General features: G+C 44.0%; 2 protein-coding genes across 3 annotated transcripts; one reads left to right on the plus strand and one right to left on the minus strand.

The window, feature by feature from the left end:
- The first annotated feature begins 11,072 nt into the window (after positions 1-11,072).
- On the plus strand, positions 11,073-13,400 carry LOC138651207 (zonadhesin-like). The gene is made up of 4 exons (XM_069741242.1): positions 11,073-11,593; positions 11,842-11,999; positions 12,569-12,847; positions 13,037-13,400. Exons 1-4 carry the CDS (start codon positions 11,074-11,076, stop codon positions 13,289-13,291), a joined length of 1,212 nt encoding a protein of 403 aa, XP_069597343.1. The 5' UTR covers position 11,073; the 3' UTR covers positions 13,292-13,400.
- A 19,939-nt stretch (positions 13,401-33,339) lies between these two features.
- On the minus strand, positions 33,340-53,473 carry LOC138651953 (FXYD domain-containing ion transport regulator 5-like). Of its 2 annotated transcripts, none has more exons than XM_069742604.1 (10): positions 53,304-53,473; positions 52,722-52,770; positions 52,307-52,333; positions 48,774-48,848; positions 48,332-48,408; positions 47,794-47,869; positions 35,929-35,967; positions 35,494-35,568; positions 33,553-33,595; positions 33,340-33,477 (listed from the first exon to the last, which is right to left on the minus strand). In XM_069742604.1, exons 1-10 carry the CDS (start codon positions 53,337-53,339, stop codon positions 33,453-33,455), a joined length of 522 nt encoding a protein of 173 aa, XP_069598705.1. In that variant the 5' UTR covers positions 53,340-53,473; the 3' UTR covers positions 33,340-33,452. The 2 variants fall into 2 exon arrangements, with proteins under 2 accessions (XP_069598705.1, XP_069598704.1); XM_069742603.1 differs by having other exon boundaries at positions 47,794-47,865; positions 48,328-48,408.
- Between the last annotated feature and the right edge of the window lie 5,264 nt (positions 53,474-58,737).

Here is a 58,737-nt window from a genome sequence, read left to right on the forward strand (position 1 = left end):
TTTTCCCAACAGGACATATTTTTCCTTTTCTTGCTTCAAAGTTTCTTGGATTTTCCCATCCCCTATAGCGTTTTACTTTTCGAGGGGCAAGATGTCTTTTTTTTTTTTCATTTTATCATACGCTTTGAAAAATGAGAAAAAAAAAATCCAAGTGGAATGGTGAAAAAAAAAAACCACAAGCCCACCATTATTTGGGCTTTCATGGTAAAAAAAAAAGCCCTAACAACATAATTTTCCGGGTCTGTACGATTAAACGTGTATAATTTTTTTTTAAATATACCGTATATATATTCTAGAGGGGAAAAAAAATCAGAACTTTAAAAAAAAAAAATAGTTTGTGTAGCCAGTTTCTGGGACTGAGTAATTTTTTTAGTTTTTTTTTTTTTTTTTTTTTTATGCCGAGTTGACGTTTTTATTAGTTTGTGCAGCCAGTTTCCGGGACTGAGTAATTTTTCTTAGCTTTTTTTTTTTTTTTTTTTTAATGCCGAGTTGACGTTTTTATTAATACCATTTTGGGGTACGTTTTATATTTTGATCGCTTTTTATTGCATTTTCTGATGTATGGTGAGTGGGAAAAAAAAAAACAGGAATTCTGGCGTTTCCATTTTTTTTATAATGGGTTAAATAATTGAATGTAAAAACACAGGTGGCCCAAATTATAATAAAAAAGCATAAAAAAACACATTGAAAAAAGGTCAAAAATCACATGAAATAGTAGAAAAATACCCTGCATTTTACTAAAAGTACAGCGAAAAATGAATCCTTGAAGGGTACGTGCATACGACATCTTAATTCGCCAAGGTTTTTATAGGTGAAGTCGCTTCATAAGCAAAATCATCTTCAAAAGCTCAAAGCTTCTCTAAACTGGGTGTTTCTGCTCCAAAAACTGAGCGAAAAGCCTCAGTGTGAACACAAGGGTGTGAGCGCGCTTAGATTTATCGGAGCGACCAGAACCTCTGAGATTTCTAAGTGCAAATTCGCTCCTTCTTTGGGGGGAATTGGGAGTTTTTCTGTTTCCTGAAAAGTTTTGCAAAAGTTTTTTTACTGGCTTGCCTTGTTTGGTGCAGAATCTTGAGGCTATGTGCACACGTTGCGGATTTTGCTGCGGATCCGCAGCAGTTTTGACGCTGCGGATTTGCAGCTGGTTTCCATGTGTTGTACAGTACCATGTAAACGTACGGAAAACAAAATCCGCAGTGCACATGCTACGGAAAAAAACGCACGGAAACGTAGCGTTGTTTTTTCCGCAGCATGTCAATTATTTGTGCGGAATCCTCAGCGTTTTACACCTGCTCCTCAATAGGAATCCGCACAAAAACTGCACAAAAACCGTGGCAAATCCGCGGCAAATCCGCAACGTGCGCGCATAGCCTAAAAGATCTGACCCATGCTTTTTTTTTTTTAGATGTCTTTTTCAAAACTTTAAGTGAAAAAAAAAAAAAACACGACGCTTAACGGACGGAAAGTCTGAAAAGCAAAGTGTTTCATTTAAAGGAAGCGGATAGGAAGAGGGAAATTAAACTTTTCCGTAACTCTTGAAAAACTCTTCAAAAACGTAAAAAGGTTCTCCTTGGTTTCTGCTCCGAAAACTCTGCAAAAAAAAAAACCTCAGAGTGGGTTCAAGCTCACTTGCAATGCATTTCCTCCTGGAACCTAACAGCTGCGGTATTGTCAGGGTTAACCTATCAATTAGCAACCAATTACCAGTTTATTGGAGGGGCTTTATCAGCTGCCCAGGCTCAGTAGGATCTATGCTTGGTGAAGGCTGTGGACGTGTTGGTCTGTAGCCCCAGCTAAGGTAAGTGGGTGGTTTATGGTGCAGTTTCTGCTTGTTTAGATGTCTCTGAATGGTTTATGGACTTGTGCCCAACATGGACCTTGTCTGACTCCTTGGTCCCTGCATTGTTGGACTTCGTGCATGAAGACAATTTGGCTTTAGAAGTTCTACTGCCTTCACCCTCCATGTGCTGATGGTCTTTTGTGCATGTGGCTTTGAGACTTTCCATGTGAGTCTGGAAATCTGCAAAGCTCTGGTGATCTGTGGGGATGAAGTTGGAAACTTCTGATTTGGGTGGCTTCAATTGCTCCTTGTAACTCCATGATGGTTTGTTCAGCTGCTGTGGTAGTAACAATATCTGAGCCAGATCGATAGCTGTCTGGTTGAGATTTTGCATTGATGTGTCCTAACGACTTGTATTCTCGCTTTTCAGTAATGGATCTCAAGCTGTTACTATGTGCCTGGGTCTTCCTGTGCCTTGGAGGTAAGCAGGGGTGGATTAAGGGTAGCAAGTGCCCCGGGCTGTTCAGACACTGTGGGCCCCCCTGGTCATGGCCGGGCCTTACTCTACTGTAACCTATTAAATATTTTGTTAAAATATGCAATACAATTTAGGTATATCTTGACCAATATCACATACAAGGGACAAATACCACCGCACCATGACCAGACCACATATTACCACCACATAGTGACTGAATACTACAATACTGATCAGTAATAAAAAAAACAAAAAAAAAAAAAACACAATACGATCACCATAAGTGCCAGTATTCACAGGAGATCTGTACTTAGTATGCAGTGTCTGTGTACAGGTAATACAGAGATCACTGGTGACATTATACACAGGAGCTCTGTATATAATGTATAGATAATACAGTGATCACTGGTGACATTGTACACAGGACATCTGTATATAGTATAGGTAACACTGACTCACCAGTGATGTCTCTAGGTGAAGTCTTTCATCCAGCACAGACCGCCATCATTTCTTCCAGCCAGGACTCGTTTCTGCAGGAAATAACAGTTATCTCGAGCTCCGCTGCAGAACATATTACTTAATTTTTGACAACTTCTACATTACACCACATGAAGAAAAAAGGTGATATAGTGTCACTCTACATCACTGCAGTAATATCCCTTAATTAGCCCCTATGGTAATAAAATTACCTGCCCCATGATCCAATCCTGCCCTGTGTCTGTTCTGCCCATGCCTCCAGTCCTACCCCCAGTGTGTCCTCCCTCCGGCTCCAGCATATTGCCCCCAGTCAGTGTCCAGCATTCTGGCCCGCCCAGATTGCCGTTGGGTTATCAAAAAACAAACAGTTCTCACCTGACCGACGCTCCAGCGGCGAGCTCCCTCCAGCAGCGCATACTCGCCAGCGACTGACAATGACGTCAGACCCTGGCCATGTGTGCGCTGCGACCGACTTCAGCTGCCAGCCTCCAATTGGCTGGCAGCTGTTAACTATTGACATGCGGGCACGCGCCCACACGTCAATGGGAAACCGCCACAGCGCCGCTAGGGGCCTGGTGAGCAGATGAGATGGGGTCTGATGCGGGCCCCCTCTCTGCCCACTGGGTTGAGGGGCCCATAAATGATACACCAGTCTGACAGGGGCACATGCAGTAATGCCCTGATGGCGGCGGGCAATCTGCAGTAGCCCAGGGCCCCCCCACACCACTGGGCCCTGGGCTACTGCCCACATTGACCCTCTTATAATCTGCCCCTGGAGGTAAGTGTTCCTACAGTGACCCATCGTGGAGGTTCTTTCTATGGTCATGTTGATGGGCTCAACTACACTGTCCGAGATTAGGAAATAAATGTCTACAAGGTTTGACATAGATCTAATGCTCGGTTAGAAGTGGTACCTGCGTTATGTAAGCTGCAAAAATAAAGAGGGCTGTCAGCGTAGTCACTAGAAGTAAGCAGGACCTGTAGCCTAGACTCTGTTTTAGGGACCTCCAAATTATTAAGGTGGGTTTTTTTGGTTTTTTTCCCCTAAAGTTCTCACTTGCTCTGTAAGCTCCTCATTATTTTTCTTTTCTCTCCTTTCAGGCATTGCCACATTTCCGAGCCCAGGCACAGATTTTGCTTTGGTTATTATGCAGAATGTTGGTGGTGGTGGTAAACCACGTCTGGAGCTTCTTCTCACATCTTTCTTCCCTGACACAAAAGCAAACATCCAGCTGCCCAGAAGATCTTACAGTATAATTGTTTCTCTAACCACTGGGATTCCTACACCATTTGAACTACCAAGAGAAACCGAGCTTCTTGGTTCTGCCAGATCGAACATGACCATCCGTGTCATATCCAACAAGCCCATTTCTGTGGTTGCCATCAATATGATGCCTTATTCTACTGGTGTAGCGGCAGTATCTCCAATATCTGACTTGGGAAATGAATACTACATAATGACCCCTGAAGCCACTTCAGAAGTTGACCATAGTCAGGTGGCGATAGTAAATGGCCCAAAACCAAACCTTGTCTCTGTCCTGTTGAAGGGTTGGGTCCAACTTGATGATGCCACTTACTTGCCTGGTGAGAAGCTAAATCTTACTCTAGCCCCTTGGGAATCTGTACAGCTCCAGACTAATGAAAGCTTGACCGGTAGTTTTCTTGTGTCACAAGAGCCTGTGGCTGTGTTTGCTGGACTTGCTTGTGTTGGACTCCCTGAATTGTGCAGTCATGTATACATCCAGATTCCTCCAACTACTGATTGGGGTGCGACATTTCTGCTACCACCTTGGTCAACACAAAGTCTTGGCAAACTAACAATCGTGTCAGCTAGAAACACGTTGGTAAATCTCCTTCAAGGAAATGACACTACAGAACTGACGGTGTCGCCTGGGATGATGGAAAGCTTTGATATTGACCCAACTATCCCCCTAGTCATTCAAAGTCAAGAGAAAATCATGGCTTTTGTTAACTTTGACAAAACCAATAAGTCTAGTCTTCTTCTTAAGCTTCCTCCACTGGAGAAGGCTTGTGTCGCATATGCAATAATTTCACTGAAAGACTACAACAACATCCTTCATCTGGTTGTCCATGTCAATGCTCGGGAAGGGCTGGAGCTGGACCATAAAACTATCCTTGGATTGCAGTGGGAAGATATTAATGCAACTCAACTTGTATATGCAAAATTTCCTCTAAGTGGTGAGGGCTACCACTTCATATCGGATGCTGGACATGACTTTGGCTCGGTCACAATCGGTACAGGAAAGCTCGGTTCATATGTATTGCCTGGAATCTGCTTAAACAAAGGTAAGGGGACAATATGGCCCAGTTCTAGAACATCTTATTCAGGATTGCAGTAACACTTCTGATTCTGAAGTTTAATTTGTCTCTTAAATGTTGGGTTTGGCTGCCATCATATTGGGAGCCTTTATCTGGCTACTCTGGCCAACTCTTAACACAAATGTAGGCATTAGTCCATACTTGGCCTTCTGCTTTCTCATCTACAAGGCCACCTGCAAAATGTTGGTGGCTTTTATCAAAAGGGTACTAAGGAGATCTTTCAAACCATAAACCAACTATTTGTCATGTTGTGAGACTTAAACACCCTTCCCAGAACGTGTGGCCTTGACCAAAGCCATCTATCCATGAATTGAAGCATCATTGGAAGATGACTTTGTCCAAGGCAATTTTGTATTGTTCGCGAACATGGCACTAATGGTGTCTTTTAATATATGGGTTCCAAATTGAAGTGGTTACACTGAGATTAAAGGGATGTTGTCTGGTATCTCCAGTGGTTAATCTTTCATGTAGACTTCCTGGGGTCAATGTCTTGTTGTATCTGCATCAATTAAGCAACCTTTCCAAGAAGACGAGTCTCTAGACAGTGTCAACTTGTTGGGCCAAAGGCTTTCCGGTGACAATGAGTCTAGGGGTCAACTAATTATCTAACACTACGTTCACACTAGCATTGTGCGCCGCTGCGTCGGCAACGCACGCAAAAACGCACGCAAAAACGCTGCGTTTTGCGACCCATGCATCGTTTTTTGCCGAGAATCGGACGCAAGAAAAATGCAACTTGTTGCGTTTTCTTGGTCCGACGCTTGCGGCAAAAAAGATGCATGCATCGCACAACGCAACAAACGCATGCGTCCCCCATGTTAAATATAGGGGCGCATGACGCGTGCGTCGCCCGATGCACACTAGCATAACGCTAGTGTGAACGTAGCCTAAATGCAACTTTATCTGATCCTTGTACAAATCTTCCAGTGCTTGTAAATTAGATGCTGTGCTAACGCACCTCACTGGGGATTCAGCTGCTCACCCTATGGGCCAGTCCAAGCCACTCTAGTATCTGTTGTAGGGCAATGGCATGTGCAAGTCCTATAACAGTTGGTGGCCTTTCAACATTATGTGAAATGTTGCTGCATGTAGCATTACTATAAATTGCACCACATCCAGTAGTTTTGTTGATCTCACGCCTGTCTTTTGTAACATGTATACTTTTCAGAATACCTTCTCTGTGGGTTCGAGTGCAAAAATGACATCTGCAATGCTCCCGGAGACACGGCCGCTTGCCTTTCACTGGAGCCTCCAACGTGCATGGCCTGGGGTAGTATGCAACTGTTAACCTTCTTTGGTGCCCACATGATTGGATCTGGGTCCTGTCCACAAATGCTGATTTATTCCGAAGGAGATGATTTGAGTCTGCTGCCATTTAGCGTGAAAAGAGAACCTGGTTCTGACTTGACAGTACTAATAAGGGTGTTTGGCCAACTTTTGGAGATTTCCACTGAAGAACCTGGAGTTGTCTATGTGAGTTTAAATGAAGATTTAGTGAAAGGGGTCTGACTTCCTAATGGGAACTAGTATTGGGAAACTCCATATTTCTACATGTGCCAACAAGCTGATCTTGGGTACAAGTCAATGTCCCTTCTACTTGTGGTGACCTTCATAATTCATCTCTAGACTTTCATAAAGGCTCATGTGTAGTCAGACTTGTCTACATCACTCTCCATCTGGGAGGCACCTTGGGTAGATATAGTTGGCATGCCAGTGTCCTGCTTTGTAACATACAAGACACATCTTGAAATGCAAGCAAGACAACTTGCTGCACCAAAACCTACAGTAGTTTAACTCTTTTTAATCTTGCCCAGAGATGGCTAGATGCATTCAATGGCTATCTTTCTAAACATGGCTGCCTTGCACCCTTAGTCCTTTTGTAGGATCTTAGATATGTCATTGACTTGCACGTAACTTATATCTCTGCAGGTTAATGATGAAAAGCTGTATACCCCAATAAGCCTCTATAACGGGAACCTGACCATTGGACGTTTTGGACTCTTGGCCACTACTGTAAATGTCTCCTTCGGTCTACGTGTCATAATTGGCGACCATGGCTTCCTCCACCTTCAAATTGCACGACGCTACTATGCACGTGTATCTGGAGGTTGTATCACTCAAAGCTCCAAGGAAATGTTGACCTCAGCTGGACCCAGACTTCTTCCCACACAACTGATCTGTGAGCCCTTGACCGAGGTGCATCTGCAAGGATGTGACGATACAATGGCAGCTGGCTCAAGTTGTCAAATAATGTTGGAGTCTGAGAGCTTTCAGTCTTGTCACTTGTCCTTGGATCCAAAACCATTTATTGGGAGCTGCCAAGGTGAAGTCTGCACTGGGGGCTCTCCTTGTGCATCCATTGAGTTGTATGCTCTGGCTTGTGGCATTAATGGGTTCCACCTTACCGGATGGAGAAATATTAGCAATTGTGGTAAGTTACTGCAGATATGAGTAGACTTAGTCTTTTCAAACATGCTCTTGACACTAATTATTCCTACTCTTGCAGGTCTACAGTGTCCCATCAATAGTCACTATGAAAGTTGTCCTTCAAGCTGCCAAGCCTCTTGTTCAGAAAATCAAGTCTTCGATTGTGATACCAGCTTGTGTTATGATGCTTGTCTATGTGATGAGGGCTATGAGCTCAGTGGTGGGAGCTGTGTACCAAAAGAGGAATGTGGCTGCTATTGGCAAGGTAGCTACTATCCAAAAGAAGAAAGTTTTGGCAATAACTGCAGCAGGAAATGTCACTGTCTTGGCGGCAACATGACATGCTACCTAACGGAAGGCTGCAATGCAGGCTACGAATGTGAACAGAATGGCGGCTTGTGGTCCTGCGAACCATGGCACTCCATGACGTGCACCTTGTACGGTGACTCTCACTACATAGCATTTGATGATCAAGCCTACAACTTCAAAGGCTTGTGTGATTCAAGAATGGTCGGTGTATGTTCAAGTGACACTAATCTGACTGCCTTTGAGGTCCACATCATCCAAAAACCCATTGGAGCAACCATCGAAGATGTTATAGTCACAGTATATGGAAAAATTATAACATTCAGCCCAAACTACAAGGGGAAAGTAAATGTAAGTCTCCCACTTCTCAATCACTAACTTGTGAAGTAGTTGTAAACAAACTAAAACATGAATTCTTCTTCTAGGTGGATGGCACTCTGGTTCATACTCCATACATAATTGGAACCAGTCTCCAGATCTACAGGAGTAACCTTGATGTCTTGATCCTACAGACTGACTTTGGGTTGGCAGTTTCCTTTGACTGGATGAAACGTCTTCTGATCATGCTTCCACCTTCTTACATGGGGTCACTGTGTGGAATTTGCGCTTCTGAGGTTAACTCTACGTCGATCGAGGCTTCTTGCGAGCAGACTTGTCAAGGCATCTGTGCGAATTGTTCCAGTGAACTTTATCTCAAGGCAACAACTACCTGTGGGTTAATGACAGATCCTCTAGGAACCTTCAGACTCTGCAATCAAAAAGTTGACCCTCAAGCTTATTTTGAGGCATGCGTTAATGACTTGTGCTCCGGTCTCGCTCATTGTTCGGCTTTTTATGCCTATGCAGCTGCGTGTTGGGAAGCCAGTGCTGAAGTTGACCCATGGGCATATTCAATGGACTGTGGTAAGGAGCAACCTGGCTTTTAAAACTTAAGTGGGCTTTAGTAGAGAAGGAGCCATGGTTTCCAATCAATGGGTGTTTGGCCCCCTATGACTGTTCCAGGCGACATGAGTCCTCCACTACCTCTTGACCATGAGTGGTGTATAGGTTCAGTGTAGACCCATGTTTAAGGCTTAGATGCTGTACTGCCCCATAATTTAGTTACCTTAACAGATGTGTTGACCCTGGGTATTAAATGGAATATAGAGCTTTAACTTTAGTTTATCATTTTTTTTTTAAAGAAGCTATAAATATTAGTCTAGAGGTCCCTCTCCCAGCAACCTCCATGTTGGACTGCAGTCTTAGTAGTTCTTCTCCAAGCCTTATTTGCAGCCTCACATGTCGTCTTGACTGTTCCTTCCTGTTCTTGCATTTCTAGGTTATGAATGTCCACAAAACTCCACTTATACAAGGTCCCAACATTGCGTTTCCAACTGTCAAAGTACTTGTGAGATTGGCCTTCCTTTAACGTGCGCGCTCCAATGTCAAGAAGGTTGCCAATGTGATCCAGGCTACATGCTCAATGGGGACAGATGTATTCTTCATGAGGACTGTGGATGTTATTCAGATGGCCAGTATTGGAAACGTGGTGACATTTTCTATGATGACCAGTGTCAAAAGCGGTGTGCCTGTCTGGAGCGTGGGCTCGAATGTAAAGATCACAACTGCACCTCAGAAGAGCAGTGTGCCAACATCATGGGTGTCTGGGCTTGCTATCCTAGATCATCAACCTGCTCCGTGTCAGGACAATTCTATCACACCTTCGATGGCTTGACTTATCCTGTATACAAAAACTGTCTGTATGTGATGGCCATTGTAATGGGCACCGAGAGGGTCAACCTTGAAGTTCACTTGAGAAGGAAAATAAGTGGTGAACTGGCAAGTGCACAAGAGGTCATCTTGAAAGTGTATGGGTACACCATAGTCTTAAATCTGCACAGTGAAGGAATTCAGGTAAGGGCATATCCTATAGTCTCACATTAGTTGTGATCATCATGAGCACAGATCCACTCCAAATTGAGAACCTTTTCTAATTTTGGTGGAGCAAATAAACCCAAACCACTAGACAGCTTGGTCCTGTGCCACCAGAGAATACTAGTACAATGGTACTGCCAAGTAGCTGATTAGTGGTGGTTCTGCTATCCCGTAACCTGACACTATTTGACTAACTTCTATATTCTTCTCTCCAGGTCAACAGTAACCTGACAAGCCTTCCTATTGACTTGGACAACCAGATCTTCGTTTATGAAAACGGCACCAACATGGTGTTAGAAACTGACTTTGGTCTCGCTTTAACCTTCAGCCCCTCTTCAGTTTCCCTAACAATCCCCCTATCTTACGCAGGATTGGTTCGTGGTCTTTGTGGCAATGCTAACTCCCTGGCCGGTGATGATTATGACAACCTGCCAATTGACAAATTTGTGTCCTCTTGGCGCTCGTATGCTGACAATTCTGCATGTGATGAGACCTACAATACCCCCTCTGACATATTGGAGTTTGATGCTAACAAGTACTGCGAGCTTATACCAGAAGTTGAAGGACCGTTCAGAGGGTGTCACGTTGTCATCGATCCTCAAGGCTTCTACAATAACTGCATGTCTACTGCAAATGGAGATCTTGACTCGGTCTGTGACAGTATAGAGTATTACAACAAGGCTTGCCAGGGGGCTGGCGTGACTGTTTACCAGTGGGAGAGTGAGACAATATGCGGTAAGTTCACTCTACATGGGATGGAGTTGTGGCTAATGTTTGGCTTACCTCTCTAACCTCATCTGTATTCAATTTCCAGAACCTGAGGCCTCCAGTTGACAAACCAAGTACATCAGCTCCAACAATGCCCCAGACTACAACAGAGATGAGATGTCTTCATAACATGGTCCCAACAACCTGTCAGTCTCTGGGTAAAAGCACCTGTTTGTTCCAATCTTCTAGAGGCAATACTTCGCTTGGTGGGGATGTTGACACTCCCATAAAATGTAGCTTGCCTGTGGCCAAAGTTTGCCATGATGCTGAATTGGACTACTTTTCTGTGTCTGTTCACTATGAGATTATGGGGGACCAAAGAACAGACAGTCTTCATATTGAGGTGTATGGACTGAACATCGTCTTGCCGTGGAACTGGGAAAACGGTGTGTGGGTAAGTGAAGCATCTAACATAACATTATCCAATAAACTGGGTATTGGTCAATTGCCATCTGATCTTCTAAGATTCGGAGAACCTTCAATGGGGAAGGGTCAGATGACTTTCTTGTAGATCTATGAATTGGGCATATCGTCAGCCAACCGCTCAAACCTTGTGTTCCCATCTTGTTTTTAGGTGAACAACATGCCAGTTGGTCCTTCCACGTGTCTCCTTCCTGGCAGACTCCAGATAAGTCATGAAGGCCATGAGTTAATCTTGGCTGCACTCAATGGCCTTGTTATAAAGTACAACCACAAGGGACTTGTCCATATTTACATCCCATCTGGGTACCAAAATTATATATGTGGTCAATGTGCTGAGAAGGATTCCCATGAGACCAGTGTCAAGTTCACAAGTAATGTATCAAGAAACTATTCCGATAACCAATGCCTTATTGGAGTAACCAAGGAGCCATGGGCCAATGCTAAAGATGACTTCACCAGCTACTGTAGTTTGCTCCTGGAGAAGAATGGTCCATTTGGTAAATGCCATAGAATCCTGAACCCTGACCGCTTCTATGATTCGTGCCAGTTTCACGTGTGCCAAGAACTTCAAATGGGCGGAGATGGTAACACTGCTGCCTGTCATGATCTTGGCGAGTATGTTATGTTGTGTCAGCTACACCGTGTGGTGATCAAGCCCTGGAGAAACGAGAGCTTCTGTCGTAAGTATCAAACTTTGTATTGCTAATGTAATGGCACCAATTGAGCTCTTGGTTTCCCAACATTCAGGATTTCTCGCCATTGGGTTTATGTTGGGAGGACTTAAGGGTCATGGATGCTTTTGACTAGTTTAGTATTCTGTATCTCTTGGCAAGAAGACCAAGTTGGTCCTTCCAGCATGGATAGCTACTGATTTTAAGTGGGGGAGAAATATGGTAGTAAGTTGAATTATTTTTTTTATTTCCTTTAGCGTTTAAATGTCCTTCACCAGCAACATACGAGCTCTGTACCAAAACCTGTATTCAGTGTCAAGATGGAAAATGCACCAACCACTGTCTAGAAGGCTGCAACTGTGGTGACGGTTACTACTGGAATGGAGTGAATTGTGTTGGGTCTGTGTGTCCCAAGGTGAGGAGTAACCGCATTGCATGTTGGTTAGAACATGCTAGACTTCCATAAACTGTCAAATGGGAGGGTAAAGCTCGGTTTTTCGGGGGGGGGGGGGGGGAGTCTCGCATTACAACATGACATGGACTAATGGGGTCAGAAGTCACTAACTTTGGCAGTGGACATAATGGAGGATTGCAACCAGGGCTCTAACTTTCATGCTTTTAATAAAATTGGTCATCTTCTATGGGCCAGGGGGCACTTCTGTCAATGCATTTTCTTTAGGTACCAGGTGCAACTGCATAGTTAACACTGTGCCCTAGCTTCTCAAGCCAATGTCCTAGTAAACTGGGTTGGTTCATTCCTACTTTGGTAGTGAATGCTATTGTATTCATGGTGGGCTCAAATAATTAGGAAGTGCCTATTTTCAGATGTCTTGGGTCAAGGAATCCACGCTAAAGGAACTGACCATCTATTGACATGTCACTCCAAGAATAGAGGGTGGGATCTATCCAGAAGACTCTGGAACTGAGTCTACGACAACAATCCTCCTTGATGCGAATCGCTGACTTTTTTTTTATTTCTTGTAGGACACTTCTCCTGCTGAACCAGAGAACCTGAACTGTAACAATGACTTATCACTAGAAAGCTGCCACATCTGTAGATTAGATGACCAACAAATCTCAACATTTGGAAATATATCAAGTCCCTTGGAAGGCAATGGTGTGTATGATATACTAAGGAAGTGTGACTCGTCTGCTCCTCAATGGCTGAGGGTCACTCTACGTCTAGAGCCTCCTAATCCAGTGAAGCTCTTCATCTTCTATGAACGAAACTTCATCACCATTAACTCTGCAGTGGAAGTCTGGGTGAGTGACCAATCAGCAGATTATGTAGACCAAGTTTAGAAGGTTTGCTTGGTCTCAACTTGTATCTTAAGTAAAATGTTCTGGACCTTATTACTTGCTTCTAATGGTGAACATGTAAGGGCAATAGTGGTCTACAAATGTTAAACTAGCTGAGTTCTGTTATAACCCCAAGGTCTCTGTCCTCACCAGGTGAATGGTCAGCTGCAAGATCTTCCTGTCTCACTGGAGCCAGAACTGTCCATATCTAAATCTGCCAATGTTGTGGTTCTCAGCCTCCCTGGTTCCATGGCTCTTTCATTCAGTCCTGAAGGAAAACTAGAGATTGAGGTGACTGAGTCTCTCTCGACTGAGCTGTGTGGCGCTTGCGCCTTTGGAAACCTGTTCCCAAGCCATAGTCCGATATTCTCTCTCGAGTCTTGGCGAGCAGAAGACTTGTCATGGTAACTATAGTTGAAAAGGCATTGAATTGTTTGGGGTTATTTTAAAAGCTTCAGAGGGGTGGAAATACTGCAGTTTACTTGCTGTATGGTCTGGTTACCCAAGTCGTGCCACTAACTCAAACTTCTTTTTTTCTAGAGAAGTATCTGGTGGCACAATAAACCTTGTTAACACTGATCGAAATAAAGAGAATTATGACTATTTCTGTGTTTTGTGGCTTGTTTTCCATGTTGGATACTTGGTTTGAGGTCTAGCTCGCATCATGGGCTTTGTGAACGTCACCCAAGGCCTGGCTTTCATTGCCTTAGACTCAGATCAACAAGGATGGTGACCACTTTAAACTTGCTTGGGTTTTAGTTTTGTTCAACCCTCACACTTAACTCTAAAGTAGAGAAGTGTTGTGTGGGTTTGGGGTACAGGTTCAGGAAGTCCAAACTTGCATTCAAAATTTTAACTGGAACCAGAGAATGATCCCAGTTGGGAACCCAGGGCTTAACATCATAGGTCCTCCTCAAAATACTCCCGGCAAGTCGTAAAGACAAGATTAAGATGAAACCAGTTCCTCAAAGGTTCTTGATGACCTGGGCACATTCATTCAGCTGCTGAGTGAGACTAGAGTCCCGATTCAGCCATTCTTCTGATAAATTTACTAAATGGTGGTATTCATTACACCAAAAAATCTAATCTCTGGCCTTGCTAACACTGTGACAAACACCACTTCATGCCTCTCACTTAAAATATGTATACCTGTTAAAGGAAGGTGGAAGTTCCCGAGTAAGACTGATGTAAGAGAAACTGCTAATCTTGCTAAATCAAAGCCTTAGTTTATGCCAAAAAAATGACTTAGTTGGGGACACTACATATCTTAAATGGTGCAAATTCTTGAACTAAGACTATATGATCCCTATAAACATACGGTAATACCATAAGTACATCAGATTAAGACACTTAAAAATCACTCAAATGAGAAGTGGCCTTATCTAAACAAAGGTCTAGTCACTGAACTATATGGTTACAATGTTGGGTAAGGACAGATGGGGGAATATAGGATTAATGCAATAGCTGAAAAATGCTAAAAAAACTAAGCCATGTGAGACGGCTGATCGCTGCATTGGCTGATTGCCCAGTCATCCACTGGCTAGCTTGGCTGAGAAAGCTGGCAGTCTGTATCAGATGTATGCAATTGACAGGCCTCACGACCAATTGGATTGTGCTTCTTAGACTGACAATATCTAAACCCACCAAAGTAACAGGATACATTTTATATAACTTTATTTTAACCAGCTCCCCATGGTAAAGCCAGGACTTGTGATCTCAACCTGCAGGCGTAACACTTGTAGCCAAACGCTAGCATTGTTAATTTCCAGCTTTTCCTCCTTGAATGTCTTTATTGAGAATTTTAGTTTTTTTTTTTTTATGACACTTTCATTTCCTGGTGTCTAAACGTTAATTTCATGACCATCGATTTTACACATTTGCACTCAGATGCAGGAAGGACACATTGTATATTCCATCTGCCACCTCTGGCTAAAAAAATAATAATATCCAAGTCTTGGCGGTGAAGGTTCTAATAACCTTCTCTATTGTGAGCACCACCTGTTCTAGGTCGTGGTGTTCAGGGACCTAATTGTCCAACGCAATACAAATCCTGACACATTGCTCAATAAAAACTAAACTGGTAATGGTGTTATAGTTTGTGGCTCTTCTCCTTTTTTAAGCTTGTTCAGCAGTCTGCAAAGTTGTCACTGACCTCTAAACTACTGCATGCACCCAGAGTCTCCATACAACCCTCCATGATTGTAGGTGCTGGTAACAATGAACAAACTCTAAAACCAAGCTACTTCCAGTGGTAAAATGCATTTTAAGTCCTAAACTAGGACTTTTCCTCTTAATTATCAGTTATCTACTCTGATACCAACCACTAAAGGGAGCCACCTTGAAACTACTTGATCCTTAAGATCTACAAATCCATGCTCCCTCTAGTGGAAGGCACTGGCATGACTGCATGCAGTGATGGATAAAAAGTAAAGTGGTTTATCCATGAAGATTAAAATTAGTGATGAATTTTGACCATAAAATAGACGTTAATTGGACTCACTCCCTGGTCCTGCCGCACCTATTAATGGCTTTGTCTCTGCTTTTTTTATTTTTTTATTTTTTTTTTTTATTTTCTGATACTAGCAACTCGCTGCAAGTTTCTTGAAGCCACACTGCGCTTCCTGCCACCAGATATTAGACTGAAACCCTTTTAATGTGTGGGTTTTGGTATAGTTGGGCCTAAACGAGAACTTTAAATGCTTTTTATAACAAAGCAGAAGCTACAACTTGACCATAATGTCTTGTGCTGAAGATTAACCCCTTAATCCCATCAAGGTGTTCTGAGACTTAATTCCCAGGGACCGGAGAGTACATCATAGCAATCGGCCACGCTCATGGGGGGGGTGGGAGGGAGGATCGTGGCTGGGCATCAGCCATGTGCCAGGAGCGGTCACGGACCACCCCCGGACATTAACCCCTGGCACACTGCAATCAAACATGATCAGTGTTCCAGAGGTATAGGGAAGCATCGCACAAGGAGGGGGCTCCCTGTGGGCTTCCCTGAGACCCTCAGAGCAATGCGATGTGATCATGTTGCTCTGAGGGTCTTCTCCCTGCAGGCCCTGGATCCAAAATGGCCACAGGTCTGCATCCGGGCCCTGCGGGGAGGTGGCTTACCAAGCGCTGGTAAGCCAGGAGTCCTGCTTGTCAGATCAGCGATCTGACCTTATAGCATGATCCCCCCCCCCCCCCCCCCCCCCCCCCGGGGCAATGTTACAAAGTAAAAAAATAAATTGTTCCCATATATACATTTCTCTATCTAGATTAAAAAAACAATAGTACACATTAGTATTGCTGCATCCGTAACGACCTGACCTATAACTGTCCCACTAGTGAACACCGTAAAAGGCAAAAAAAACAACGCTTTATCATACCGCCAAACAAAGTGGAAACACATGATCAAAAAGACAGATATAAATAACCATGGCACCGCTGAAAACGTCATCTTGTCCCGCAAAAAATGAGCCGCCATACAGCTCCATCAACAAAGTTATAATCCTCAGAATAAAGCGATGTAAAAATAATTATTTTTTTCTATAAAATAGTTTTTATCATATAAAGGCACCAAAACATTAAAGATATAAATGAGGTGTCGCTGTAATCGTATTGACCCGAAGAATAAAACTGCTTTATCTATTTTACCAAATGCAGAACGGTATAAACGCCTCCCCCAAAACAAATTTACAAATAGCTGTGTTTTGGTAATTCTGCCTCACAAAATCTGAATAAAGCGATCAAAAAATGTCACGTGCCCGAAAATGTTACCAATAAAAACGTCAACTCGTCCCGCAAAAAACAAGACCTCACATGACTCTGTGGACCAAAATATGGAAAAAATTATAGCTCTCAAAATGTGGTAACGCAAAAAATATTTTTTGCAATAAAAAGCGTCTTTCAGTGTGTGACGGCTGCCAATCATAAAAATCCGCTATAAAAGTAAATCAAACCCCCCTTCATCACCCCCTTAGTTAGGGAAAAATAAAAAAATGTATTTATTTCCATTTTCCCATTAGGGTTTGGATTACACTTATGGTTGGGATTAGGGTTAGAGGTGTGGTTAGGGTTATGGTTGGAATTAGAGTTAGGGGTGTGTTTGGATTAGGGTTTCAGTTATAATTGGGGGGTTTCCACTGTTTAGACACATCAGGGGCTCTCCAAACGTGGCATGGCGTCCAATCTCAATTCCAGCCAATTCTGCATTGAAAAAGTAAAACAGTGCCCCTTCCCTTCCGAGCTCTCCCGTGTGCCCAAACAGGGGTTTACCCCAACATATGGGGTATCAGCGTACTCAGGACAAATTGTACAACTTCTGGGGTCCAATTTCTCTTGTTAAGAAAAATTTGGGGGGCTAAAAATTTTTTGTAGGAAACAATTTTTTTCTTTTTAAATTTTCACAGCTCTGCATTCTAAACTGTAGTGGAATACTTGGGGGTTCAAAGTTCTCACAACACATCAAGATAAGTTCCTTGGGGGGTCTAGTTTCCAATATGGGGTCACTTGTGGGGGATTTCTACTGTTTAGGCACATCCTGGGCTCTGCAAATGCAACGTGATGCCTGAAGACCATTCCATCTAAGTCTGCATTCCAAATGGAGCTCCTTCCCTTCCGAGCCTTACCATGCGCCCAAATAGTGGTTTACCCCCACATATGGGGTATCAGCGTACTCAGGACAAATTGGACAACTTTTGAGGTCCAATTTCTCCTGTTACCCTTGGGAAAATACAAAACTGGGGGTTAAAATATTTTTTGTGGAAAAAAAGAATTTTTATTTTTACGGCTCTGCATTATAAACTAGTGAAACACTTGGGGGTTCAAAGCACACAGAACACATCTAGATAAGATCCTTAGGGCATCTCCTTTCCAAAATGGGGTCACTTGTGGGGGTTTTCCACTGTTTAGGCACATCAGGGGCTCTCCAAACGCAACATGGTGTCCAATCTCAATTCCAGTCAATTTTGCATTGAAAAGTCAAACGGCGCTCCTTCGCTTCCGAGCTCTGCCATGCACCCAAACAGTGGTTTACCCCCACATATTGGGTATCGGTGTACTCAGGACAAATTGTACAACTTTTGGGGTCCATCTTCTCCTGTTATCCTTGGTAAAACAAATTGGAACAGAAGTACATTTTTTGTAAAAAATATATATTTTTTTTTTACATTCCAAAAATTCCTGTGAAGCACCAGAAGCGTTAATAAACTTCTTGAATGTGGTTTTGAGAACCTTGAGGGGTGCAGTTTTTAGAATGGTGTCACACTTAGAAAATACCCATCATATAGACCCCTCAAAATGACTTCAAATGTGATGTCCCTAGAAAAAAAAAATGGTGGTGTAAAAATGAAAAATCGCTGGTCAACTTTTAACCCTTATAACTGCCTAATAAAAAAAAAAATTGTTTCCAAACTTGTTCTGATGTAAAGTAGACATGTGGGAAATGTTACTTATTAAGTATTTTGTGTGACGTATCTCTGTGATTTAAGGGCATAAAAATTCAAAGTTGGTAAAATTGCAAAAAATTTTTTAAATTTTTTTCGCCAAATCTCCATTTTTTTTTTTCACAAATAAACGCAGGTAATATCAAATAAATTTTACCCTTATCATGAAGTACAATATGTCATGAGAAAACAGTGTCAGAATCACCGGGATCCGTTGAAGCGTTCCAGAGTTATAACCTCATAAAGGGACAGTGGTCAGAATTGTAAAAATTGGCCTGGTCATTAACGTGCAAACCACTCTTGGGGGTAAAGGGGTTAAGATTTCCCATTACTCGAGCTGAGGGTCCGCGTCCTCCCCCTGATAACAGAACATAGCATTATCCTCCTCCACCATCTGTACAGAGGGCACAATGCAGTCGGAGGGGAACGTCCTCCTGGAATCATCAAACCCAGACTCCTCCATCAGACACAGATAGAGAAGTGTGATCCGTCACTGCACAGAACGCGTCTCCTCCAGAGTCCAGCGGTGGCGACTTTACACCTCTCCATCCAACGCTCGGCATTGTGCTTGGTGATGTACGGCTGCTCGGTCACAAAGCTCCTGACGTGGGCGCGATGTTTGTGCTGATACCAAAGGAGGTCTGGACTCTGCAGTTATGGGGTCAGCCAGGAGTTTTACACCGGGAAGGGGGGGGGGGGTTTGAGGTATTGGAGGTTATACACTGGGGGGTCTAAGGGGCAGAGGCTATACACCAGGGGAGGGTGATGGACTGAATGTTACATACTGGAGTTCTTGGGGCCAGAGGAAAGTTGCACATCTCCATAAAGTTCTGCAACTTTCCTTGTGACCGTTCTGGTGCCGAGTGGCTACAGGTTTTCTGGTGATTGTCGGTGCGGGCGCTGCTGCTGCTGCTGCTCCTCTTCATCTCTGATCAGATCGGTTTCAGACTCTTTCCCTCTTCTGCTGATGTCTTCAGTCTTTTGGGGAAGTGGCTCAGACCGCAGACGTTTGCTTCTGCTCATATTCTGAGAACGCGCGAGATGAAAACACAACAGGGTTCTCTCCCGAAGACACAAGTAAGTCTCCCTCTCCTCACCTCGGGGGGTAAACGGGAACCGGGCGGCTGGGGCAAATCTATAGAGGCTCCATTATTAGGAGCCCAGAGGAAGTGAGCGCTGCTGGAGAACCCCAAGGAAACGGAGGGCATGGAGTACTGAGGATTTCCATTAACTCGCAGCTCTGGGATCGGCTCACCCAGTGTATAGGGGAAACTGTGTAAATGACAGCCCCATATAGTGCACAAATTACTAGAATCATTCCATTAGGACGGATTAAGTTCTCTAAAGTCCATCAGATGCAGATATTTAATGACGCTGCCCCATACACGTGATACAGGCTGCCACAACTGCAATAACCCAGGAGGGTATGTAGGAAGGGTATATAGGAGGATGTATAAGAGGCTATATAGGAGGATGTATATGAGAGTATATAGTATGGTGTATAGGAGGGTATATATATGAGGTTGTATAGGTGGATGTATAGGAGGATGTATATAAGAGTATATAGTTTGGTGTATAGGAGGGTATATAGGAGGGGTATATATATGAGGTTGTATAGGAGGGTATATAGAAGGATGTATATGAGAGTATATAGTATGGTATATAGGAGAGTATATAGGGGATATATAGGAGGGTGTATAGGACAGTATATAGGAAGATGTACAGGAGGGTATATAGGAGGGTGTATAGGACAGTATATAGGAGGGTATGTAGGAGGGTATATAATAGGATGTATAGGAGGGTATATAGGAGGATGTATATGAGAGTATATAGTATGGTGTATAGGAGAGTATATAGGGGGTGTATAGGACGGTATATAGGAGGGTGTACAGGAGAGTATATAGGAGGGTTTATAGTACAGTATATAGGAGAGTATATAGGAAGGTGTACAGGAGGGTATATAGGAGGGTGGTTGAGTGAAGCTATTTATTGTCAAACTACTGTGTTTTCTCTTTTTAAATCATAATGACAACACAAAACATCCAAATGACCCTGATCAATAGTTCCCATACCCTGGTGATTTTGGCCTGATAACATGCACAGAAGTTGGCACAGATGGATTTGAATGGCTACTAAAGGTAACATCCTCACCTGTGACCTGTTTGCTTGTAATCAGTGTGTGCATAAAAGCTGAGTGAGTTTCCGGGATCCAGACAGACCTTTGCATCTTTCATCCAGCCACTGACGTTCATGGATTGTGAGTCATGGGTAAAGCAAAAGAATTGTCAATGGATCTACAGGAAAAGGTAGTTGAACTGTATAAAACAGGAAAGGGATACAAAAACATATCCAAGAAATTGATGATGCCGGTCAGCAGCGTTCACACTGTGATTAACAAAAGGAAAATCAGGGGCTCTGTAAAAACAAAACTACGGTCAGGTAGACCAACAAAAATGTTGTCCGCAACAGCCAGGAAAATTGTTCGGGATGCAAATATGACGCCCAAGAGACCGGGGTACCCAGCACCGGACCAATGGGGTCTGTCTCTTGAGGGGGGTGTCACGGGTGGCTTGACCCGCTGCTGTGGCCTCAGGCAATGCACAGTGTAAAGGGTATCGTGAGGGAACAGGTACTTACTTGATCAGCAGCAGGTTCTCCCAGCGGTGATGATCCCAATCCTGGATAGATGGCTATTGTCCAAATGAAAGACTGAGGCACTGAAACGTTTAACCAGTTTACTTTAACAAAAAAAAGGATTTACAACCAGTCCTGTCACCGGAGTCTGTATGGGAACTCTGAGTTACTTTGACCCTGCCGGGGTCTTCGCCTCTTATTGTACGCAATATCTGTGTGGCCCTGCTGCTGTATGTGAACTGGCTGCCGGCCCAATCTGTCCCCTCCGGGTCCTGGTTCGACGGGCAACCCGAGTCCTTTTATCGGCTTACCCCCTCCAGGAGTACCGCTGAACTCTGTGTCTGTTGCTGCGTCCGACCCTAGTGAAGCTGATATCACCTCACGTTTTTCCGGTTGCTGTATTATATGTAATGAATACAGCCACGGATCCGGTATCCGTCTTTGCGCCTGTTCTGGGTAGTGATTAATGCTACCCGGTTCTCACAATGTCCTTTTTCTCTATCCCTCTTCTCCTCAGGCCGGTGATTTAGGCCTGGTAACAGTCACAGGGCTGTTAGAGATTCAACTGTATGACCTCTCACTTTCAGCTCCTTAGCCCAACTGCCAGTTCTTCTCTCAGACCAGAATGGATCAAGGGGAGTCTCTGGAGCTCCCCCTTCTGGCCGGAGGTGGTAGTGCAGTCTTGCTATTTTAGTATTTGCATTTACTGTCAGTAACTATTTTTGTGGCAAATACCCCTAGGGGTGCCACACAAAGAAAAACCCACAAATAACATCAGCTGAAACACAAGACTCTCTGAAAACTAGCGGTGTGGCTGTTTCAAGAGGCACAATAAGGAGGCACTTGAAGAAAAATGACTGCATTGTCAAGTCGACAGAAGAAAGCCATTACTGCGCAAATGTCACAAAGTATCTCGCCTACAATACGCAAAACAGCACAAAAACAAGCCTCAAAACTTCTGGAACAAGGTAATTGGGAGTGATGAGACCAAAATTGAACTTTTTGGCCACAATTATAAACGTTACATTTGGAGAGAGGTCAACAAGGCCTATAATGAAAGGAACACCATTCCTACAGTAAAGCATGGAGGTGAATCACTGATGTTTTGGGGATGTGTGAGCTACAAAGGCGCAGGAAAATTGGTCAAAAATGAAGGAAAGATGAATGCAGCACCTTATCAGCAAATGCTGGAGGCAAATTTACAATCATCAGCCCGGAAACTGCGCATGGGACGTACTTGGACGTTCCAACATGACAACGATCCAAAACACAAGGCTAAGTCGACCTGTCATTGGCTGCAGCAGAACAAAGTGAAGGTTCTGGAGTGGCCATCTCAGTCTCCTGACCTCAATATCATTGAGCCACTCTGGTGAGATCTCAAGCGCGCAGTTCATGCTAGACAGCCCAGGAATTTACTGGAACCGGAGGCTTTTTGCCAGGAAGAGTGGGCAGCTTTACCCTCTGAGGAAATAAAGAACCTCATCCACAACTACCACAAAAGACTTCAAGCTGTCACTGATGTTAGAGGGGGCAACACACGGTATTAAGAAATGGGGGATGTGGACTTTTGATCAGGGTCATCTGGATGTTTTGGGTTGTCATTATGATTTAAAAAGAGAAAACACAGTAGTCTGACAATAAATGGCTTCACCCAACCACTAACCATGAGTGGAGAAAAAGGTTTGGTGTCATCATTCATATTCTCTGACAAAAAGGCCAAGAAAGCAAAAATTCTGCCGGGGTGTGTAAACTTTTGAGCACAACTGTATACATCTTATTCATATAATAGACACAAGCACATATATATTATACACATACGAGTATATACACAGGGGTGCCCCTAATAAGGTGGCACGTTATGGTACAAGGCTCGCTGCAGCCTCCTGACACTAATAAACGCTACATGGAACTAGTCATCTGTGCAAGGAAATCCTCCTGTTTTCTATTTGTATTTTATAGATTTTACTTTATTTTTGTGTTTTAAGAATGAATGTGGCCGTGATTCTACTTCTGCTGATAATCCCGGCATCAGGAGGTAAGTGTCCGGGGAGAGAAAAGAGGAGAGCGGAGGCTCCTCTCCCACCGCCGCGGCTTCCTTCCTAAACTTCAGCTTTCTGCCAACATCTCTGCGTTTATATAACTTCCTTATACACAAAAGATAAAAAAAAAATCAGAGATTATATCCTTTATTTACCACGTCAAGATAAATCTGACGATCTGAACGAAAACCCCAGAAGAGCAAAAGATGATGAGAATTCTGGCGATAGTGAAGCTGAAAATGAAGGGTCCGGAGAGCAAGGTGAGAAATCACTGCATAACATTAGGGGGTCTGTACCACTCACTGACAAAAAGGGGGAAATAACCCAAGGAACTACATAATAGCAACAATTACATAGGAGCAGTATTATAGTAGTTATATTCTTGTACATAGGAGCAGTATTATAGTAGTTATATTCTTATACATAGGGGCAGTATTATAGTTATATTCTAGTACATAGGGGCAGTATTATAGTAGTTATATTCTTGTACATAGGAGCAGTATTATAGTAGTTATATTCTTGTACATAGGGGCAGTATTATAGTTATATTCTAGTACATAGGGGCAGTATTATAGTAGTTATATTCTTGTACATAGGGGCAGTATTATAGTAGTTATATTCTTGTATATGGGGCAGTATTATAGTAGTTATATTCTTGTACATAGGAGCAGTATTATAGTAGTTATATTCTTGTACATAGGGGCAGTATTATAGTAGTTATATTCTTGTATATGGGGCAGTATTATAGTAGCTATATTCTTGTACATAGGGGCAGTATTATAGTAGTTATATTCTTGTACATAGGGGCAGTATTATAGTAGTTATATTCTTGTACATAGGAGCAGTATTATAGTAGTTATATTCTTGTACATTCTTGTACATAGGGGCAGTATTATAGTAGTTATATTCTTCTATATGGGGCAGTATTATAGTAGTTATATTCTTGTACATAGGAGCAGTATTATAGTAGTTATATTCTTGTACATAGGGGCAGTATTATAGTAGTTATATTCTTGTACATAGGGGCAGTATTATAGTAGTTATATTCTTGTATATGGGGCAGTATTATAGTAGTTATATTCTTGTACATAGGGGCAGTATTATAGTAGTTATATTATTGTACATAGGAGCAGTATTATAGTAGTTATATTCTTGTACATAGGAGCAGTATTATAGTAGTTATATTCTTGTACATAGGGGCAGTATTATAGTAGTTATATTCTTGTATATGGGGCAGTATTATAGTAGTTATATTTTTGTACATAGGAGGCAGTATTATAGTAGTTATATTCTTGTACATAGGGGCAGTATTATAGTAGTTATATTCTTGTATATGGGGCAGTATTATAGTAGTTATATTCTTGTACATAGGAGCAGTATTATAGTAGTTATATTCTTGTACATAGGAGCAGTATTATAGTAGTTATATTCTTGTACATAGGAGCAGTATTATAGTAGTTATATTCTTGTACATAGGGGCAGTATTATAGTAGTTATATTCTTGTACATAGGGGCAGTATTATAGTAGTTATATTCTTGTACATAGGGGCAGTATTATAGCAGTTATATTCCTGTACATAGGGGGCAGTATTATAGTAGTTATATTCTTGTACATAGGAGCAGTATTATAGTAGTTATATTCTTGTACATAGGAGCAGTATTATAGTAGTTATATTCTTGTACATAGGGGCAGTATTATAGTAGTTATATTCTTGTATATGGGGCAGTATTATAGTAGTTATATTCTTGTACATAGGAGCAGTATTATAGTAGTTATATTCTTGTACATAGGGGCAGTATTATAGTAGTTATATTCTTGTATATGGGGCAGTATTATAGTAGTTATATTCTTGTACATAGGAGCAGTATTATAGTAGTTATATTCTTGTACATAGGAGCAGTATTATAGTAGTTATATTCTTGTACATAGGGGCAGTATTATAGTAGTTATATTCTTGTATATAGGGGACAGTATTATAGTAGTTATATTCTTGTACATAGGGGCAGTATTATAGTAGATAACAAAACAAAGACCAATATTTTATAGGGGTAAAGTATTAGTAAAACTATTTACGTTTTCAAAGAAATTGTTTTTTTTTATTTTTATTAAGCTAAACGAGGATAAATCCAAGTCTGTTAGAACTAGAACTTTTTGGAGAAACGTCGTAATGATTGTGGGTTCTTAAAGAAACAATAAATAATTCTTCTCCGTTTTAGTTTGCCCAGGCAATGACTGCAATAAACACTGTACAGGTGAGACACTGACAATAGTCCAATATTCAGGGGCTGCAGTTGCACCCGGATGCTGGACGCTAAGGCGCCCAAAACCTCCCTTCGGTCTTTATGAAAAGGGAACTCGCAATAATTTGGGGCCACATTGAAGCTTTATATCCGGGGTCAATGGGGTCCACGATGGTCGTCAATAGACATTCATCTACTGTGGAGAAGAATAACTTTCAAAACGTAATCATTTATCATATTGATCAAAATGTATAAGCCGACACGTGCCAGCGAACCTTTCTGTGGGTTCCGAGTCTGTAACTTGTGGTTACTTTTCCTCTGTGTCATAGCGTATGTATGTCACAATGTATCGAGAACTTACTATTAGGCTTTTATCTGGGTCAGTCCGGAGTCCTCATTTTAGGCGTAGACTTCACTATTGAGCATTCGTCCTACGTCTTACATAGAAAAGTTGGTGATTTTTGCCTTTAATTCCATTTTTGTGACTTAATGATTTATTTCCGTAGCTTGGGAAGTCATTCTCTTTGGACAGGTGACGCTGGCGGTCTTCACACTTCTGTAAGTATGACATTTTTGGACTTTGTAGTTAACTTTGTAGTCGGTAAAAACGTTACAAGTCCATCATCGAAATAAAATATGCACCTTTAACACTTTAACCCTTTCTATCAAACCTATAAATGGCATAGGACGCCATCGCCATTTTGACTCTCCTTTAATTCGCAACACATTGTTGCCAGGTTTAGGAGATGGCAAACTGGATAATTGTCCCTTTTTTTAGGAACCCAGATCACAAAACTTTCATAAAATACTTTAAAATTGAATAAAAAATAGCAATATTGTAATGGAAATATACAACAGTTTCATAAGAGATATGAAAGTAGTATTACTTGGGTATTGTATGGCGGTATTATTTATGCAGCTGTATGGCAAACTGGATAATTGTTCCCAATCACAAGACTTTCATAAAATATTTAAAAATGTATTAAAAAATATCAATATTGTAATGGAAATATACAGCAGTTTCACAAGGGCTATGGAAGTAGTATTACTTGGGTATTATATGGCGGTATTATTTATGCAGCTGTATGGCAAACTGGATAATTGTCCCCAATCACAAGACTTTCATAAAATATTTAAAAATTTCATAAAAAATATCAATATTGTAATGGAAATATACAGCAGTTTCACAAGGGCTATGGAAGTAGTATTACTTGGGTATTATATGGCGGTATTATTTATGCAGCTGTATGGCAAACTGGATAATTGTCCCCATCACAAGACTTTCATAAAATATTTAAAAATTGAATAAAAGATAGCAATGTTGTAACAGAAATATACAGCAGTTTCATTTGAGATATGGAAGTAGTATTATGTGGGTATTGTATAGTGGTATTATTTATGCACCTGGATGACAAAGCGGACAATTGTCCCTTTTTGGGGAACCCCAATCACAAAACTTTGATAAAATACTTAAAAATGGAATAAAAAAGAGAAATATTGTAATGGAAATATACAACAGTTTCATAAGAGATATGAAAGTAGTATTACTTGGGTATTGTATGGCGGTATTATTTATGCAGCTGTATGGCAAACTGAATAATTGTCTTTTTTTTGGGAACCCCAATCACAAAATTTTCATAAAATACTTTAAAAAAATGATAAAAAATAGCAATATTGTAATGAAAAAAATACAACAGTTTCATAAGAAATATGGAAGCAGTATTACTTGGGTATTGTATGGTGGTATTATATATACAGCTTGATGGCAAACTGGATAATTGTACCCAATCGCAAGACTTTCATGAAATAGTTAAAAATTGATTAAAAAATTGCAATATTGTAATGGAAATATACAGCAGTTTCATAAGAGATATGGAAGTAGTATTACTTGGGTATTATATGGCGGTATTATTTATGCAGCTGTATGGTAAACTGGATAATTGTCCCCCATCACAAGACTTTCATAAAATACTTAAAAACTGAATAAAAAAGAGCAATATTGTAATGGAAATATACAGCAGTTTCACAAGAGATATGGAAGTAGTATTACTTGGGTATTGTATGGCGGTATTATTTATGCAGCTGTATGGAAAACTGAATAATTGTCCTTTTTTGGGAACCCCAATCACAAAACTTTCATATAATACTTTAAAAAAATGATAAAAAATAGCAATATTGTAATGGAAATATACAACAGTTTCATAAGAGATATGGAAGCAGTATTACTTGGGTATTGTATTGTGGTACTATATATACATAGTAACATACATAGTAACATAGTTAGTAAGGCTGAAAAAAGACATTTGTCCATCCAGTTCAGCCTATATTCCATCATAATAAATCCCCAGATCTACGTCCTTCTACAGAACCTAATAATTGTATGATACAGCTTGATGGCAAACAGGATAATTGCCCCAATCACAAGACTTTCATAAAATACTTAAAAATTAAATTAAAAAATTGCAATATTGTAAAAGAAATCTATAGCAGCTTCATAAGGGTTATGGCAGTTTTTTTACTTGGGTATTGTATGGCTGTATTATTTATGCAACTTTCCAAAATTAGATGAAAAAAGGCATAATATATTTTCTTGTTTTCTTGTTGGATGTTTTCCGTAAAACTCTCCCTGGCCACTGTAGTTTTAGTTGTAAATTTATAATCCATACTGAGTCATCTGTCACCTTTTTTTTTTCAGGAAGTAGTTACTGAAGACACCGGATACTGTCATGAAAAATCAACCGAATTATTGCACCCTATATACATTTTGAAGACCTCTTAAAGTATTTTTTTAGACTTTTAGAATTTATAAAAATGCAAACCGAGTTTTATGACATAAGATTAACTCCATTTATAACACAATCATACATTGGCAGCTGGTCTATGGCTGAGGGCCAGGAGACGCGATGGTCAACGTGTTCATCTTCCCATAAAGCTGATGGGCCACATTATTTCACCATTGTTGGTCCAAAGACTTTAGTCCCAACACAAACCACCTGTTATATCTCTGTACTCTGAACCTCTACGTTCACAATCCTTTGTACTTTGCTAAAGTCCACATGATACCTGATGATACTCAGATCTTTACTATTATATTCTTGTTGTCATGACTTCATAATGTTCAATCTGTAAATAATAAAAAGTTTTTGAAAACTTTTGTAAATCACTGACGTCATTGATTGGAGTTTTCTAACCATGAAGTTAAGCATAAACTCAATCCAATGCAAATAAATGATAACGTTGATAGTTCTTCTCCGCCTGATAAATGATGACTTTGATAGTTGTTCCCTCCCTTATTTCCAAGTGGGAATAACTTGCACCTACATCTTCGATTAAATACTATGAGAGAGCAAAATGTTACTGGCTCTTTACCAATTTCTCCTAGGCCAAAAACTGTTTTAGGCCCATACTTGCCAAATCATCAGTTTGGAAAGTGGGGAACAGGGTTCGGAGACGTGTGCAGTGTAAGTGACTTCGAAAAAGAGGTATGACTATGGTCAACATTTGCTGAAATGAATGCTCCTCTCATGAGATGATTGAGACACACGTTTCGTGGTCCAATAGCCACATCTGTATTTCATTTAAAAAAAACTGACCGTCACGTCCAAACATAGACCAAGTGTGAACAGGTGCTGAACCTAGAGTCACCAACTCGTATACAGTCAAGTAAATAAGGCAGCACACTGCAGCGCTGAAACATGCAAACATGAAACACGAAAATTGAACTGCATTACTGCACTAGAAATATGAAAAATGAAAGTGGGGAACAGGGTTCGGAGACGTGTGCAGTGTAAGTGACTTCGAAAAAGAGGTATGACTATGGTCATCATTTGCTGAAATGAATGCTCCTCTCATGAGATGATTGAGACACAGGTTCGTGGTCCAATAGCCCCATCTGTATTTCATGGCCGCCAGATAGGAGCACTCGAGCCACCTTCTAGCTGGCGCCTCTTCGGCTTTCTAGGCCTTACGTTTCATCATTGTTGCGGCATGAGATTACTAGGGTCAGGAGGAGATGTCAATATGCTGAAAAAGTGAAGCACCAAAGACTTGGGTGTTGTAAATTCTGCAGACACAAGGCGTACCGGAGAGAAGTGTTCGTGGCGGTCAGGGCCAGGTGGAAAACATAAGTATAGAAAGAATTTCACTGGCTGATAATGAACTTACCAGTACTGTAATCAGTTATATCTTCTGCATAACTGGTATCTACCACTACATGGTCACTGTATGGCGGCATTATTGGTCTTTCCAGAGTGGATTTTATTCAGTAATTGTATCATTCAGACAACCCGGATTAAGGATTTTTCAGACTTTTTCAATATGTTGCCCTTTTTTAAAGACGAATTTTTTGTCTTACTTTTATTGCTTTAAAAAAGTCACTAAACTCATCAAAGACAAAAATGAAAAAGTTTTTTTTTTACTTTTGTGCCAAATTCATGCGAAAAAAAAACCCTCTGTGAATATCACGATACACAAAAAAAAAAAGAAAAGAAGAAAAATGACTTTTATAAATCGCAGATGATGAATGTGGTGATAATATGTGGTCATGGAGTGGCGGTATCATTTGTCCTATGTATAATGGCAATATTTTATTATCTTTTTTTGGTGAAATAATAAAATGTATGCCATCTATTGCACTTATAAATATGTATCCCCCTTTTTTTTTTACCTTCCTAGCCTTTATTAGATATCTTTTTGCTGTCCGTGGGGAGTGAGGAACCCATTAAATTAAATACGCCAGGCTTCAAGGTGTTCTAAGAAAACAAAAGCTGCTTTCCCTTAGCAAGAGCGCCACCACTAACTATAGGTTGTGTCTGGTATTGCAACTCAGACCTATTAAAGTGAATGGAGCTTAGCTGCAATACCAAACTTAACCTACAGTTAGGGGTGGCGCTGTTTCTGATAGGAAGCAGCCATGTGTTTCTAATCCTGTATGTCCCATTGAACACAATGTATCATTTCTGCCTGGAGTTTTCCATTGAATGTTTGCCTCCAGAAGTAGTTTCTGGTCAGGAAGGAGTTAAGATCTGGATTCCTCGCACCTGTGCTGCCCCTGGTTCCTGATCCCAGATTTCCTCTCCCTTGTATGACCCAAGTCTCATCTGCTCCACTTCATGTGAGTTGTTTCCCTCCTGCCGTTATATTATTTGCTGTTTATTAGCTTTATTTTTTTTTATTGCTTTTTAATCATATTTTTTTCTGCATTAAATGTTGCAAAAAATGAAGCACAAATGTATCAATTTTTTTCCGCAAAATTGTCTAGACATTTTGCTATCATTTTATTTTTGCTATACCCCTATAACTTAATATACATTGCAAGATTATATAAAACTGATTTAATTGCAATCTTCAATCATATTCAGACAAATTGTCGATTTAAGGCTTTGTGCAGACAGGGTTGGGGTTTTGGTTTTTTTTTTAAAGAGTTTTTGGAGCAGAACCTTTGAAATTTTTGAAAAGTATTTTTCGCTTAGTTTGTGCACCAAAACTTGCTAAAAAACAACTGCGTGGACATACCCCAATTCCTGGTCCTTTTATCTGTCCTCTATACTCTACACTGCAGCATTGCTTGAAAATTCATTGAAAGCTGTTTTGACTCTTTTTTTAAGTGTGCAGATGGGGTTGGTTTATTTTTAAAGACTTTTTGGAGCAGAACCTCAATTTTTTAATAGTTTGTGCTCCAAAACTTGCTAAAAAAACAACTGTGTGCACGTTCCCCCAACTCTTAGTCCTTTTATCTGTTCCTCTATACTTTACACTGCAGCATTGCTTTAAAAAAGTGAAAACAGCTTTCAATGAATTTTCAAGCAATGCTGCAGTGTAAAGTATAGAGGAACAGATAAAAGGACCAAGAGTTGGGGAACGTGCACACAGTTGTTCTTTAGCAAGTTTTGGAGCACAAACTGTTAAAAAAAATTGAGATTCTGCTCCAAAAACTCTCTAAAAAAAACCCAATCCCATCTGCACACTTAAAAAAAAAAGTCAAAACAGCTTTCAATGAATTTTCAAGTGTGCAGACGGGGTTGGATTTTTTTAAAGAGTTTTTGGAGCAAAACCTCAATTTTTTTAATAGTTTGTGCTCCAAAACTTGCTAAAAAACAACTGTGTGCACGTTCCCCAACTCTGGGTCCTTTTATCTGTTCCTCTATACTTTACACTGCAGCATTGCTTGAAAATTCATTGAAAGCTGTTTTCACTTTTTTAAAGCAATGCTGCAGTGTAAAGTATAGAGGAACAGATAAAAGGACCAAGAGTTGGGGAACGTGCACACAGTTGTTCTTTAGCAAGTTTTGGAGCACAAACTGTTAAAAAAAATTGAGATTCTGCTCCAAAAACTCTCTAAAAAAAAACCCAATCCCATCTGCACACTTAAAAAAAAAAGTCAAAACAGCTTTCAATGAATTTTCAAGTGTGCAGACGGGGTTGGATTTTTTTAAAGAGTTTTTGGAGCAAAACCTCAATTTTTTTAATAGTTTGTGCTCCAAAACTTGCTAAAAAACAACTGTGTGCACGTTCCCCAACTCTGGGTCCTTTTATCTGTTCCTCTATACTTTACACTGCATAATTGCTTGCAAATTCATTGAAAGCTGTTTTGACTCTTTTTTTTTAAGTGTGCAGACGGGATTGGGTTTTTTTACAGAGTTTTTTGGAGCAAACCTCAATTTTTTTAATAGTTTGTGCTCCAAAACTTGCTAAAAAAACAACTGTGTGCACGTTCCCCCAACTCTTAGTCCTTTTATCTGTTCCTCTATACTTTACACTGCAGCATTGCTTTAAAAAAGTGAAAACGGCTTTCAATGAATTTTCAAGCAATGCTGCAGTGTAAAGTATAGAGGAACAGATAAAAGGACCAAGAGTTGGGGAACGTGCACACAGTTGTTCTTTAGCAAGTTTTGGAGCACAAACTGTTAAAAAAAATTGAGATTCTGCTCCAAAAACTCTCTAAAAAAAAAACCCAATCCCATCTGCACACTTAAAAAAAAAAGTCAAAACAGCTTTCAATGAATTTTCAAGTGTGCAGACGGGGTTGGGTTTTTTTTAAAGAGTTTTTTTTAGCAAAACCTCAATTTTTTTAATAGTTTGTGCTCCAAAACTTGCTAAAAAAACAACTGTGTGCACGTTCCCCAACTCTTGGTCCTTTTATCTGTTCCTCTATACTTTACACTGCATCATTGCTTGCAAATTCATTGAAAGCTGTTTTTACTTTTTTTTTAAGTGTGCAGACGGGGTTGGGTTTTTTAAAGAGTTTTTTTGGAGCAAAACCTCAATTTTTTTAATTGTTTGTGCTCCAAAACTTGCTAAAAAACAACTGTGTGCACGTTCCCCCAACTCTTAGTCCTTTTATCTGTTCCTCTATACTTTACACTGCAGCATTGCTTGCAAATTCATTGAAAGCTGTTTTTACTTTTTTTTTTAAGTGTGCAGACGGGGTTGGGTTTTTTAAAGAGTTTTTTTGGAGCAAAACCTCAATTTTTTTTAATAGTTTGTGCTCCAAAACTTGCTAAAAAACCACTGTGTGCACGTTCCCCAACTCTTGGTCCTTTTATCTGTTCCTCTATACTTTACACTGCATCATTGCTTGCAAATTCATTGAAAGCTGTTTTTACTTTTTTTTTTTTTGTGTGCAGACGGGGTTGGGTTTTTTAAAGAGTTTTTTTGGAGCAAAACCTCAATTTTTTTAATAGTTTGTGCTGCAAAACTTGCTAAAAAAACAACTGTGTGCACGTTTCCTAATTCTTGGTCCTTTTATCTCTCCTCTATACTTTACACTACAGCACTGCTTGAAAATTCATTGAAAGCTGTTTTGACTTTTTTTTTTTTAAAGAGGAATGTGAGGAGCCTAACTAGGGAAAGGGCACTGTTATGTGTTAACTTTGCACATGTCTTGTATGAAATGGTATGTCACCTATACACCAAAAACATTAGTGTGAAGATTTGGGGGGGGGGCCATTAACTGCAGCCTTGCTGGGAGTTGTAGTTTTACAACTATTGGAAAGTTACTGGATGCAGAAAACTGCAAAACTGAAAACCTCTCACTGTGACCCCCCTCTGCGGTAACTTGTATTTATACTTATAAACAGCAGGTGGCGCCGGAGAACAATAAGTCGGTAACTTAGAATAAATGTAGTTTATTGTACAGTCGTGTAAAAAGAAACAAATATTGTTTTTTTTTTTCTTTTTCCTTTTTCACAAGAAATGTGGCGTTATCACTCCATATCCGAGAGCCTAGATCCCTGATACATTGTATCTCCTGGAAGCAAATAAAAAGATATTTTCAGGAAATTTAATTTATTGTCCACAACAATTATTACAGATGGGAGCTTACCGCTTTTGTCGTTTTCGGCAGCACGTTCCTCGACACCTTCCACCTGTAAATAAAACCAGATATTTCGTTTTGTATATGTGAGGGTGTGACGGGGGCAGTGTGTGCCGCCCCCCTCTCTAAACAGGGTTTGTACCAAGTGTATGGTTTTATTGCATTTTTGTGACTCTATTAATATGTGATTCTGCATAGAGTTTCATGGGCACTAATGTGCGCGGTTAGTGTATTGTATTGTGACTAATCAATAATGTTATTCATTGTTACGTTTATAGTATATAAAGCATAGAATAGGACTTGGGGATTAAGTTAGAAAGGGGGAAGACTTAGTTGGGGGTAGTGACTAAAGTTAAATAGGTGAAAGGTGAACTGACTGGGAAAGGAGAGAGTTGGTGGTTGGTCCAAGCCCAAAGTGGGAAGGGTTAGGGCCAGTAAAAGGCAACAATTTCCTGGTTTAGTCAGTTCGAGAAGGAGTTTGTTGCTAGGGGGAGTTCAAGATGCAGTGGGCTAAGCATGGCATGGGAACGAAGTTCCTGTAACATCTGGAGAGTAGGTTGAGTTTGGGGCTATGAAGAGCACGGACAACCCTTTCGTGCAGGGGAAGATGGGCATGGAAATGTTGCGGAGCCGGATTGCTAAACCCTGGGGCTGACAGGAGGATCAGGCAATAGGGGAAATCCGTGATGGACGTGAGATGTTCTATGGGGAAGAAGCAAGTGGCGAAGGGCGATACGTCTTAAATATGGTCGTACTTCGACTGTTCAATAAAGACAAATTTGTTACAATGAATCAAGTGATCCCTATTGAATGTGCGGCTGCTGACAGGAGGATCAGGCAATAGGGGAAATCAGTGATGGACGTGAGATGTTCTATGTGGAGGAAGCAAGTGGCAAAGGGCGCTACGTCTTAAATATGGTCGTACTTCGACTGTTCAATAAAGACAAATTTGTTACAATGAATCAGGTGTTTCCTATTGAATGTGCGGCTGCTGACAGGAGGATCAGGCAATAGGGGAAATCAGTGATGGACGTGAGATGTTCTATGTGGAGGAAGCAAGTGGCAAAGGGCGCTACGTCTTTAATATGGTCGCACTTCGACTGTTCAATAAAGACAAATTTGTTACAATGAATCAGGCGTTCCCTATTGAATGTGCGGCTGCTGACAGGAGGATCAGGCAATAGGGGAATCAGTGATGGACATGAGATCTTCTATGGGGAAGAAGCAAGTGGCAAAGGGCGCTACGTCTTAAATATGGTCGTACTTCGACTGTTCAATAAAGACAAATTTGTTACAATGAATCAGGCGTTCCCTATTGAATGTGCGGCTGCTGACAGGAGGATCAGGCAATAGGGGAAATCAGTGATGGACGTGAGATGTTCTATGTGGAGGAAGCAAGTGGCAAAGGGCGCTACGTCTTTAATATGGTCGTACTTCGACTGTTCAATAAAGACAAATTTGTTACAATGAATCAGGCGTTCCCTATTGAATGTGCGGCTGCTGAAAGGAGGATCAGGCAATAGGGGAAATCAGTGATGGACGTGAGATGTTCTATGTGAAGGAAGCAAGTGGCAAAGGGCGCTACGTCTTTAATATGGTCGTACTTCGACTGTTCAATAAAGACAAATTTGTTACAATGAATGAGGCGTTCCCTATTGAATGTGCGGCTGCTGACAGGAGGATCAGGCAATAGGGGAAATCAGTGATGGACGTGAGATGTTCTATGTGAAGGAAGCAAGTGGCAAAGGGCGCTACGTCTTAAATGTGATCGTACTTGAACCGTTCAGTTGAAAAATGAATCGGGTGTTCCCTATTGAATGTGCGGCTGATTCCTGGATCCAATATCGTGGAGACAGTGGTCGAAATGTGGGAACTGGGACCCCATTTATTTTTGGGAAACACATTACCGCCCTGCGCCCCTTACATATACACACCCTCGAAGATACTCACACGTCAGCACCAGGATCCCGATCACGCAGAGGATCAGCGCACAGATCAGACCCCACGTTCTCAGACTACGGTCATCTGCGATGTGGAAACAATGTAACAATCAATCATCAATCCCACGTCCTACAGTTTTACTCCGGAGATTTCTAAGGGGTTAACAGTGACATATCCGTGCTAGATGTAATGAAATATTTATGGTTTTATTTTATTTATTTTTTAATCAGAGTTCACCATTTTTCAAGGTTAATATTGATGACGGAAGGAAAAAAGAAGCTGCGCATGTGCAGCCGGCGTCCTGGCCTCCTGAGTATAGACCATAAATGCCCGAGGAGGGACGACCCCTCATATAATAATATCTGTACTATTACTATAATATTATGTCAGGTTTTAATTACTTTGTAATAATATTTTGCTACATGAGAGATTAATTCTACTCACCGTAGGTGAAAACATCATGTTCCTTTCTTAATTTCTCATCTGAAATGTAACAAATAGATTTATTTCTTTAATGGCTCCTAATTATTTTCCTTTCTGCCGTCATATAGTCCATTTACTGCAGTAATTGATCGTCCAAACCACATCATGCACAGAGGTAAGATGAACCTATTAATTATATCTATTAATTCTGCTAACTTGTCACATGATCTATCATTATTTTGGAGTTATTTCATATCCACATGATGGGCGATAACTTCCCGAACCCCTAGGAAAACAGGGCTCGACTTCCACTCCATTCATTATCTATGGGACTGCAGAGTATAGAGCGCCGCTATTTCTACCAGTCCCATAGACCATGAATGGAGAGAAGGTGAAGCATCCGAATCTCTGTATGGGGCAGCAGAGTACAGAGCTCCACTATTTCTACCAGTCCTATAGACAATGAATGGAGCGGAGGTTGAGCATCCGAATCTCTGGATGGGGGCGGCAGAGTTCCACTGTTTCCATCAGTCCCATAGAGAATGGATGGAACGAATGTGAAGCATACAAATCTCTGGATGAGGCAGCAGAGTACAGAGCTCCTCTATTTCTATCAGTCCCATAGACAATGAATGGACCGAATGTGGAGCATCCGAATCTCTGGATGGGGCAGCAGAGTACAGAGCTCCACTATTCCCATCAGTCCCATAAACAATGAATAGAGCAAAGGTTGAGCCTCCGAATCTCTGGATGGGGGAGCAGAGTTCAGAGCTCCACTATTTCCAACAAGTCCCATAGACAATGACCGGAGTGAAGGTTGAGCATCGGAATCTCTGGATGGGGCAGCAGAGTACAGAGCTCTGCTATTTCCACCAGTCCCATAGACCAGTGGTCCCCAACTCCAGGCCTCGAGGGCCGCCAACAGTGCAGGTTTTCAGGATTTCCTTAGTATTGCATAGGGGTTGGAATCATCACCTGTGCAGATGATCACATTACCACCAATGCAATACTAAAGAAATCCTGAAAACCTGCACTGTTGGCGGCCCTCGAGGCCTGGCGTTGGGGACCCCTGCCATAGACAATGAATGAATGGAGGGAGGTTGAGCATCCGAATGTCTGGATGGGGCAGCAGAGCCAATGTCAGCGCAGATCTAGAATCTGCAAGTTATTCCCTATCCTACAAACTAGGGATAATTTCCTTATTATTTGGTAAATAAGTTCACCCCCCTCCTATAAATATTTTTATTCGGTCGTCCATGACAGCACTACGGAGAGAGGGGATCCGCCCTTCAGGAACAGGAAACCTACAGATATATAAGGGCGGCACCTCTCCCCACGCATCAGTTGGTTTCCTGTTCCTGGAGGACAGGATTCCCTACAGATTTTCGTCAGTTTCTCCTATCAAGCACCCAGGCCGGCTGTCCGACCCAGGTAGCGAGGGGGTCTCCTACCTCGGGCAGTGCGGGTCCCTGGAAGCGCCACGGTGGGCCCGGGTAGGGCTCCACGTCAGTGAGCGGTGCAGAGGCGAGCGGCGTCCAGAGGAGGCTGTCTCTGCGGTCAGAAGGTGAGTATGTTCCCCCCCCCCCTTCCCCCCGGGCTCCGTTCGCTCTCGTGCCCTGACTCCCTACCTCGGGTCCCATCCGGGCGGCGCAGGCTCCGGCAACGCCCTCCGCACTCCTCTGGGATCGGGGCGGATTCGGGTGCCGGCTTCCGCCGCGATCGCCGCACTGCTGGGGCCACGTGGGCGTCGGTATGGCGGCGTGCGGCTGGAGGATCCGGCGACGCCGTCCCCGGCTTCCAGGAGCGTCGCTCACCGCTCTAGCCGGTTCCGCAAGTGATGCGGCGAGGGGGCGGAGCCGGGACCGGAAGTCGGACGCCGGCCGGCTTCAGCTGAAAGCACCGCGTCCTGCTTGTGATGGGAGCGGAGGGGGGGGAGCGCTCAGGGGCGGGGGAGGATGGAGCAGGGTCAGGTGCAGGGGGGAGAGTAATTACTGACCATATGCACCTGCACATGTTCCGGCGGGGGAAGGCTATATATAGCTAATCAAGATTGCTGCAGAGCTGCTTATGGCCATCTGCAGCTATGGAGGTGCCAGAAGCTGCCGTTGGTCTGCTGGAGCAGGAGCAGGACAGATCCTCAGAGACCCTTGCAAACCCCCAGCAGAAGACCCGCGGACGCAGCAATCATGCCAGTCGCAGATCAAGACAGAAGGATCTGGACCGACCCCCCAGTGAACCGGTACCTACCGCTACTGCCTGGGTAAGAGATCTTCGTGAATGTACCCTGATGCAGTCTTTTCCTATGTTTATTTCCGTAGGGGAAAAAAAGCGCTGGTAAATCAAAAAACAAGGAGTGCGCGCTATGCGCTTGCCCTTTGCCAGACGCCTACCCTAAAAGACTTTGTCAGTCGTGTGTGCGGCAGACGGTAGGAAATAGTTAAATAGGATACTATATAGCGGTAGCACTGGATAAGTGACATAGCCTTTTCTCCGCTCCCATAGGTGGCGGAGGAGTCTCCCGATTTCACTTCAAATCTTAGGGAGATTATCAGAAAGGAGGTGAAGGATTCCCTGAAATCCCTGTCCCGGGCAGAGCCTTCCAAGAGAAGAAGGGAGCCTAGCGCCTCAAATTCAGATTCGTCCGCTGGCCCAAGTAGGGAGATTGATTCAGACGCCTCTGTCTCCTCAGCGTCCTCTTCAGAAGAAGAGTCTAATCGTTTCTGTTTCCCGTTGGACCAAATGGACAAACTAATTAGATCAGTTAGATCCACTATGGGGGTGGCGGACGAAAGGCCAGAGCGTTCAACACAGGACCTAATGTTTGGCGGTCTAGACCCTAAAAAACGAAGGTCTTTTCCGCTTAACGACAAGGTGCAGAACCTCATTAAACGAGAATGGAGGAAGCCGGAGAAAAAAGGCTCTTTTCCACCGGCCTTTAAACGAAGGTACCCCTTTGAGGACCCCATGGTGAACACCTGGGATAAGGCGCCAAAATTAGACGCAGCAGTGTCTAAGGCATCTAAGAAATCATCTATCCCCTTTGATGACATGGCTTCCCTAAAAGATCCTCTGGATAAAAAGGCGGACTCGTTCCTGAAAGGGACTTGGGAAATGTCGGCTGGTGCCTTGAGACCTGCTGTGGCTGCGACATGCGCAGCCAGATCGATGATGGTCTGGCTGGATCAGCTAGGGTCTAAATTAGAAGAAGGTGTTTCCAGAGATTCCATGCTGAAATTCCTGCCAACAATCCAAAATGCCGCTGCCTTTCTCGCAGACGCTTCTGCGGATTTAGCAAGAATGGCGGCTAGAGCGGCAGGATTATCGAACGCAGCGCGGAGGGCCCTATGGCTGAAATGTTGGCCGGGTGACCTTCAATCCAGATCCCGTCTGTGCTCTATCCCATGCGAAGGGGAATACCTGTTTGGGCCAGTCCTAGATGAGCTACTAGAGAAAGCCGGAGATGAAAAGAAGAAGTTTCCTAATCTTCCAACTACCTCTTACAGGCGCCCCTTCGCAGGGAAAAGATTCTTTCGGAAGAGACCGGCCAGAGATCAGAGCAGATGGGACGAAAAAAAAGAAGAGAGGTACTGGGTTCATGTTTGGTGGAGCACGTCAGGAGCCACCCCGTGAAATCAAAAAACCACCCCAATGACTAGTCGCCCCGGTGGGAGGTAGACTATCTGCCTTCTACCCGGCCTGGTCCAAGATCTCCAGCAGTGATTGGATTTTGGGGTTGGTAGCTACGGGTCTGCGGCTAGAATTCTCCTCTATCCCTCAGAACTTCTTCAGAATCACACCTCTCAGATCCTCTCCAGCAGAACAGGCGGCCCTGGAAGCGGAAGTTCACGATCTGCTCAATAAAAATGTCCTATCTGAGGTTCCGGAAGGAGAACAGGGTAGTGGATTCTACTCTCCTCTATTCCTGATAAGTAAACCAGACGGCTCCTTCAGAACAATCATTAACCTTAGAGCACTGAATAAATTTCTGACCGTGCAACCATTTAAAATGGAAACTATAAACACCGCAATAAAACTGCTGTTTAAAAACTGCTTTATGGTAGTATTGGATTTGAAGGACGCCTATTACCATATCCCTATTTATGCAGGTCACCAACGATACCTGAGGGTGGCGGTACGGTTGGATGGGGTAGTAAAACACTTCCAGTATAGGGCCCTTCCCTTTGGGATTTCGGTCGCCCCTCGGGTATTTACCAAAGTGATGGCGGAAGTTATGGCACACCTGCATGAGTCCAACATTCTAATAATCCCCTACCTGGACGATCTCCTTATCGTAGGTAAAACGGCGGATCACTGTCTGGAACAGTTACATAAAGTGATGTCGGCTCTAGAGCGTCTGGGGTGGATGCTAAACATTAAAAAATCACGGTTACAGCCCATGACGGTGCAGCGATTTTTGGGCCTGACCCTGGATTCCCAGGTTCAGGAATGCCGTTTGCCTCAAGAAAAAAATTGATCGCCTGCACCTTCAGGTGCTGAATGCCACTAAAAACCCCACCATGTCCCTACGAAAAGCCATGTCTCTGCTAGGCTCTCTCTCGTCCTGCATTCCAGCAGTCCGATGGGCTCAGTATCATCAGTGGCGTATCCAGGGGGGGGCAGCCGGGGCATGTGCCCCGGGCGCAGCCGACAGGGGGGCGCCAGCGGGCCGCCTGATGATGCGGCGGTCCAAGGAGGCTCGGGTGGGACTGCACTTGTCCCGCAGCTGAGCAGAGCCCCTCCACCGCAGAGAGCCGCACACCACAGCTATTGCTTGTGCAGCTCTGTGCTCACAGGACCTGTGATGAGGTCACGGGGGGGAGGAGTCAGGAGTCACATGATGAAGGGCTTCTGTGTAGTGCAGGACTCTGCTGATTGTCATGGTGCTCGGTGCTGGACGAGGGTAAGGGTCAGGAGTGGTTTGTGTGGATGTAGCAGAGCCATGTGTGTACTAGGTGTACGGAGCGGAGCCGTGTGTGTGTACGGAGCGGAGCCGTGTGTGTGTACGGAGCGGAGCCGTGTGTGTGTACGGAGCGGAGCCGTGTGTGTGTACGGAGCGGAGCCATGTGTGTACGGAGCGGAGCCATGTGTGTACGGAGCGGAGCCGTGTGTGTGTACGGAGCGGAGCCATGTGTGTACGGAGCGGAGCCATGTGTGTACGGAGCGGAGCCATGTGTGTACGGAGCGGAGCCATGTGTGTACGGAGCGGAGCCATGTGTGTACGGAGCGGAGCTGTGTGTGTGTACGGAGCGGAGCCATGTGTGTGTGTACGGAGCGGAGCCGTGTGTACGGAGCGGAGCCGTGTGTGTGTACGGAGCGGAGCCGTGTGTGTGTACGGAGCGGAGCCGTGTGTGTGTACGGAGCGGAGCCATGTGTGTACGGAGCGGAGCCATGTGTGTACGGAGCGGAGCCATGTGTGTACGGAGCGGAGCCATGTGTGTGTGTACGGAGCGGAGCCGTGTGTGTGTACGGAGCGGAGCCATGTGTGTACGGAGCGGAGCCATGTGTGTACGGAGCGGAGCCATGTGTGTACGGAGCGGAGCCATGTGTGTACGGAGCGGAGCCATGTGTGTACGGAGCGGAGCCATGTGTGTACGGAGCGGAGCCATGTGTGTACGGAGCGGAGCCATGTGTGTACGGAGCGGAGCCATGTGTGTACGGAGCGGAGCCGTGTGTGTGTACGGAGCGGAGCCGTGTGTGTGTACGGAGCGGAGCCGTGTGTGTGTACGGAGCGGAGCCATGTGTGTACGGAGCGGAGCCATGTGTGTACGGAGCGGAGCCATGTGTGTACGGAGCGGAGCCATGTGTGTACGGAGCGGAGCCATGTGTGTACGGAGCAGAGCTGTGTGTGTGTACGGAGCGGAGCCGTGTGTGTGTACGGAGCGGAGCCATATGTGTACGGAGCAGAGCTGTGTGTGTGTACGGAGCAGAGCCGTGTGTGTGTGTACGGAGCGGAGCCATGTGTGTGTGTACGGAGCGGAGCCGTGTGTACGGAGCGGAGCCGTGTGTGTGTGTACGGAGCGGAGCCGTGTGTGTGTACGGAGCGGAGCCGTGTGTGTGTACGGAGCGGAGCCGTGTGTGTGTACGGAGCGGAGCCATGTGTGTACGGAGCGGAGCCATGTGTGTACGGAGCGGAGCCATGTGTGTACGGAGCGGAGCCATGTGTGTACGGAGCAGAGCTGTGTGTGTGTACGGAGCGGAGCCGTGTGTGTGTACGGAGCGGAGCCATATGTGTACGGAGCAGAGCTGTGTGTGTGTACGGAGCAGAGCCGTGTGTGTGTGTACGGAGCGGAGCCATGTGTGTGTGTACGGAGCGGAGCCGTGTGTACGGAGCGGAGCCGTGTGTGTGTGTACGGAGCGGAGCCGTGTGTGTGTGTACGGAGCGGAGCCGTGTGTGTGTACGGAGCGGAGCCGTGTGTGTGTGTACGAGGTGTACAGAGCTGAACTGCGTGTGTGCAAGGTGTACATAGCAGAGCCGTGTGTGTACGAGGTGTACATAGTGGAGCCGTGTGTGTACGAGGTGTACATAGCGGAGTCGTGTGTGTACGAGGTGTACGGAGCGGAGCCGTGTGTGCAAGGTGTACAGAGCTGAGCCGTGTGTATACGAGGTGTATGGAGTGGAGCCACGTGTGTACGGAGCGGAGCCGTGTGTGCAAGGTGTACGGAGCTCAGCCACGTGTGTAGGAGTAACTAGGTGTGGCCATTACATTACTGTACTCAGTGTGTGTGTGTGTGTTTGTGCGTGCATGCGTAGCGCTGCGGGTGAATGTGCAGAGACGTAAATGGTTTTGTGTGTGTACGGAGAGGAGAGGCGAGGGCAATGATGGGACTGACGGGGAGAGGGCAATAATTGGGATGGAGGGGGAGGAGGAAATGATGGATGTGGTGGAATGGGCAATAATGAGGGGGGGAAGAAATGATGGAGGTGGTAGAATGGACAAGGATGGTGGTGGTGGAAAGCACACTGATGATATTGGAGGGGGAGAAAATGATGGAGGTGGTGGAATGGGCAAGTATGGTGATGGTGGAAAGGACAATGATGATGGTGGTGGAAAGGGCAAAGATGGAGATGGTGGGGGAAAAGAAAATGATGGATATGGTAGAAAAGGCAAAGGAGGAAATGATGGAGGTGGTGGAATGGGAAATTATGGGGTGGTGGGGTAGAAAGCAATTATAGTGGTGGTGGAGAAAGTAAAGATGGAGGTGGTGAAGAGAGCAATGATGGGGTGGGGTAGAGGAAAATAATGGGCATATATGAGGAAACAGTTCAGGAGAATGGGGGGCATATCTGAGGAAACAGTATGGGGGATGGGTGCAGACAGTATGAGGAGCGAACGGGGGAATGTATGTGGACACAGTATGAGTAGCAATGTGAAAAATGTATGTGGACAGAGTACGGGGAGTGAGGGTGATGGGATGTGTGCAGACACAATATAGGGAGTCGGGTGAGCAGGCAGTATAGAAAGCGAGGGGGTAAATATATGAGGAGACAGTTTGGTGAACAGGAGGGATGTGAGAGGAGACAGTATGAGGAGGGAAGGGAATAGTGTGAGGAGACAGTATGCGGGAGAAAAGTGAGTGGGCACAGAATAGAAACTGAGCAGTAGGGGTGTAGAATGAGGGGACAGTGTAAGGGCACAGCCAGCAGAGGACAGTATACCAAGGAGGGGGGAGTGTAATCAGAGTACAGTACAAATACTGGGCCCTATAGAGGGGGACACAGTGTGAGAGGACAGTGTGAAGAGGGGACCGGTATGGAAAGGAGAGGTTAGAGTGAAGAGTATGTACCATAAGAGGGACAGTGTGGGGGTCATATTTTGGGCAGACAATATAGTGAGGGGCAATTTTTTATTCAGGAGCATTATAATGACACTTGTATCTTTAAGGGCGTCATGTGGAGATTTTCTGCAAAAGAGCGGACAAGATGGAAGTCTGCAGAGACGGCTGTGGATGAGAAAACTCATCATGGGGTCTGGACAAGATGAAGAAAAGAAGTAGAACGACTCCAGAGATGACGACATCTATAAGGTACCTGGATGTAAATGTTATTTGTGTGTTGTGAATTCTGTGGCAGAGCTCCCTCCTGTGGTCACAAGTGGTACTGCGGCTTCTGAGTTTCCTTCCTCAGGTGATGTGGTGAAGTCGTAAGGTGTTGCTCTATTTAACTCCACCTAGTGCTTTGCTCCTGGCCTCCAGTCAATGTTCTAGTGTTGGTCTTGCTTCCTCCTGGATCTTTCCTGTGGCCTGTCTGCTCAGCATAAGCTAAGTCTGCTTGTGTTTATTTTGTTGCTATATTTTCTGTCCAGCTTGCTTTTTGGGTTTTGCTTGCTTGCTGGAAGCTCTGAGACGCAGAGGGAGCACCTCCGTACCGTTAGTCGGTGCGGAGGGTCTTTTTGCCCCTCTGCGTGGTTGTTTGCAGGTTTTTGTGTTGACCGCAAAGCTATCTTTCCTGTCCTCGATCTATTCAGTAAGTCGGGCCTCACTTTGCTAAACCTATTTCATCTCTGTGTTTGTATTTTCATCTTACTCACAGTCATTATATGTGGGGGGCTGCCTTTTCCTTTGGGGAATTTCTCTGAGGCAAGGTAGGCTTATTTTTCTACCTTCAGGGCTAGCTAGTTTCTCAGGCTGTGCCCGAGGCGCCTAGGTCTGTCAGGAGCGCTCCACGGCTACCTTTAGTGTGGTATTATAGGATTAGGGATTGCGGTCAGCAGAGTTCCCACGTCTCAGAGCTCGTCCTATGTTTTGTGGGTTTTGTCAGGTCACTTGTGTGCTCTGAACTTCAAGGTCCATTGTGGTTCTGAATTACCTAATCATAACATTGTGATACTGACTAACTCATGTTTTTATTTATGTTAGGAGCATTAAAGGGGTTGTCCAGGTTTGTAATGAGTCTGCAGTCATTCTTTGTGACTGCAGACTTCTGAATTCTCACAGTGCGCCCTGCACGCTGTCAGGATTCTCTCGTGCTGGTGATTTACATACATGCGGTCACGTGCTGACTAGACATGTGTGGCCTCACTCAATGAAAATGAACTGAGCGAGGCCGGCACGTCTAGTCGGAATGTGGTCAGAAGTATACAAATCACATGCTTTTGCTGACATGACCGTCCACCGGCAAGGGAGAATCCTAAAAGAATTCAGAAGCTGCGATGTCAGGATTCAGCTCTGCAGGTTCCAGTAGTCGTCACATGGACACTTCACTCATATGCGACTTTCAGACTTGTGGTCCTGTGACAACGAGCTTCTCTTCTGCTTCTCTCAGTTTTTCACTGAATATTGAGAGCATTAGGGAGAGGAGCTCGTGGGTACATGACTAAGTGTGAAAATCACATATGTCCTGGGGGGGGGCGCCGAAATGAATTCTTGCCCCGGGTGCCAGAAACCCTAGATACGCCTCTGAGTATCATACAAGGATACTTCAGGGCGAGGTGCTGTTGCATCAAAAAAGGTTGGGGGGATGTCTGGAGAGCCTGCTGACCCTATCCCAAGACGCTATTGTATCCCTCGGTTGGTGGTTGGACCAAGAGAATCTGTCCACAGGGGTCCCCTGGGAATATAATATAACTCGCGTGGTCACCTCGGACGCTAGCCCTTCTGGGTGGGGGGCTCACATGGGGGATACATTGGTCCAGGGGCTGTGGGATTGTAATCAGATAGAGATGTCTTCCAATCTAAAGGAGTTGACGGCTGTGGAGCAGGCGGTTAAAACACTCCTTGTCTGTCTACAGGGCCACCACGTGCGAGTATTCTCGGACAATCGAGTCACCGTGGCATACATAAATCACCAAGGCGGGACTCGTTCCAGATCCCTGATGTGTGTAGCAGATCGTCTGTTTCATCTAGCAGAGCAACATCTTCTCTCGTTGACGGCTCTACACATAAAGGGGGCAGAAAACACTACAGCGGATTTCTTAAGTCGCAACACATTAAGGCAGGGAGAGTGGTCCCTGAACGGCACCATCTTCGACCTTATCGTGGAAAGGTGGGGACAACGAGAGGTAGACCTGTTTGCCACAAAAGAAAACAGGAAAGTGGCACAATTCTGCTCTCTGAACCCCAGAGAAAATCCCCTGTCAGTAGACGCCCTCCTCATAGACTGGAACTTCAGGCTAGCCTACGCCTTTCCTCCCCTGTCTCTACTTCCTCTGGTGGTGAGGAAAATCAGGAAGGACAAAGCCACAGTAGTATTAATTGCCCCCTTCTGGCCCAGAAGGACGTGGTTTCCATGCCTGAGGGCTATGTCGATGTCCGATCCATGGGTCTTGCCAGACATTCCGGATCTCCTATCCCAGGGTCCAGTCTACCATCCTCGAGCGGTTGGCCTTCATCTGACGGCGTGGATTTTGAGCGGGCGCTACTAAAAGATAGGGGGTTCTCACCGGCCCTCATTAACACACTGCTGAAAAGCAGGAAAGTGATAACCACAAAAATCTATGTCAGAATCTGGAAGAGATTTCTTCAGAACTCGGGGGTAATAGCTGGTCAGTCAATACCAATAGACCAGATCTTGGAGTTCTTACAAAGGGGGTTAGATATGGGGTTATCCCCAAATACTCTTAAGGTGCAGGTATCAGCCTTGGGGGCCCTCTTTGGCTGCAACATCGCTGAGAATCACTGGATCAGCAGATTCATCAGGGCAACAAAACGGTCTAGGCCAATTGTAAAGAATAGAGTCATGCCTTGGGACCTGAACCTAGTCCTCTCAGCCATGACAGAGGCCCCATTTGAGCCAATTACTTCAGCCTCTATTAAACATCTATCCCTTAAAGTAGCCTTCCTGGTGGCCATAACATCGGCGCGTAGGATAGGTGACATCCAAGCATTATCCAGGGTTCCCCCTTACATGCAGCTTAGGGATGATAGAGTGATACTATCCCCTGATCCAGCATATCTTCCTAAGGTAGTGTCCAGTTTCCACAGAACACAGGAAATAGTTCTTCCATCTTTCCTCCCCAATCCTACTAACGATAAGGAAAGGAAGTTACACACTTTAGATGTAAGAAGATGTATCCTGCAGTATCTAGCGGTAACTGATCCCTGGAAGTTAGATAATGCCCTATTCGTGTCCTATCAGGGTAGTAGGAAAGGGCATAGAGCATCGAAGTCTACTCTAGCTACATGGATCAGGGAGGCTATCTCGCTGGCATACATCTCAAAGGGCAAGCCGGCGCCTGAAGGTCTTAAAGCGCATTCCACTAGAGCTATGGCGGCTTCGTGGGCGGAAAGATTGGAGGTGTCGATCGACCAGATTTGTAAGGCTGCTACTTGGTCTTCTCCAAACACTTTCTATTACCATTATAGATTGAACCTGGGTGCCTCATCTGACCTCTCTTTTGGTGTAAGGGTGCTGCAAGCTGTAGTCCCTCCCTAGTTAGTTACTCTCTGTAATTCTCTCCGTAGTGCTGTCATGGACGACCGAATAAAGTCTTAGTTACTCACCGGTTAACGGTGTTTTTCGGAGTCCATGACAGCACCTGTACATACCCTCCCGTCTTCTTAAGTTCTGGGTGTACACCTCTTCCTTTACTTATATATAATTCACGGGTAGTGAATAGTTAATATTGTATTATTGTTTATTTTGTATGCTATTAACCTTGGTGGTCCTCTTGTGCTCTGTAAACCAACTGATGCGTGGGGAGAGGTGCCGCCCTTATATATCTGTAGGTTTCCTGTTCCTGAAGGGCGGATCCCCTCTCTCCGTAGTGCTGTCATGGACTCCGAAAAACACCGTTAACCGGTGAGTAACTAAGACTATCAGCACCGTATGTATCATCCTGACCAATAATCTATGTTTTATCGCATTGACTTTCTTTTTATTTATAATCTTCACATCCACGTGTTTCTAGAGCGTAGATAGGGGGCGCTATAAGACGAGCCTCCTCTCACCTGGGATCCTGGTGGTCACGGTAAATTTTGGGCTTCCGCCTCCATTTGGGGACGTGAACATTGCAGAGGTTTCTGTAATTAACGAGAACACGTTAACCATGCGATGACCGGCGGGTGCTTATAACTTACTCCATTCACCTCGGTTATGAAATAGAACATTAATCATCCCGCTAAAAAGGCTTCAAATCATTAGTGCTGTCCAATTAAATCATTCGTTTTATTTTGGGTCAATTTTTTAAGATCTCTGGTTGCTGTCCGTTTACTTATTAGCACGTTGAGATTTAAAAACCCACTAATATCAGATACTACGTAAAGATCTCTGTCCGCTCCTGTTTGCAACAATGTATCAGTCCGGAGTTCGGAATGTTGATCTCATTGTCAAGAAGTTTTAGATCTTTATTGTACAAATAAGAATGTTTCTATCCGTAAACGGAAAGGACCGGCTTGTAAAAAGTTAGAATAAACAAAAGTAAAAGTTTTAGAAAGTTTTGGAACTTTTTATTAGTGTCCATGACGACTTCATATCGGTCTTACCTAGACCTGCTGCAGTTTCTGTAGTTTCTGGGGGGTCTGTAGGGTCATCGCTGCTGCTGTTTTGTGACCGGTCTGGATAAACTGCATAAAATAAATCCATCGCCTACAATTAACTTGCGGTTATTGATTGCGTTGTAGTCCTGATAATGTTTGTATAGGCATTTCATCACTTAAAGGGCAAGTTCCCCCCTAACCCCCCCAAAAAAAATGATTTTACTAGTGTTCATTATATGATTATAAATAACTAACATATTTTTATTTTCATCACCCATCATCCACTGTGTAGTAACGGCCTTTCTTTGTATTTGGATGGTACTGTCCGACGACCAGCTAAGCCAGCCCCCTTCAGTCTGCACACACAGAGAAGGGGGCTGGTTTAGCTATTGGAACAGTTATTTCCCTTTTTTTTGTTACTTATTAGCGATTTTTTTTTTTGCATTTATTACCCAGCGTCGTCCTCTGCGCTCCCGAATCCTCCGCGCTCGGCCTGGAACTGTCTGGTAACGTTGGCGCTGCAAACGCTGAATATAATAATGATAGAAATCAGATTAATAAAAGAAACGGACCCTGATCGTTCCAGTCTTACCTCCAGGGTCCTTGGGGATTGTGCACACAGAGGGGTTGTTTTTTTTTGAGGTGGACAAAAGCGACACGTTTTCTAGTGTTCACACGTCACATTTTTGCGGCAAAATCGCAACGTGTGAACATAGCCTTAAGGAAATTTTTGTTTTCCCTGAAGCCTTTTGACCGGACTAATCACAGTTTGAAACAATTTTCGCCAGTGGGGAAAAAAAACTCATATGAACCGCAAAGTGTTTTTACAATCAAACAATAATAGCACAAGTCTTTCATGCATTCTTCTAAGTGTTTTTAAAAGAAAACCTGCTACAAAAATGCCTCAAAACCCTCCGTAAGCTCAGTCGCTATTGGTAAGCCGTAGTATAAAAAAAAGACCCTATGAGACTTTGACACCACCCCTCGGAATAAGCTATATGCGAAACGCGCGTCGGGGTGCTCCTTTGCCTGCCACACATGTCTATTTTACCTTCTCTTTATTACACATCAGGTCACTTCTTTGGGTTTTCAGCCTTCTTGTACCAGGTGCTGCCTGTATTCATTTATCTTTATGCCTCATTGTGGCTAGATTCTGTCATGATCCTGACTGAGTTTTGAGTCCTTTTTTCCCAGTCTGGTCATGTCAAGAGTTAACCTTTCTCAGTCTCAGTCTGGTCTCAGGTTGGCTATTTAGCCCCGCTGTTTCCTGCAGATCATGTCAGTTGTAGTTTTTGCCTAGGACTGCTGTAGCTGACTCTGATTGCTCTGATTTGTCCTGCTGCATTTGCTGTCTGAACCCGTGTCTCTGTTGTCCCCTATTCCTGTCTTTGACTCCCTGTTTCCCTTCAGTGTGCAGACTCCCTGGTTTTGACTTGGCTTGTACCCTGACCTGTTCCGTCCTTTGTCTTTTGGCTTATGCACTCCTGACCGTTATGGACCCCCTGGCTTGTCTCTGACCTCGAGTTTGCTTATTCCTTTGGGACTGCGCTACAGTCTAGTATTTGACCCGGCTTGTTTTGACTATTCTGCTGCCTCTCGTCGTAGCCTCACTGCTGCACTGCAGGCCAGCTTTGTTTAGGTGCAGACCTGCTTCCTCTCTACTGCCATCTAGTGGAGCCTGCACCTACCTACATTGCAGCAGCGTGACAGATTCTTTATTTGAGCAATTTGCCTCATTCTAATCTCTGTGATCCTCTGATACTTGACTCCGCAGACAACGGCTTTGGTGATTATACTATGTTCATCCCTATTTGGACTCTTTGTATACCTACATACTAGTGTGGTAGGACTTTGCCACACCGTGTATCTGCCTTATTCCTACATATTATATATATATTCATTATTATTATGTTTTCTATTATATATCGACACTATTGTCATATTCAGATGACTTCCTACCATCAATACTATCCATGATTCTTGCACCCCCTGGTCATGAAATCCTGTGGTTGCACCCCCTGGTTCTAAAAATCCTGAGGTTGCACCCCCTGGTCGTGAAATCCTGAGGTTGCACCCCCTGGTCGTGAAATCCTGAGGTTGCACCCCCTGGTCCTGAAATCCAGAGGTTGCACCCCTTGGTCCTGAAATCCAGAGGTTGCACCCCTTGGTCCTGAAATCCAGAGGTTGCACCCCTTGGTCCTGAAATCCTGAGGTTGCACCCCTAGTGCTGTTATTGCTGGGATGCTCCCCCTGGTGCTGCCAATGTTGGGTTGCACCCCTGGCCATGGAATATTTGCAGGAAATTGTGCTTTTTCTGGCACTTTCTATCAACTAGCCACCAGAGGGCACTGTGCACCAATGTAGATTTCAGCCTTCAGTCCAGGACTTAAATGCAGGAGACATAAGTTGACCCTCTTTTAACATCACGTCACAGCCGGGGCGCAATCTGTATATACAGTCATCATGGCTAAAATTGTTGCCACTCTTAAGATTGATCCAGAAAATGAAGCATTTCTCCCAGAACATTCTCACAATTTCCCACCTTTGTTTTATACACGTGTTTATTTCCTTCGTGTGTATTGGAACAACACCAAGAAAATTGAGAAAAAGGCAAAATGGACATAATTTCACCAAACAAAACACCAAAAAATGGACAGAGCAAAATTGCTGGCACCCTCCACTTAATATTTGGTCACCCCCTTTGGAATAAATATCTGCAATCAATCACTTACTATAACCATCAATAAGCTCCTTCCTTCTCTCAGCTGGAATTTTGGACCATTCTTACAAACTGCTCCCGGTCTCATATGTGAAGGCGTCTTCTCCCAACAGCAATTATAAGATCTCTCCACAGGGGATCACTGGGATTTAGATCCGGACTCATTGCTGCCCCTTCAGACCTCTCCAGCGCTTTGTTTCCATCCATTTCTGGGTTCTTCTTGTATGTTTGCGTCATTGTCCTAGTGGAAGACCCATGGCTTAGGACGCAAACCACGCTGTCTGACACTGGACAGTCAAGACACCCAGTGGTAGAGGCAGCAAAACAACCTGAAAACATCTTTGAAGCTCCACCATATTTAACTGTAGGTATTGTGTTCTTTTCCTCGTTCCATTTTCGGCAAACAGTAGAATGATGTGCTTTACCAAAAAGCTCTATCTTGGTCTCATCTGTCCGCAAGACTCTTTCCCAGAAGGATTTTGGCTTACTCTTGTCCATTTTGGCAAACTGCAGTCTAGCTTTATGTCTCTGTGTCAGCAATGGGGTCCTGCGGAGTCTCCTGCCATGGCGTTTCATTTCAATCACATGTGGAAGGATAGTTCACGCTGACACTGAGCCTGCAGGACAACTTAAATTTCTTGATAACTTGATTGGGGCTGCTTATCCACTATCCGGACTATCCTGCGTTGCAACTTTTCATCAATTTTTTCTCTGCCGTCCACATCCAGGGAGATTATCTACAGTGCTATGGGTTGTAAACTTCTTGATTATGTCACGGACAGTGAACAAAGAAACATCAAGATCTCTAGAGATGGACTTGTAACCTTGAGATTGGTGATAACAATGTTCGTTCTCAAGTCCTCAGACAGTTCTCTTCACCTCTTTCTGTTCTCAGACACACAATGAAAAGATTGAGTCAACTTCTCCCCTTTTTTACCTGGTTTCAGGTGTGATTTTCATATTGCCCACACCTGTTACTTGCCACAGGTGACTGCGAACGAGCATCACATGCTTGAAACAAACTTGTGTGCAAACAATTTTATCTGTTCCATTTTTGGGGTTTAGAGTGAAATTATGTCCAGTTTGCTTTTCTTTCTGCTTTTTTTTGTGTTTAATGGTAATAACTTTCTGGGAGAAAAATACTTCAATTTCTGGGACTATTTCAAGGTTGATTGTAGATACAATGTTTATTATTTTTATGTATTTGTTTATACAGATGATAAACATTCCAATCTCCGTTCACTCTTCCCTCGGCTCCGGTCTTACCTGCTGGGCTGGTGACGGTAACAGAAGCTGCAGGGAAAGTGACATTATTATTATTATTATTATTATTATTATTATTACACAGTGTATACTTTTATTATACCTGTGGTTACTAAATTCACACATCAAATTCTGACTTTCTCATGGCCCCAGTTAAGGGTCCAGTTATAGCTTTGCATTCTGAGAAGTTCTGCAAGTTTCTACCAAACATGAATTGTAAAGTGCTGCGGTATATGTTGGCGCTACATAAATAAAGTTTATTATTATTCTTTGCATCCTGAGACTAAAACCAATGTGTAAACTGAGCAAATCTCACAGCTGAGGGTTTGTTATAATTGTATCTGTCGTCACTTAGAAACAGTTCAAACAAAGTTTGATACTAAAGTAAGAAACTTTTCTTAACTCCCTGACATCTTACCTGGTGATCCCGGGAGGATGAGAATAAAGAGCAGCAGTCCGGGGACGCTCTGAGGAGGAGGAAGAAGAGAGTTACGTCAATGCTACAACTTTGGGGCAGATTTGCCCCTTGCGTTCCTTATTGAGGTCGATAGGAGACGCTCCGTCATTTATGAGTATCGGCGCTATGTGTTTAGTAAATACATTCTGTAATACTTGTTACCTGGAAACCGTCAGCAATCAGGCGGGCTGCTGTTGACATTGCATTCTGTCCACATTGCTGACGGACTCCGTTGATATCGGTGGGATCTATTGGCCACCATTGGTTATTTGGATCCAGGTATATTGGAAATAGCAACTATAAATTCGACACAATGGAATCTGACGTGATAAAACGCCCAAACTCCCTGAGATCGCACGGTACGCGCCACCGCACCCTGACACCCGAGAAACGGCAGACGTCATTTGTAAAGAGTCAGGGAGGCGGAGCTCGCCTCTTCAGCCCCCTGAAGGTCCTTTCTCTGTTTCCCTTTAAGGCTGAAGCAGGAGGGCAGTGATGTTCCATTGTTTCCGTCTCCTTTGTTTCCATCTCTTGGTTTCTTACCTTATTGATGCTTGGATTTCGCATGTAGAAGATCATGATGGACTCGTCCAGATGTGCCGGGGCCCCGAGTAACCGGAGAGCTGCGGATTGGTGGGGTCTCAGCGCTCGGAGGGGGGATATACAGGGAGGATGAGAAGAACGAGCTCGAAACACGTGAAACGTTAGAGGAAGTACCACCGTGAGCAATTTCCTCCACTCGCCACATCCTTCATGACTAATCCTCCGCGAGGAAGGAGGAACCAAAAGCCACCAAAACCCACAGCAACAGTGTAACCAGGACCGTGTGCGGCGGAGCCGTGTATCTAATCCTGTCCTGTGTGATACTGACTGCTGAGCTGTGTATCTAATCCTGTCCTGTGTGATACTGACTGCTGAGCCGTGTATCTAATCCTGTCCTGTGTGATACTGACTGCTGAGCTGTGTATCTAATCCTCTCCTGTGTGATACTGACTGCTGAGCCGTGTATCTAATCCTCTCCTGTGTGATACTGACTGCTGAGCTGTGTATCAAATCCTCTCCTGTGTGATACTGACTGCTGAGCCGTGTATCTAATCCTATCCTGTGTGATACTGACTGCTGAGCCGTGTATCTAATCCTATCCTGTGTGATACTGACTGCTGAGCCGTGTATCTAATCCTCTCCTGTGTGATACTGACTGCTGAGCCGTGTATCTAATCCTCTCCTGTGTGATACTGTCTGCTGAGCCGTGTATCTAATCCTCTCCTGTGTGATACTGACTGCTGAGCCGTGTATCTAATCCTGTCCTGTGTGATACTGACTGCTGAGCCGTGTATCTAATCCTGTCCTGTGTGATACTGACTGCTGAGCTGTGTATCTAATCCTCTCCTGTGTGATACTGACTGCTGAGCCGTGTATCTAATCCTCTCCTGTGTGATACTGACTGCTGAGCCGTGTATCTAATCCTCTCCTGTGTGATACTGACTGCTGAGCCATGTATCTAATCCTCTCCTGTGTGATACTGACTGCTGAGCCGTGTATCTAATCCTCTCCTGTGTGATACTGACTGCTGAGCCGTGTATCTAATCCTCTCCTGTGTGATACTGACTGCTGAGCCGTGTATCTAATCCTCTCCTGTGTGATACTGCCTGCTGAGCCATGTATCTAATCCTCTCCTGTGTGATACTGTACACTGAGCCGTGTATCTAATCCTCTCCTGTGTGATACTGACTGCTGAGCCGTGTATCTAATCCTGTCCTGTGTGATACTGACTGCTGAGCCGTGTATCTAATCCTCTCCTGTGTGATACTGACTGCTGAGCCGTGTATCTAATCCTCTCCTGTGTAATACTGACTGCTGAGCTGTGTATCTAATCCTCTCCTGTGTAATACTGACTGCTGAGCTGTGTATCTAATCCTCTCCTGTGTAATACTGACTGCTGAGCCGTGTATCTAATCCTCTCCTGTGTGATACTGACTGCTGAGCCGTGTATCTAATACTCTCCTGTGTGATACTGACTGCTGAGCCGTGTATCTAATCCTGTCCTGTGTGATACTGTCTGCTGAGCCGTGTATCTAATCCTGTCCTGTGTGATACTGACTGCTGAGCTGTGTATCTAATCCTCTCCTGTGTGATACTGTCTGCTGAGCCGTGTATCTAATCCTGTCCTGTGTGATACTGTCTGCTGAGCCGTGTATCTAATCCTGTCCTGTGTGATACTGACTGCTGAGCTGTGTATCTAATCCTCTCCTGTGTGATACTGTCTGCTGAGCCGTGTATCTAATCCTCTCCTGTGTGATACTGTCTGCTGAGCTGTGTATCTAATCCTATCCTGTGTGATACTGACTGCTGAGCCGTGTATCTAATCCTCTCCTGTGTGATACTGACTGCTGAGCCGTGTATCTAATCCTCTCCTGTGTGATACTGACTGCTGAGCTGTGTATCTAATCCTGTCCTGTGTGATACTGACTGCTGAGCCGTGTATCTAATCCTATCCTGTGTGATACTGACTGCTGAGCCGTGTATCTAATCCTCTCCTGTGTGATACTGACTGCTGAGCCGTGTATCTAATCCTCTCCTGTGATACTGACTGCTGAGCCGTGTATCTAATCCTCACCTGTGTGATACTGACTGCTGAGCCGTGTATCTAATCCTATCCTGTGTGATACTGTCTGCTGAGCCGTGTATCTAATCCTCTCCTGTGTGATACTGACTGCTGAGCCGTGTATCTAATCCTCTCCTGTGTGATACTGACTGCTGAGCCGTGTATCTAATCCTATCCTGTGTGATACTGTCTGCTGAGCCGTGTATCTAATCCTCTCCTGTGTGATACTGACTGCTGAGCCGTGTATCTAATCCTCTCCTGTGTGATACTGACTGCTGAGCCGTGTATCTAATCCTCTCCTGTGTGATACTGACTGCTGAGCCGTGTATCTAATCCTCTCCTGTGTGATACTGACTGCTGAGCCGTGTATCTAATCCTCTCCTGTGTGATACTGTCTGCTGAGCCGTGTATCTAATCCTCTCCTGTGTGATACTGACTGCTGAGCCGTGTATCTAATCCTCTCCTGTGATACTGACTGCTGAGCCGTGTATCTAATCCTCACCTGTGTGATACTGACTGCTGAGCCGTGTATCTAATCCTATCCTGTGTGATACTGTCTGCTGAGCCGTGTATCTAATCCTCTCCTGTGTGATACTGACTGCTGAGCCGTGTATCTAATCCTCTCCTGTGTGATACTGACTGCTGAGCCGTGTATCTAATCCTCTCCTGTGTGATACTGACTGCTGAGCCGTGTATCTAATCCTCTCCTGTGTGATACTGTCTGCTGAGCCGTGTATCTAATCCTCTCCTGTGTGATACTGACTGCTGAGCCGTGTATCTAATCCTCTCCTGTGATACTGACTGCTGAGCCGTGTATCTAATCCTCACCTGTGTGATACTGACTGCTGAGCCGTGTATCTAATCCTATCCTGTGTGATACTGTCTGCTGAGCCGTGTATCTAATCCTCTCCTGTGTGATACTGACTGCTGAGCCGTGTATCTAATCCTCTCCTGTGTGATACTGTCTGCTGAGCCGTGTATCTAATCCTCTCCTGTGTGATACTGACTGCTGAGCCGTGTATCTAATCCTCTCCTGTGATACTGACTGCTGAGCCGTGTATCTAATCCTCACCTGTGTGATACTGACTGCTGAGCCGTGTATCTAATCCTATCCTGTGTGATACTGTCTGCTGAGCCGTGTATCTAATCCTCTCCTGTGTGATACTGACTGCTGAGCAGTGTATCTAATCCTCTCCTGTGTGATACTGACTGCTGAGCCGTGTATCTAATCCTATCCTGTGTGATACTGTCTGCTGAGCCGTGTATCTAATCCTCTCCTGTGTGATACTGACTGCTGAGCCGTGTATCTAATCCTCTCCTGTGTGATACTGACTGCTGAGCCGTGTATCTAATCCTCTCCTGTGTGATACTGACTGCTGAGCCGTATATCTAATCCTGTCCTGTGTGATACTGACTGCTGAGCCCTGTATCTAATCCTGTCCTGTGTGATACTGACTGCTGAGCCGTGTATCTAATCCTCTCCTGTGTGATACTGACTGCTGAGCCGTGTATCTAATCCTGTCCTGTGTGATACTGACTGCTGAGCCCTGTATCTAATCCTGTCCTGTGTGATACTGACTGCTGAGCCATGTATCTAATCCTCTCCTGTGTGATACTGACTGCTGAGCCGTGTATCTAATCCTCTCCTGTGTGATACTGACTGCTGAGCCGTATATCTAATCCTCTCCTGTGTGATACTGACTGCTGAGCTGTGTATCTAATCCTATCCCGTGTGATACTGACTGCTGAGCCGTGTATCTAATCCTCTCCTGTGATACCGACTGCTGAGCCGTGTATCTAATCCTCTCCTGTGATACCGACTGCTGAGCCGTGTATCTAATCCTATCCCGTGTGATACTGTCTGCTGAGCCGTGTATCTAATCCTCTCCTGTGTGATACTGACTGCTGAGCTGTGTATCTAATCCTATCCCGTGTGATACTGTCTGCTGAGCCGTGTATCTAATCCTCTCCTGTGTGATACTGACTGCTGAGCCGTGTATCTAATCCTATCCTGTGTGATACTGACTGCTGAGCCGTGTATCTAATCCTCTCCTGTGTGATACTGACTGCTGAGCCGTGTATCTAATCCTATCCTGTGTGATACTGACTGCTGAGCCGTGTATCTAATCCTCTCCTGTGTGATACTGACTGCTGAGCCGTGTATCTAATCCTATCCTGTGTGATACTGACTGCTGAGCCGTGTATCTAATCCTATCCTGTGTGATACTGACTGCTGAGCCGTGTATCTAATCCTATCCTGTGTGATACTGACTGCTGAGCTGTGTATCTAATCCTATCCTGTGTGATACTGTCTGCTGAGCCGTGTATCTAATCCTATCCTGTGTGATACTGACTGCTGAGCCGTGTATCTAATCCTATCCTGTGTGATAGTCTGCTGAGCTGTGTATCTAATCCTCACCTGTGTGATACTGACTGCTGAGCCGTGTATCTAATCCTCTCCTGTGTGATACTGTCTGCTGAGCTGTGTATCTAATCCTATCCTGTGTGATACTGTCTGCTGAGCCGTGTATCTAATCCTCTCCTGTCATACTGACTGCTGAGCCGTGTATCTAATCCTTTCCTGTGCGATACTGACTGCTGAGCCGTGTATCTAATCCTCTCCTGTGTGATACTGACTGCTGAGCCGTGTATCTAATCCTCTCCTGTGTGATACTGACTGCTGAGCCGTGTATCTAATCCTCTCCTGTGTGATACTGACTGCTGAGCCGTGTATCTAATCCTCTCCTGTGTGATACTGTCTGCTGAGCCGTGTATCTAATCCTCTCCTGTGTGATACTGTCTGCTGAGCCGTGTATCTAATCCTCTCCTGTGTGATACTGACTGCTGAGCTGTGTATCTAATCCTCTCCTGTGTGATACTGTCTGCTGAGTCGTGTATCTAATCCTCTCCTGTGTGATACTGTCTGCTGAGCCGTGTATCTAATCCTATCCTGTGTGATACTGACTGCTGAGCTGTGTATCTAATCCTCTCCTGTGTGATACTGTCTGCTGAGCCGTGTATCTAATCCTCTCCTGTGCGATACTGACTGCTGAGCCCTGTATCTAACCCTATCCTGTGTGATACTGTCTGCTGAGCTGTGTATCTAATCCTCTCCTGTGTGATACTGTCTGCTGAGCCGTGTATCTAATCCTATCCTGTGTGATACTGACTGCTGAGCTGTGTATCTAATCCTCTCCTGTGTGATACTGTCTGCTGAGCTGTGTATCTAATCCTATCCTGTGTGATACTGTCTGCTGAGATGTGTATATAATCCTCTCCTGTGTGATTCTGCTGAGCTGTGTATCTAATCCTCTCCTGTGTGATACTGACTGCTGAGCTGTGTATCTAATCCTATCCTGTGTGATACTGTCT

This window comes from Ranitomeya imitator, chromosome 10 (genome assembly GCF_032444005.1).
Source record: "Ranitomeya imitator isolate aRanImi1 chromosome 10, aRanImi1.pri, whole genome shotgun sequence".
Lineage (NCBI taxonomy): Eukaryota > Metazoa > Chordata > Amphibia > Anura > Dendrobatidae > Ranitomeya > Ranitomeya imitator.

What these genes read in the sequence shown, in the direction of transcription:
- LOC138651953 (XM_069742604.1), bottom strand. Translation starts at nt 53,339, where the DNA reads ATGATCTTCTACATGCGAAATCCAAGCATCAATAAG. An exon ending in GAAATCCAAGCATCAATAAG is followed by an intron (nt 52,771 to 53,303) that starts GTAAGAAACCAA and finishes CCTCCTCCTCAG; the next exon opens with AGCGTCCCCGGACTGCTGCT. An exon ending in CATCCTCCCGGGATCACCAG is followed by an intron (nt 52,334 to 52,721) that starts GTAAGATGTCAG and finishes CTTTCCCTGCAG; the next exon opens with CTTCTGTTACCGTCACCAGC.
- LOC138651207 (XM_069741242.1), top strand. Translation starts at nt 11,074, where the DNA reads ATGCCAGTTGGTCCTTCCACGTGTCTCCTTCCTGGCAGACTCCAGATA. An exon ending in TTGGGTCTGTGTGTCCCAAG is followed by an intron (nt 12,000 to 12,568) that starts GTGAGGAGTAAC and finishes TATTTCTTGTAG; the next exon opens with GACACTTCTCCTGCTGAACC. An exon ending in ACTCTGCAGTGGAAGTCTGG is followed by an intron (nt 12,848 to 13,036) that starts GTGAGTGACCAA and finishes TGTCCTCACCAG; the next exon opens with GTGAATGGTCAGCTGCAAGA.